The 72,089-nt window shown below is 43.5% G+C and overlaps 1 protein-coding gene across 1 annotated transcript; it reads right to left on the bottom strand.

The window, feature by feature from the left end:
* Positions 1–18,942: 18,942 nt before the first annotated feature.
* Positions 18,943–49,299, bottom strand: kitlga (kit ligand a). The gene is made up of 10 exons (XM_041836534.1): positions 49,050–49,299; positions 30,214–30,321; positions 29,700–29,756; positions 29,338–29,490; positions 28,280–28,469; positions 27,530–27,586; positions 22,754–22,854; positions 22,067–22,179; positions 21,815–21,864; positions 18,943–19,961 (listed from the first exon to the last, which is right to left on the bottom strand). The coding sequence occupies exons 1-9, from the start codon at positions 49,062–49,064 to the stop codon at positions 21,837–21,839; spliced, it is 822 nt and encodes a 273-aa protein (XP_041692468.1). The 5' UTR covers positions 49,065–49,299; the 3' UTR covers positions 18,943–19,961; positions 21,815–21,836.
* Positions 49,300–72,089: the final 22,790 nt, after the last annotated feature.

Consider the following 72,089-nt stretch of genomic DNA (forward strand, 5'->3'; position numbering starts at 1 on the left):
TCCGAAAAGTGTAATTAATAGTCAATAAATTATTAATATCAATAAAAAATAGTTTCATTAACATGCCAAAGTCTTGAAAATGGGCCCAATCTCACTGCTTTGACTTTGAGATGTGTGTGTTGTTACAGTTGTTCTTTCACTAACTCTCTTTTTTTCTTCTCTGTTTTATCCCACTATTGATTCAGTGGAACATGTGACCTGTCTTCTCTAATGAAAAATGTCTCAACCAACTGGCCAAAGGGCCTTCTTCTCCATGATACCGCACTATACAGGTTATTCCACACCCTTTGTGTGCGTGTTGTTTTAGCTGTGTGTATCTCTACAGCTTCTACCTCCAACACCATGTACATCAAATCAAATCAAATCAAATGTTATTTGTCACATACACGTGTTTAGCAGATATTATATTTAGCAGTTATAGTGGGTGTAGCGAAATGCTTGTGCTTCTAGCTCCGACAGTGTAGTAATATCTAACAAGTAATATCTAACAATTTCACAACATATACCCAATATACACAAACTAGTAAGGAATGGAATTTAAGAATATATACATATATGGACAAGCAATGACAGAGCGGCATGGACTAAGATACAGTAGAACATTATAGAATAGAATGCAGTATATATATATATGAGATGAGTAGTGCAAGATATGTAAACATTATTAAAGTGACTAGTGTTCCATTTCTTAAAGTGGCCAGTGATTTCAATCGGCAGTAGCAGCCTCTAATGTGCTAGTGAAGGCTATTTAACAGTCTGATGGCCTTGAGATAATGAAAAACAGCTTCCATCTCGGTCCCAGCTTTGATGCACTTGTACTGACATCCGCAAAATCCAGGGTGTTAAGGTAGATATAGTTGAGTCGTTTATTTTCCTGGGGGTCCATATAATAAGCTGGACTGGGGCATCAATTCACTCCCTTACATGTTATATGTGGGTTAAGGTGCATGTTTTATACTGTATGTGCCGGGGGGCTAGTGTCAACTTGCCATATCTGTGTGTTCTTAGGAATAATCCCACTATATACCAAACAAGGTTGAACTCCAGCTGACAAGTTCAAACTGGCTCACATCCAACAGTCGATCTCTGAGACATGAAAGTCTGGCAGCTCTCCAAAAACAACAGTAAGTCTGTAAACATTTTGAATTCAAATTAGCCATGAGAGTAGACATGATTTAGGGAACGACTTTACAATTTTCAGCCATTATTTGATAGTTTGAAACGAGTCCCTCAAGTGAATTATCCATCAATTCTCAGCAGTTACAATTGATGTTAAGAATTGAAAAATAAATATAAGTTATACTTCATTTGCGAGTGCTGGCTGTCTTCTTCATACAGTGCATTCGGAAAGTATTCAGACCCCTTAACTCTTTCCACATTTTGTTACGTTACAGCCTTATTCTAAAATTGATTAAATTCAAAAAATGTCTCTATCAATCTACACACAATACCCCATAATGACAAAGTGAAAGCAGGTTTTTAGAAATGTTTGCTAATGTATAAAAATAAAAAACAGAAATACCTTATTTACATAACTGTTCAGACCATTTGCTATGAGGCTCGAAATTGAGCTCAGGTGCATCCTGTTTTCATTGATCATCCTTGAGATGTTCCTACAACTTGATTGAAGTCCACTTGTGGTACATTCAATTGATTGGACATGATTTGGAAAGGCACACACCTGTCTATATAAGGTCCCACAGTCCTACCCCCCCTCCCCCACCCCCCCATAAAAAATAAATAATAAAAAGTGGTTGTCCCACTGGGTATCATAAGTTGAATGCACCAATTTGTAAGTCGCTCTGGATAAGAGCGTCTGCTAAATGATGTAAATGTAAATGTAAATGTTAACAGCGCATGTCAGAGCAAAAACCAAGCCACAAGGTCGAAGGTATTGTCCGTAGAACTCCGAGACAGGATTGTGTCGAGGCACAGATCTGAGGAAGGGTACCAAAACATTTCTGCAGCATTGAAGGTCCCCAAGAACAAGACTCCCCCACCAAGACTCTTCCTAGGGCTGGCCGCCCGGCCAAACTGAGCAATCGGGGGAGGTGACCAAGAACCCGATGGTCACTGTGACAGAGCTCCAGAGTTCCTCTGTGGAGATGGGAGAAATTTCCAGAAGGACAACCATCTCTGCAGCACTCCACCAATCAGGCCTTTATGGTTGAGTGGCCAGACGGAAGCCACTCCTCAGTAAAAGGCACATGACAGCCCGCTTGAAGTTTGCCAAAAGGCACCTAAAGGCTCTCAGACCATGAGAAACAAGATTCTCTGGTCTGATGAAACCAAGATTGAACTCTTTGGCCTGAATACCAAGCGTCACGTCTGGAGGAAACCTGGCACCATCCCTACGGTCAAGCATGGTGGTGGCAGCTTCATGCTGTGGGAATGTTTTCAGCGGCAGGAACTGGGAGACTAGTCAGGAACGAGGGAAAGATGAACGGAGCAAGTACAGAGAGAACCTTGATGAAAACCTGCTCCAGAGCGCTCAGGACCTCAGACTGGGGTGAAGGTACACCTTTCAACAGGACAACAACTCTAAGCACACAGCCAAGGCAATGGCTTTGGGACAAGTCTCTGAATGTCTTTGAGTGGCGCAGCCAGAGCCCGGACTTGAACCCGATCGAACATCTCTGGAGAGACCTGAAAATAGCTGTGCAGCAACGCTCCCCATCCAACCTGACAGATCTTGAGAGGATCTGCAAAGAAGAATGGGAGAAACTCCCAAAATACAGATGTGCCAAGCTTGTAGCATCATACCCAAGAAGACTTGAAGCTGTAATCGCTGCCAAAGGTGCTTCAACAAAGTACTGAGTAAAGGGTTTGAATACTTCTGTAAATGTGATATTTCAGTTTTTCTAAAAACCTGTTTTTGCTTTGTCATTATGGGGTAATGTGTGTAGATTGAAGAGAGGGAAAAAATGTAATCAATTTTAGAATAAGGCTGTAACGTAAGAAAATGTGGAAGAGGTCAAGCGGTCTGAATAATTTCCGGATGCACTGTAAGTTTCAAGTTTTAATGTCATGTGCTCAAGTACAGTGGAATGCCTTTCTTGCAAGCTCTAAACCCAACAATGCAGTAATCAATATCAATGTAGTAAAATAACATAAGGTACAACAAAAACACACGAGAAACAAAAAAAAGAAATAAGAAGAACACGAGAAGTGATTAAGCTATATACAGGGTCAGTCCCATTACCATATTCAATGTGCAGGGATACTGGAGTGATAGAGATAGATATGTATAAGGGTAAGGTAACTAGGCATCAGGATGTATGATAAACAGAGTAGCAGCAGTGTAAATTATGATTGTATGTGAGTGTGTGTGTAGTCAGTATAAATGTGTGTGCATGTTAAGTGTGTGTTGGAGTGTCAGTGTGTGTGATTGTGTAGAGTCCTGTGAGTGTGCATAGAGACACCTGTACCGCTTGTCGTGCGGAAGCAGAGAGAACATTCTGTTTCCATACCAAGCAGCATTGCAGCCAGTCAAGGTGCTCTCAATGGTGCAGCTGTAGAACATTTTGAGGATTTGAGGGCCCATACCAAACCTTTTCAACCTCCTGAGGGGGATAAGGCGCTGTAGCGCCTTCTTCACGACTGTGCGCGTGTCGACCATTTATAGTGATTTGGACACAGAGGAACTTGAAGCGCTCAACCCGCTCCACTGCAACCCCGTCGATGTCGATGGGTGGCGTGCCCCCCCCCCTTTCCTGTAGTTGTTGATCAGCTTGTTGGTCTTACTGAAGTTGAGGGAGAGGTTGTTAACAGATTACTCCTGTGTTTCAGCCCCTACAGCAGGGCTGCCCAACCCTCTTCCTGGAGATATACCGTCCTGTGGGTTTTCAGTCCAACCCTAATTTAACACATCTGATTCGACTTATTAGCTGCTCAACAAGACCTTATTTAGCTGAATCAGATATGCTAAATTAGGGTTGGACTGAAAACCTACAGGACAGTAGATCTCCAGGAAGAGGGTTGGGCAGCCCTGCCCCACAGACTATACACTAGAACGAGTTGAGCTCGTATTATTGTGCATTTTGTATTGATTTCTTCATCAGCAATCAGGTGCATACAGTACACTATATGTTACTCCATAAAGAGTGAACTGAACCAGCCATCCATCCCTACGTCCTCCTAACCAGCCTTAATAAAAACAGTAGAAAATAAGTGGTTCCTTCTTGCGGCGGTTTGTGCAGCTAGTGTCGGTCTGTCTGTGTGTGTGTGTTTGTTCTATCTGTGTGTGTGTGCGCGTGCGTCCATGCGCGTCCTTGCGCGTCCATGCACGTCCGTGTGCATAGATGGTGGGAACGCAGCAGCTCCGGACCTGACTGTGCAGTGGGGTATAATACTGCACAGAGCCCTATCAATCAATCAATTTTATTTTATATAGCCCTTCTTACATCAGCTAATATCTCGAAGTGCTGTACAGAAACCCAGCCTAAAACCCCAAACAGCTAGTAATGCAGGTGTAGAAGCACGGTGGCTAGGAAAAACTCCCTAGAAAGGCCAAAACCTAGGAAGAAACCTAGAGAGGAACCAGGCTATGAGGGGTGGCCAGTCCTCTTCTGGCTGTGCCGGGTGGAGATTATAACAGAACCATGCCAAGATGTTCAAAAATGTTCATAAGTGACAAGCATGGTCAAATAATAATCAGGAATAAATCTCAGTTGGCTTTTCATGCGATCTAAGAGTTGAAAACAGCAGGTTGGGACAGGTAGGGGGCAGGCAGAACAGTACAAGCGAAAAGATTGAAAACAGCAGGTCTGGGACAGGTAGGGGTTCAGAACCGCAGGCAGAACAGTTGAAACTGGAATAGCAGCAAGGCCAGGCGGACTGGGGACAGCAAGGTGTCAGCATGCCCGGTAGTCCTGACGTATGGTCCTAGGGCTCAGGTTCTCAGAGAGAAAGAGAGAACGAGAGAATTAGAGAGAGCATACTTAAATTCACACAGGACACTGGATAAGACAGGAGAAGTACTCCAGGTATAACCAACTAACCCCAGCCCCCGACACATAAACTACTGCAGCATAAATACTGGAGGCTGAGACAGGAGCGGTCCGGAGACACTGTGGCCCCATCCGAAGAAACCCCCGGACAGGGCCAAACAGGAAGGATATAACCCCACCCACTCTGTCAAAGCACAGCCCCCGCACCACCAGAGGGATATCCTCAACCACCAACTTACAATCCTGAGACAAGGCCGAGTATAGCCCACAGAGGTCTCCACCACAGCATAAACCAAGGGGGGGCGCCAACCCAGACAGGAAGATCACGTCAGTAACTCAACCCACTCAAGTGACGCACCCCTCCTAGGGACGGCATGAAAGAGCACCAGCAAGCCAGTGACTCAGCCCCTGTAACAGGGTTAGAGGCAGAGAACCCCAGTGGAGAGAGGGGAACCGGCCTGGCAGAGACAGCAAGGGCTGTTCGTTGCTCCAGAGCCTTTCCGTTCACCTTCACACTCCTGGGCCAGACTACACTCAATCATATGACCTACTGAAGAGATAAGTCTTCAGTAAAGACTTAAAGGTTGAGACCGAGTCTGCGTCTCTCACATGGGTAGGCAAACTGTTCCATAAAAATGGAGATCTATAGGAGAAAGCCCTGCCTCCCGCTGTTTGCTTAGAAATTCTAGGGACAATTAGGAGGCCTGCGTCTTGTGACCGTAGCGTACGTATTGGTATGTACGGCAGGACCAACTCGGAAAGATAGGTAGGAGCAAGCCCATGTAACGCTTTATAGGTTAACAGTAAAACCTTGAAATCAGCCCTTGCCTTAACAGGAAGCCAGTGTAGGGAAGCTAGCACTGGAGTAATATGATCAAATTTCTTGGTTCTAGTCAGGATTCTAGCAGCCGTATTTAGCACTAACTGAAGTTTATTTAGTGCTTTATCCGGGTAGCCGGAAAGTAGAGCATTGCAGTAGTCTAACCTAGAAGTAACAAATGCATGGATTAATTTTTCTGCATCATTTTTGGACAGAAAATTTCTGATTTTTGCAATGTTACGTAGATGGAAAAAAGCTGTCCTTGAAACAGTCTTGATATGTTCGTCAAAAGAGAGATCAGGGTCAAGAGTAACGCCGAGGTCCTTCACAGTTTTATTTGAGACGACTTTACAACCATCAAGATGAATTGTCAGATTTAACAGAAGATCTCTTTGTTTCTTGGGACCTAGAACAAGCATCTCTGTTTTGTCCGAGTTTAAAAGTAGAACGTTTTCAGCCATCCACTTCCTTATGTCTGAAACACAGGCTTCTAGCGAGGGCAATTTTGGGGCTTCACCATGTTTCATTGAAATGTACAGCTGTGTGTCATCCGCATAGCAGTGAAAGTTAACATTATGTTTTCGAATAACATCCCCAAGAGGTAAAATATATAGTGAAAACAATAGTGGTCCTAAAACGGAACCTTGAGGAACACCGAAATGTACAGTTGATTTGTCGGAGGACAGACCATTCACAGAGACAAACTGATATCTTTCCGACAGGTAAGATCTAAACCAGGCCAGAACTTGTCCGTGTAGACCAATTTGGGTTTCCAGTCTCTCCAAAAGAATGTGGTGATCGATAGTGTCAAAGGCAGCACTAAGGTCTAGTAGCACGAGGACAGATGCAGAGCCTCGGTCTGACGCCATTAAAAGGTCATTTACCACCTTCACAAGTGCAGTCTCAGTGCTATGATGGGGTCTAAAACCAGACTGAAGCATTTCGTATACATTGTTTGTCTTCAGAAAGGCAGTGAGTTGCTGCGCAACAGCTTTTTCTAAAATTTTTGAGAGGAATGGAAGATTCGATATAGGCCGATAGTTTTTTATATTTTCCGGGTCAAGGTTTGGCTTTTTCAAGAGAGGCTTTATCACTGCCACTTTTAGTGAGTTTGGTACACATCCGGTGGATAGAGAGCTGTTTATTATGTTCAACATAGGAGGGCCAAGCACAGGAAGCAGCTCCTTCAGCAGTTTAGTAGGAATAGGATCCAGTATGCAGCTTGAAGGTTTAGAGGCCATGATTATTTTCATCATTGTGTCAAGAGATATAGTACTAAAACACTTAAGTGTCTCTCCCGATCCCAGGCCCTCGCAGAGCTGTGCAGATCCAGGACAGCTAAGCCCTGGAGGAATACGCAGATTCAAAGAGGAGTCCGTAATTTGCTTTCTAATGGTCTAATGGGTCGAAGAGGATCCTCCAGTCATGTTTACTGAACCCAGGGGGAGTCTACTTCCTCCCAGGGTATTTATGGAGGTATGATCCCCTGTCTGGGAACTCTGCTGGGTCAACTCATATCCTGTACAGAACTGACCTGGCCCTCGCATACACCAGGGTGACTGGGCTATGGTCACATCCTATAGCAGATCCCAGACAGAAGCTAGTCTACTGTAACAGTCTACTCACATTAACTTCTCTATAGCTAGGGGACTCCTGATATCTCCAGGAGTGATAAATATAATTTTTGTCTATATCTGTTGTTGTCTAGTACTGTCTTTTTGCTAGCTAGGGCCATCTACTTTAAGTGCTGCCTGTCTTCTCAGTGGCCTACATGGTGTGTGAACTGCTGACTGTTCTTCTTGCAGATAGTTGTTGACACATCAACCAGGTTTAAGGGGCAGGGCAATTTGTGACTTGTTTTGGTAATCAGTGGCTGTATTGGAGGGGGAGTGGTTTCTCCTCTTCTAGGCAATCAGCAATTAGTACAGGGAAGTGTGCTCTTCACCTTTGCCAGGCAATTTGAAATTAGTGTTAGTACCTAAGTTTCCCCTGGTTTCTCAGCGGCAGCGGCGGTCGTGTCTGCAAAACTAAGACCGTCACCAAAACAAAGATGGTTCTGCCGAGTTGTTGGAGGAAGGAAAGAGAGGAAGGCTCCACACCACTCTCTCACTTCAGTATCTTACCTAGTTATTTTCTGATTATCTCATTTTGCTCTTTTGTAGCTTTGGCAACTATGTATGTGTTTTCTATACCTGTTCGCTCCTCTCCCAGTAGGCTTTACAGATGCTCTCCACCCCTTGGCTGCAACCGTTCTAATTTAGTGTACCCTGCACGCACAACCCATGTGGAATTCCGGGTCTCTGGCAGTGTTTGTAACTGCCGATCTGCAGTCAAGAAAGCCAAGTTCATCTCAGCCTATGCTACCCTTCAGTCCCTTGACCTTTTGGCCCTGACGGAGACATGGATCACCCCAGAGAACATTGCTACTCCAGCTGCTCTCTCTTCATCTGAGTACGTTGTCTCTCATAGTCCAAGAGCATCTGGTTGAGATTTTCTCTTTTCTCCCTCAATCACCTGTCCATCTCCTAATTTGAATTCCATGCTGTCACTGTCACTTGTCCACTCAAGCTTAACTTTGTTGTCATCTATCGCCCACCACGTGCCCTTGGAGAGTTCCGCAATGTGCTTGACACCTTGATAAGCTCATTTCCTGACGATGGCGCACCGCTCTTCGTACTTGGCGACTTCAATCTCCCATGTCTGCCTTCAATTATTTATTTTCAACTCTCTCTTCCCCTCTTGCATCTTTTGACCGCACCCTTTCCCAATCCGCTCCAACTCACAAGGCAGGCAATATGCTTCGGCTACTAATCTCACTACAACCCCCCTCCAGGTCTCTGATCACTACTTTGTTTCCTTTTCTGTCTCCCTCTTCTCCAACCCTAGCCACTCAGCCCCTACCCAGATGGTCATGCGCCGTCGCAATCTTCGCTCTCTCTCTCCCACTACTCTTTCCTTTTCTATCCTATCATCTCTCCCTTTGGCTAAATCCTTCTCCCTCCTGTCTCCTGATTCTGCCTCTTGGACCCTACTCTCCTCCCTTTCCGCATCCTATGACTCACACTGTCCCCTTTCCTCCCAGCCGGCTCGGCCCTCCCCTCCTGCTTCGTGGCTGAGTGACTCATTGCAAGCTTACAGAACAGGGCTTCCTCTGTATCCACTGCTAAATACACTTTCTATCACTCTAAATGTCAAGCTTCTGCCTCTAACCCTAGGAAACTTTTCCACCTTCTCCTCCCTCCTTAATACTCCACCCCCTCCCTTCTCCCACTCTCTAAGGACGACTTTGTCAACCACTTTTAAAAGAAGGTTGACGACATCCGCTCCTCATTCACTCAGCCTATTGAGTCCACTGTTCCCACTCACACATAACTACCATATGCCTTGACCTCTTTCTTCCCTCTCTCTCCAGATGAAATCCTGCCACTAGTGATGTCTGGCCACCTGACAACCTGCCCCCTTGACCCTATCCCCTCCTTCCTTCTCCAGACCATCTCTGGAGATCTTCTCACTTCCCTCATCCACTCATCGCTGACCACTGGCTGCGTACCCTCTCACTTCAAAATGGCCCGAATCGCTCCCCTCCTCAAGAAACCAACACTAGACTCATCTGACGTCAAAAACTACAGACCTGTATGCCTTTTTTATTTTCAAAACACTTGAGCGTGCTGTCTCTGATCAATTCTCCTGTTATGTCTCTCAGAACAATCTTCTGGACCCTAAGGCTTCAAGACTGTGTCACTCAACCGAGACTGCTCTTCTCTGTGCACGGAGGATCTCCACACTACCAAAGCTGACACTCTCTCCTCTGTTCTCACCTCAAACTCAACCTTGACAAGACGGAGTTGCTCTTCCTCCCAGGGAAGGCCTGCCCGCTCAAAGATCTCTCCATCACGGTTGACAACTCCAGTGTCGCCCTCCCAGAGTGCAAAGAACCTTGGTGTGACCCTGGACAACACACTGTCATTCTCTGCAAACATCAAAGCCGTGACTGGCTCCTGCAGGTTTATGCTTTACAACATCCATAGAGTACGACCCTTCCTCACACAGGAAGCGCCTCAGGTCCTAATCCAGGCACTTGTCATCTCCCGTCTGGACTACTGCAACTCGCTGTTGGCTGGGCTTCCCGCTTGTGCCATCAAACCCCTGTAACTTATCCAGAACGCTGCAGCCCTCCAGGTTTTCAACCTTCCCAAGTTCTCTCATGTCACACCGCTCCTCCGCACACTCCACTGGCTTCCAGTCGAAGCTCACATCCACCACAAAACATGGTGCTTGCCTACGGAGCAGCAAGAGGAAGTGCCCCTCCCAAACTTCAGGCTATGCTCAAACCCTACACCCCAACCAGAGCTCTCCATTCTGCCACCTCTGGTGAAATTAGTAACTTGTCAGCCACCTGACCCATGCCATGAACATACACTCTTAGAAAATAAGGTTATATCTAAAACCTAAAAGGGTTCTTCGACTGTCCTGATAGGAGAACCCTTTTCGGTTCCAGGTAGAACTATTTTGGGTTCCATGTATAACCCTTTCCACAGAGCATTCTACAAGGAGCCAAAAAGGGTTCTACCTGGAACCAAAACGTGTTCTACAGGGAATCAAAAAGGGTTATCTTATCCTTTTTTCTAAGAGTGTACTCTTGGATTGACCTTAGCTGAGGTCGCTAAGTCACTGCGGTTTAGGTCAATCCTTTCTTCGATAGTCATTGTCAGAAAAGGTACAGTATTTCTATTCACAGCAGCACAATCGTGTTCATACTGATATGTTAGTTGGCTCTTTATTTACTTATGATGAAAACAATGGTTTGAGATCAATGCTTTAATTTAGATGATGGCATCACCCCTCAAATGAGTAGTTGTTTACATCAAATACATTTGTAGAGGAAGTGAAGTCAGATCATTTTCTGTTTCGTTGGTGTAAGGTATACTGTATTTGTTTCCATCAACTTTTATATAATTATCAGCAAACACAACTCAGACACACTGCATATTTGGATATGTGTACTTTATTCATATCTCATCATATATGTTTGTTTACATTTATACAAAAATACAGTAGTGTTGCCCAGCTTTTGCCTGGGTCAGAATGACGTTTTCTTTTGGCACCCAGATTAACTTCCTGCCTACACGCCTGTTTATTTCCCCTATTAGAGTAGAACACAGATACAGAATTCCGCAATTCTAGAATTAGAACTATGGAAGTCTATTTCTATAGTGGGACACTAAGCTAGAGACCAAAACCACTGTTCAGGGATCAGCAAATTTCAACCAAAGTAAGCAATACAACATATATTAGGTGTCACACCCTGGTTCGGGGACTCATTATGTTGAACCAGGGTGTGTTCATTCTATGTTTTCGGTTTCTCTGGTGGGTGTTCTAGGTGGTTTATTTTCTATGTTTGCCGGTGTGACTCCCAATCAGAGGCAAACGAGTGTCAGCTGTCGGCTGTTTGTCTCTGATTGGGAGCCATATTTAATCTATCTGTTTTCCTTTCGGGTTGTGGGATTTTGTTCGTGTGTGTGCGTGTTGTACACTAGACGTCACGCTTTCGTTGTTTATTGTTTTTGTTGTTGTGAGCATTTAATTAAAATCATCATGTTCACTCCCAACGTTGCGCATTGGTCTCCTGTTCTAGACGATCGTGACAGAAAATCCCACCAAGACCAGACCAAGCAGCGTGTCCAGGAGCTGAAGGGCGATAATTGGAAACAGAGGAGCGAGAATTGGGCGAGAATGATGGAGGCCTGGTCCACGGGGAGGAGAGACCCCCAGAAAATTTTTAGGGGGGGGCTCACGACGTCGGGGCAGCAGGTGTACGGGTTGGAGGAGTGCAGGAGGTTGGCAGATAGGGCCGCCAGGTTAAGGGGGCCACTGGTCACGAAGGGGAAGGAAGGTGTAGAGGCACGGCCAAGGGTACTGGGGTGTGTTACCAGTCCGGTCCGGCCCGTTCCTGATCCCCGTGTAGGGCCAGGGGTGTGTGTCCTCAGTGCGGTCCTGTCTGTTCCTGTTCCTCGCATGGAGCCTGTGGTGCGCGTCCCCAGCCCAGCCCGGCCTGTGCCTGCTCCCCGCACCAAGGATACGGTGCGCGTCGCCAGCCCGACCCGGCCTGTTCCGCCACTCGCACCAGGGATACGGTGCGCGTCGCCAGCCCGACCCGGCCTGTTCCGGCCACTCGCACCAAGGATACGGTGCGCGTCGCCAGCCCGACCCGGCCTGTTCCGGCCACTCGCACCAGGGATACGGTGCGCGTCGCCAGCCCGACCCGGCCTGTTCCGGCCACTCGCACCAGGGATACGGTGCGCTGTCGCCAGCCCGACCCGGCCTGTTCCGGCCACTCGCACCAGGGATACGGTGCGCGTCGCCAGCCCAGTCCGGCCCATCCAAGCTTCCCCGCACCAAGTCTGTGGTGCGTCTCGTCAGCCCTGTCCGGCTCGTCCCTGCTCTCCGCACCCAAGTCAGTGGTGTGCGTCGCCAGCCCATTCCGGTCCATTCTGCTCCACGCACCAAGCCAGGGGCGCGTGTCGTCAGTCCGGCTCCGGCCAGCGGGGCTAGACAGGACCAGGAGTACTTTGGGGGGTTGGAGAGGAAGTGGGGATCAAGCCCGGAGCCGGAGCGCCGCCGAGGAAGAATGCCCACCCAGCCCTCCCCTGTTTTGCTCGTATTTAGGCGCGGTCACAGTCCGCGCCTTTAGGGGGTACTGTCACACCCTGGTTCGGGGACTCATTATGTTGAACCAGGGTGTGTTCATTCTATGTTTTCGGTTTCTCTGGTGGGTGTTCTAGGTGGTTTATTTTCTATGTTTGCCGGTGTGACTCCCAATCAGAGGCAAACGAGTGTCAGCTGTCGGCTGTTTGTCTCTGATTGGGAGCCATATTTAATCTATCTGTTTTCCTTTCGGGTTGTGGGATTTTGTTCGTGTGTGCGTGTTGTACACTAGACGTCACGCTTTCGTTGTTTATTGTTTTTGTTGTTGTGAGCATTTAATTAAAATCATCATGTTCACTCCCAACGTTGCGCATTGGTCTCCTGTTCTAGACGATCGTGACATTAGGGCCTCCTGTAGCTCAGTTGGTAGAGCATGGCGCTTGCAACGCCAGGGTTGTGGGTTCGATTCCCACGGGGGGCCAGTATGAAAAATGTATGCACTCACTAACTGTAAGTCGCTCTGGATAAGAGCATCTGCTAAATGACTAAAATGTAAATGTAATATAATAACTGATACCAGAACAGTGCTTCAGGGCTCTTGCTCTTTTCAACATGGTTGCATCCCAAATAGCACCCTATTATTCCTTATATAGTTCACTACTTTTGGCCAGAGCCCTATGGGCCCTGGTCAAAAGTAGTGAACTATATAGGGATATTGGGTGCCATTTGGGATGCTGACTTTCTCTTTAGGCTCTAAGATGGACAGGAAAATGGGGGATGCCACCACATTTCTGTTCACAGCTTAAACCATGTTTCAACTCATCACAACATTCATACAATATGTAAAACACCCGAAAAACTTCTGAAGTTGACTCTTTAGAAGCGTACATACTGTTTTTGTTGTGGCCATATAAAAAAAAAAATCATTTTTCAATGTATCGCGATGCTTATTGTATACAAAGTAGAGCTGTCAAACGATGTAATTATTGTTGTTGTTAATCGCATGATTTGGTGTGATTAATCGCAAATTCATAATGTGCTCAATTGAGCTTTAATTTAAGATTTTTTATACAAAAAGCATTACAAGAAAATTGACGTCTTGATTTTGTCAAAAATAACGGTTAGCAAAATCAAGTAAATTGATAAAGCACACTTTCTTTAACCTCAATGTCAACTTGTTTTGACATTGCATTGTTTGTTTTTAGCTGTATATATTATGTATTTTGGATGTGTTCAGTGTATTCTGAATAATTTCTGACAATGCGATTAATCCCGATTTAAAAACAAATAGTGCTTTTTTATTTATTTAATTTTTTACTCAAGTTAAGTGATTAACTCGGACAGCCCTAATACAAAGTCATTTATTTTGGGGATAAAATAATTCTTAAAGCTTTAATACAACAAAACAACACTTAATCACACCAAGCGTTTTCAGCTACTCATGCTGAAACGGACACTTTTGCTCAGAACTATATGAACACCAATGTGGTATTTTTTTTAACATACACTCCATTTTGCATGATAAATACTCTTCTAAGAGAAAAGTCCAATAGGCAAATTCCCCAAATACACATGATGAAATAAACAGGTTTTTACCAGTGGAACTGTTTCCTATACAAAGTACAACACCTAAAACATTACATGCAGACAGGATTGCAATTTGGAGTTTGAATGCATTTTTCTGTCACATGTTATTTAGTGTAGAATTGCTTCATAAGAGCTTGGTGGAGTATTAGTGTTCAAATAAAGAGGGTTATGGCTTTGACTAATGTGTGTCCTGATATTTAAAATGGCTTCCACTTAGGCTTAGGGTCCATTTGTTTAAATCAGAGTGGGAATTGTGTATTGGAATAAGGGTAACGGGTTAACATAGAGGGGCCACAAAGACAATACGAGTTCCATGTCATTTCCATTGGTGGGAAATCATTATAACCAGTTGGGCAATGATGCAACACTCTTCTCTAGGTTTTGTCTACAACACTTTTTAGCAGACTGGTCTATCCCATTGGTTCATGGACACTGAGAGACAACCAACACCTATCGATGAGATGGTCTCATGTCCTCCATGTTGTTTTTTTAGTCAGTGGTTTGCCGCCATTACTTGGTTGTCTCCTGATGAGTTTGTGAAATGTCATACACAAAATACTGTGTATAATACATTGAACCAATTGCTCTTGAATCAAACCGCATAATTATATATTTAAATGTATCACCTGTATTCATGATGGAATCAACAACATAAATCCAAACAAGGCACAAAACCAGGATTGTACAAGGTACAAGGTGTAAGAACGCCAAATGGCAAAAGTGAGGGAATGCATGTATTGGTACAAGTACGGTTAAGCTTGCATTGGTTAACTTAATACATAAGGTTAAGTTCTCCCTCTTTGCAAACGTATGTCAACAATAGCAGTCCATGCTTATTTGAGACCTTACATTCATGCCTAAGATGGCAACTGAATTGTGCAAAAATGCAGCTATTTTCCTACGTACTCTTTTAATTCATATAATAGTTAGTGATACATCTCTGAATCATCGAATGCGTCCTCTCTGGATAAACTGCTAGACACTCTCCTCACAGATCATATCACTTTTCTAAATCATGATACATTTTAGATGCTGGTCATCTCAAAACGTTGTTATATTCTGTGTTTAGTATTTAGACGTGTTTGTGAAATAAATGTCTTAGCTCACTTGCTGTATAGGCTAATGATGGCTATTTGAAACACAATTCTATCGGGTGCTCTATATTTTTCGTAGGTGTTTATTTACCACCACAAACCGCTGATGGCACTAAGATGAGCTGTAAGCATTTCACTGATTGTCTACACCTGTTGTTTACGAAGCATGTGACAAATACAATTAGATTTGAAGTGAAAAGTACAGTATATTGCTCAAGTAAAAAAAAAAAATTAAGCTCACCTTGAATTCAGAGCTTTTAGCCACCTTAACAGGTTGTTAAACTGTAATACCGTTGTTTACATGCAACATACAGAATATACCAGAGCCGAGTTATACTGTAATTGAGGATACATGTGGTTAATCTCAGTCTCCAGAATCTGATACCGTGCTGTTTTACTTGATGCTAGTCCACCTCTTTCTTGTGCATTGAGAGCATAGAAACACCTAGAGTTATCAGACCCCTTAAAATGTTATCGAAATCAATATGGATATGTAGGATCTACCCTTGCTCAACCATTGATTGCTATAGGGAGAATTATTAATGTATATAATGGTTCAAATGTAAGTTAGTCAAAGCAGCAATGTTTTTGTACATTTACACCTCCAACCAAAGCCTGTCGTACAGTGGCTTGTGAAAGTATTCACCCCCCCTTGGCATTTTTCCTATTTTGTTGCGTTACAACCTGGAATTAAAATGGATTTTTGGGGGGTTTCTATCATTTGATTTACACAACATGCCTACCACTTTGAAGATGCAAAATATTTTTTCTTGTGAAACAAACAAAAAATAAGACAAAAAAAATACAGAAAACTTGAGCGTGCATAACTATTCACCCTCCCAAAGTCAATACTTTGTAGCGTCACCTTTTGCAGCAATTACAGCTGCAAGTCTCTTGGGGTATGTCTCTATAAGCTTGGCACATCTAGCCACTGGGATTTTTGCCCATTCTTCAAGGCAAAACAGCTCCAGCTCCTTCAAGTTGGATGGGTTCCGCTGGTGTACAGCAATCTTTAAGACATACCACAGATTCTCAATTGGATTGAGGTCTGGGCTTTGACTAGGCCATTCCAAGACATTTAAATGTTTCCCCTTAAACCACTCGAGTGTTGCTTTAGCAGTATGCTCAGAGTCATTGTCCTGCTGGAAGGCGAACCTCCATCCCAGTCTCAAATCTCTGGAAGACTGAAACAGGTTTCCCTCAAGAATTTCCCTGTATTTAGCGCAATCCATCATTCCTTCAATTCTGACCATTTTCCCAGTCCCTGCCGATGAAAAACATCCCCACAGCATGATGCTGCCACCACCATGCTTCACTGTGGGGATGGTGTTCTCGGGGTGATGAAAGATGTTGGGTTTGCGCCAGACATAGCGCTATCCTTGATGGCCAAAAAGCTCAATTTTAGTCTCATCTGACCAGAGTACCTTCTTCCATATGTTTGGGAGTCTCCCACATGCCTTTTGGTGAACACCAAACGTGTTTGTTTATTTTTTTCTTTAAGCAATGGCTTTTCTTCCGTTAAGCCAAGCTCTGTGGCGTGTACAGCTTAAAGTGGTCCTATGGACAGATATTCCAATCTCTGCTGTGGAGCTTTGCAGCTCCTTCAGGGTTATCTTTGGTCTCTTTGTTGCCTCTCTGATTAATACCCTCCTTGCCTGGTCCGTGAGTTTTGGTGGGCGGCCCTCTCTTGGCAGGTTTGTTGTGGTGCCATATTCTTTCAATTTTTTAATAATGGATTTAATGGTGCTCTGTGGGATGTTCAACGTTTCAGATATTTTTTTATAACCCACCCCTGATCTGTACTTCTCCACAACTTTGTCCCTGACCTGTTTGGAGAGCTCCTTGGTCTTCATGGTGCCGCTTGCTTGGTGGTGCCCCTTGCTTAGTGGTGTTGCAGACTCTGGGGCCTTTCAGAACAGGTGTATATATAGTGATATCATGTGACAGATCATGTGACACTTAGATTGCACACAGGTGGACTTTATTTAACTAATTATGTGACTTCTGAAGGTAATTGGTTGCACCAGATCTTATTTAGGGGCTTCATAGCAAAGGGGGTGAATACATATGCACGCACCACTTTTCCGTTATTTATCTTTTAGATTTTTTTTTTACAAGTTATTTTTTTAATTTCACTTCACCAATTTGGACTATTTTGTGTATGTCCATTACATGAAATTCAAATAAAATTAATTTAAATTACAGTTTGTAATGCAACAAAAATAGGAAAAACGCCAAGGGGGATGAATAATTTTGCAAGACACTGTACAACCCATTCAGAAGCAATTAACAACACCATCATACATTCATATGTACATCCCTCTATGGCTGTCTCAAATAATATACAGTCGTGGTCAAAAGTTTTGAGAATGACACAAGTATTGGTCTTCACAAAGTTCGCTGCTTCAGTGTTTTTAGATATTTTTGTCAGATGTTACTATGGTATACTGAAGTATAATTACAAGCATTCCATAAGTGTCAAAGGCTATTATTGACAATTACATTAAGTTTATGCAAAGAGTCAATATTTGCAGTGTTGACCCTTCTTTTTCAAGACCTCTGCAATCCGCCCTGGCATGCTGTCAATTAACTTCTGGGCCACATCCTGACTGATGGCAGCCCATTCTTGCATAATCAATGCTTGGAGTTTGTCAGAATTTGTGAGTTTTTGTTTGTCCACCCGCCTCTTGAGGATCAACCACAAGTTCTCAATGGGATTAAGGTCTGGGGAGTTTCCTGGCCATGGACCCAAAATGTCAATGTTTTGTTCCCCGAGCCACTTAGTTATCATTTTTGCCTTATGGCAAGGTGCTCCATAATGCTGGAAAAGGCATTGTTCGTCACCAAACTGTTCTTGGATGGTTGGGAGAAGTTGCTCTCGGAGGATATGTTGGTACCATTCTTTATTCATGGCTGTGTTCTTATGCAAAATTGTGAGTGAGCCCACTCCCTTGGCTGAGAAGCAACCCCACACATGAATGGTTTCAGGATGCTTTACTGTTGGCATGACACAGGACTGATGGTAGCGCTCACCTTGTCTATTCCGGACAAGCTTTTTTCCGGATGCCCCAAACAATCGGAAAGGGGATTCATCAGAGAAAATGACTTTACCCCAGTCCTCAGCAGTCCAATCCATGTACCTTTTGCAGAATATCAGTCTGTCCCTGATGTTTTTCCTGGAGAGAAGTGGCTTCCTCGCTGCCCTTCTTGTCACCAGGCCATCCTCCAAAAGTCTTTGCCTCACTGTGCGTGCAGATGCACTCACACCTGCCTGCTGCCATTCCTGAGCAAGCTCTGCACTGGTGGTGCCCCGATCCCGCAGCTGAATCAACTTTAGGAGACAGTCCTGGCGCTTGTTGGACTTTCTTGGGCGCCCTGAAGCCTTCTTCACAACAATTGAACCTCTCTCCTTGAAGTTCTTGATGATCCGATAAATGGTTGATTTAGGTACAATCTTACTAGCAGCAATATCCTTGCCTGTGAAGCCCTTTTTGTACAAAGCAATGATGACGGCATGTGTTTCCTTGCAGGTAACCATGGTTAACAGAGGAAGAACAATGATTTCAAGCACCACCCTCCTTTTAAAGCTTCCAGTCTGTAATTCTAACTCAATCAGCATGACAGAGTGATCTCCAGCCTTGTCCTTGTCAACACTGTGTTAATGAGAGAATCACTGACATGATGTCAGCTGGTCCTTTTGTGGCAGGGCTGAAATGCAGTGGAAATGTTTTTTGGGGATTAAGTTAATTTTCATGGCAAAGAGGGACTTTGCAATTAATTGGAATTGATCTGATCACTTTTCATAACATTCTGGAGTATATGCAAATTGCCATCATAAAACCTGAGGCAGCAGACTTTGTGAAAATTAATATTTGTGTCATTCTCACAACTTTTGACCACGACTGTAGATAAAGCATGTGTTCATACATGCTTATGTGCTGCTTATGAGGGCTTTATGCATGGCAAAAGAAGGGGTTATAATGCACCCTTGTAGACCTTTTCCTGCTCATTTAGTATTTTTTATAGAGAAGCTGAATCATTGTCTGTTCGTTTTTTTTTCAACCGCAGCAATACGGTGCTGTCAGCATTCTGAGTAAATAAATAAATACATCATACAACCTCATCCATTCGGTACATACACGGCCAAAAACATGAAACAAAACAGATGCTTAGATCTGAGAATATTTCTAGCTAACTAATTTCAACATTTGTTCCAGGGAATGTCCAATGGAAACCCAGATGAATATGGAAGTGGAGTAGAATGCTGCTGAGAAGAAGGTGAGGAAAGTGAGGGCGACTAGAGGTAGTCATTTCTGCTTCAGTCCTCTGTGGAAAGGGTTCTACATGGAACCCAAAAGGGTTCTACATGGAACCCAAAAGGGTTCTACCTGGAACCGAAAAGGGTTCTTAAAAAAGAAAAGCACTGCCCCATTCTCAAGTAGAGCTGGTATCTACACTCCAGCCAAACCCACACAAAGTACAAATGGGAGAGTGCTTGTGAAACCAACTTTGTCCTGTAAAGTTTACTGTGTTTTCGGCAGTTTTGGGTGATATGAGTCATATTTTGACCGTTATTGGCGCCTCTAGATGTTTCCATGACAATCCGGTCTCCTTTTCAGCTTCCTTTGACAAAATTTGATAGTAGATGACGGGTTAATATTATTGTAAGAAAAACAAAGCTTTTCCCAGCTCATAGCAGGAATGATAAGATTTTCATGTGGAGTCTATGCAATGTCATTCTCTGGTTCTGGTATGTGAGGACTGGCAGTTTCTAGACAGGAAAGAAGCGAGTCTTTCACCTCAAATATCCGTAAGAAATGCAGTTTTATGTTTGCTTGCTCTTTCTCAGACGATTCCTCTGTACACCTAAGAGAGAAAGAGAAAGAAGATTAACATTTTTGTTAAGCTTTACATACAGGTAGCTAAAACAATGTATCCTAGTTCCATATTCTTCATTGTCAAGCCATACATTTTAGGAGTTGGCTAAGATGGTTCTCTGTCTCTGTCCGAGGTCACAAATTACAGTGGGGAAAAAAAGTATTTAGTCAGCCACCAATTGTGCAAGTTCTCCCACTTAAAAAGATGAGAGAGGCCTGTAATTTTCATCATAGGTACACGTCAACTATGACAGACAAAATGAGGGAAAAAAATCCAGAAAATCACATTGTAGGATTTGTAATTAATTTATTTGCAAATTATGGTGGAAAATAAGTATTTGGTCAATAACAAAAGTGTCTCAATACTTTGTTATATACCCTTTGTTGGCAATGACACAGGTCAAACATTTTTTGTAAGTCTTCACAAGGTTTTCACACACTGTTGCTGGTATTTTTAGCAGACGTGGTATTCCACACATGTCTGCTAAATGGCATATTATTATTATTATTATTATTATTATTTTGGCCCATTCCTCCATGCAGATCTCCTCTAGAGCAGTGATGTTTTGGGGCTGTCGCTGGGCAACACGGACTTTCAACTCCCTCCAAAGATTTTCTATGGGGTTGAGATCTGGAGACTGGCTAGGCCACTCCAGGACCTTGAAGTGCTTCTTACGAAGCCACTCCTTCGTTGCCCGGGCGGTGTGTTTGGGATCATTGTCATGCTGAAAGACCCAGCCACGTTTCATCTTCAATGCCCTTGCTGATGGAAGGAGGTTTTCACTCAAAATCTCACGATACATGGCCCCATTCATTCTTTCCTTTACACGGATCAGTCGTCCTGGTCCCTTTGCAGAAAAACAGCCCCAAAGCATGATGTTTCCACCCCAATGCTTCACAGTAGGTATGGTGTTCTTTGGATGCAACTCAGCATTCTTTGTCCTCGAAACACGACGAGTTGAGTTTTTACCAAAAAGTTCTATTTTGGTTTCATCTGACCATATGACATTCTCCCAATCCTCTTCTGGATCATCCAAATGCACTCTAGCAAACTTCAGACGGGCCTGGACATGTATTGGCTTAAGCAGGGGGACACGTCTGGCACTGCAGGATTTGAGTCCCTGGCGGCGTAGTGTGTTACTGATGGTAGGCTTTGTTACTTTGGTCCCAGCTCTCTGCAGGTCATTCACTAGGTCCCCCCGTGTGGTTCTGGGATTTTTGCTCACCGTTCTTGTGATCATTTTGACCCCACGGGGTGAGATCTTGCGTGGAGCCCCAGATCGAGGGAGATTATCAGTGGTCTTGTATGTCTTCCATTTCCTAATTATTGCTCCCACAGTTGATTTTTTCAAACCAAGCTGCTTACCTATTGCAGATTCAGTCTTCCCAGCCTGGTGCAGGTCTACAATTTTGTTTCTGGTGTCCTTTGACAGCTCTTTGGTCTTGGCCATAGTGGAGTTTGGAGTGTGACTGTTTGAGGTTGTGGACAGGTGTCTTTTATACTGATAACAAGTTCAAACAGGTGCCATTAATACAGGTAACAAGTGGAGGACAGAGGAGCCTCTTAAAGAAGAAGTTACAGGTCTGTGAGAGCCAGAAATCTTGCTTGTTTGTAGGTGACCAAATACTTATTTTCCACCATAATTTGCAAATAAATTCATAAAAAATCCTACAATGTGATTTTTTAGATTTTTTTTCTCAATTTGTCTGTCATAGTTGACGTGTACCTATGATGAAAATTACAGGCCTCTCTCATCTTTTTAAGTGGGAGAACTTGCACAATTGGTGGCTGACTAAATACTTTTTTCCCCCACTGTATATGAAGAATAATATAAATCTCACCAATTTCCAAGGATTCAAAGAATTACACTGTCTCAACGTTCAATCTGTTCCTGTAGTGGACAAAACAATTATAATTAAATACCTATTTAAAAATGTATACAAATTCACCTCACCTTAAAACTAGTTGATTATTTTTGCATACGCAAACCTTTGATATATTTTTGTGTCCGATATTAAGATTAGTGATTTTATAATATTAATATGCAGGAATTGATCGATTAAATTCAATGAAAGATGAGTGAATGTCTTTACTTTTCAGATGGTTCCTCTAGTGGAGGTGCCAAAGTTCCTTCTGCTCCTGTGAAAAGGCTTCCTTCCACTGAGTTCTGTCCATCTGACTGATGTTGGTTCCTCCTGGATTTCACCTGTTAGATCAGAGAGTAACACTGTTAAACACAAAGGGAACCCATGGTAACCCACAAGCACAAACAAAGTAAAATTCTCTAACAAAAATACAAAACAGCAAAGTCAAAGTGGTACTGGTAAAGAAACACCCAGACGGTCAAAGACAAAACAACCATCAAAGACAAGAAAAAATACAATGACTTACAATCAAAGAGATTAACAATGAACATAGACAGTACAATGTCCACAGACAAAACAACAATCTATAGACCGAGTTGCACCAGACTCAAACACTGGAATGACTGAGCAATCGTCAACAGTCACGTTTTAAGTTGCAGGTCCTTACACTCTTAGAAAAATGGGTTCCAAAAGGGTTATTCCGCTGTCCCCATAGAATAACCCTTTTTGGTTCCAAGTAGAACCCTTTTTGGGTTTTACATTGAACCCAAAAGGGTTCTACCTGGAACCAAAAGGGTTCTACCTGGAACCAAAAAGGGTTCTTCAAAGGATTCTCCTATGGGGACAACTGAAGAACCCTTTTAGGTTGTAGATAGAACCATTTTAGGTTGTAGATTGGGTCAATGGACAGCTCACCTTCCACACAAACAGTAACACGACGGCTGCAATAGGAATGACAAGTAGTGACAGGAGGCTTCTCTCCACTATTTCTGGCAGGAACCTCAGAGGCTCGTTCCCTGTGTGGACAGACAGGTTTCGAGTCAGAAAGAATAATACTGAAATGGAGAAAACAAAGAAATCATATGTAATCAGATAATTCAAATTGTTTGTATAACAACAATTTGTATTTGAAAGCTGGCAAATAATTGTAATATAACCTCCTCAACTTCTTACTGACTCAGTCTGGGACTTTGCCTGGAACTAAACGTTTATGTCATAGATACAGTGGGGAAAAAAAGTATTTAGTCAGCCACCAATTGTGCAAGTTCTCCCACTGAAATAGATGAGAGAGGCCTGTAATTTTCATCATAGGTACACGTCAACTATGACAGACAAATTGAGAATTTTTTCCCCAGAAAATCACATTGTAGGATTTTTTATGAATTTATTTGCAAATTATGGTGAAATATAAGTATTTGGTCACCTACAAACAAGCAAGATTTCTGGCTCTCACAGACCTGTAACTTCTTCTTTAAGAGGCTCCTCTGTCCTCCACTCGTTACCTGTATTAATGGCACCTGTTTGAACTTGTTATCAGTATAAAAGACAACTGTCCACAACCTCAAACAGTCACACTCCAAACTCCACTATGGCCAAGACCAAAGAGCTGTCAAAGGACACCAGAAACAAAATTGTAGACCTGCACCAGGCTGGGAAGACTGAATCTGCAATAGGTAAGCAGCTTGGTTTGAAGAAATCAACTGTGGGAGCAATTATTAGGAAATGGAAGACATACAAGACCACTGATAATCTACCTCGATCTGGGGCTCCACGCAAGATCTCACCCTGTGGGGTCAAAATGATCACAAGAACGGTGAGCAAAAATCCCAGAACCACACGAGGGGACCTAGTGAATGACCTGCAGAGAGCTGGGACCAAAGTAACAAAGCCTACCATCAGTAACACACTACGCCGCCAGGGACTCAAATCCTGCAGTGCCAGACGTGTCCCCCTGCTTAAGCCAGTACATGTCCAGGCCCGTCTAAAGTTTGCTAGAGTGCATTTGGATGATCCAGAAGAGGATTGGGAGAATGTCATATGGTCAGATGAAACCAAAATAGAACTTTTTGGTAAAAACTCAACTCGTCGTGTTTGGAGGACAAAGAATGCTGAGTTGCATCCAAAGAACACCATACCTACTGTGAAGCATGGGGGGTGGAAACATCATGCTTTGGGGCTGTTTTTCTGCAAAGGGACCAGGACGACTGATCCGTGTAAAGGAAAGAATGAATGGGGCCATGTATCGTGAGATTTTGAGTGAAAACCTCCTTCCATCAGCAAGGGCATTGAAGATGAAACGTGGCTGGGTCTTTCAGCATGACAATGATCCCAAACACACCGCCCGGGCAACGAAGGAGTGGCTTCGTAAGAAGCATTTCAAGGTCCTGGAGTGGCCTAGCCAGTCTCCAGATCTCAACCCCATAGAAAATCTTTGGAGGGAGTTGAAAGTCCGTGTTGCCCAGCGACAGCCCCAAAACATCACTGCTCTAGAGGAGATCTGCATGGAGGAATGGGCCAAAATACCAGCAACAGTGTGTGAAAACCTTGTGAAGACTTACAGAAAACGTTTGACCTGTGTCATTGTCAACAAAGGGTATATAACAAAGTATTGAGAAACTTTTGTTTTTGACCAAATACTTATTTTCCACCATAATTTGCAAATAAATTCATAAAAAATCCTACAATGTGATTTTCTGGATATATTTTTCTCATTTTGTCTGTCATAGTTGACGTGTACATATGATGAAAATTACAGGCCTCTCTCATCTTTTTAAGTGGGAGAACTTGCACAATTGGTAGCTGACTAAATACTTTTTTTCCCCACTGTATTTGCCTGACTGGGATGTTTTTTTCCCACATGTTAAAGGAAATAAAAAACATGATTTTCCTGTGTTATACAGTTGAAGTCGGAAGTTTACAAACAGCCATATACAATTAAACTCAGTTTTTCACAATTTCTGACATTTAGTACTAGTAAAAATTCCCTGTCTTAGGTCAGTTAGGATCACCACTTTATTTTAAGAATGTGAAATGTCAGAATAATAGTAGAGATAATTATTATTTCAGCACATTCCCAGTGGGTCAGAAGTTTACATACACTCAGTATTTGGTAGCATTGCCTTTAAATAGTTTAACTTGCGTCAAACGTTTCAGGTAGCCTTCCACAAGCTTCCCACAATAAGTTGGGTGAATTTTGGCCCATTCCTCCTGACAGAGCTGGTGCAACTGAGTCAGGTTTGTAGGCCTCCTTGCGTGCACACACTTTTTCAGTTCTGCCCACAAATGTTCTATAGGATTGAGGTCAGGGCTTTGTGATGGCCACTCCAATACCTTGACTTTGTTGTCGTTAAGCCATTTTGCCACAACTTTGGAAGTAGGCTTGGGGTCATTGTCCATTTGGAAGAGCCATTTGCGACCAAGCTTTAACTTCCTGACTGATGTCTTGAGATGTTGCTTCAATATATCCACATAATTTTCCATCCTCATTATGCCATCTATTTTGTGAAGTGCACCAGTCCCTCCTGCAGCAAAGAACCCCCACAGCATGATGCTGCCACCCCTGTGCTTCATGGTTGGGATGGTGTTCTTCGGCTTTCAAGGTACTCCCTTTTTCCTCCAAACATAACGATGGTCATTATGGCCAAACAGTTATATGTTTGTTTCATCAGACCAGAGGACATTTCTCCAGAAAGTACGATCTTTGTCCCCATGTGCAGTTGCAAACCGTAGTCTGTCTTTTTATGGCGGTTTTGGAGCAGTGGCTTCTTCCTTGCTGAGCGGCCTTTCAGATTATGTTGATATAGGACTCGTTTTACTGTGGATATTGATACTTTTGTACCTGTTTCCTCCACCGTGATGTCAAGCAAAGAGGCACTGGGTTTGAAGGTAGGCCTCCAATTGACTCCAATGATGTCAATTAGCCTATCAGAAGCTTCTAAAGACATGACATCATTTTCTGGAATTTTCCAAGCTGTTTAAAGGCACAGTCAACATAGTGTATGTAAACTTCTGACCCACTGGAATTGTGATACAGTGAATTATAAGTGAAATAATCTGTCTGTAAACAATTGTTGGAAAAATTACTTGTGTCATGCACAAAGTAGATTTCCTAACCGACTTGCCAAAACTATAGTTTGTTAACAAGAAATGTGTGGAGTGATTGAAAAACGAGTTTTAATGACTCCAACCTAAGTGTACGTAAACTTCCGACTTCAACTGTATATATATTTCCACACTATGAGGTTGGAATGAAACCGTGAAATTGTGAAAATGATGATAATGCCCTGTTAGTATAAGAGCTGCTTGAAAAGACCGCCTGAAATTTCAGCCTGTTCTGGTGGGATGGAGTTTTGGCCTGGCTGGTGACATCACCAGGGGGTAAATTTGTTACAAAATCCTTGTTTGAGAAATTGCTCTTTGCTAACAAGCTATTTTTGTTTCTTTTTGACCATTTTAATTGAAAACAATCAGAGTATGGTACTTCATTGTCATTCAGAAATGATTTGATATTGAGATAAAAACAGCTGCATTGAACCTTTATTTTGCTGTAAATTGATGTTTCACAGCAAATTAAAGGTTCAATGCAGCCGTTGTTATCTCAATATCAAAACATGTCTCCTATCCATCGCATGTCTCATAGCCATGATTGATGCATGGAAAATGATTGGATACAGTAGATCCATCACACCTCATGGCTCACGCTATGTTCGTGGTGGTCAGTGAGGGAGGAGACACATAACAGCTCTGGTAGAACAGACATGAGTCAACTTTTGCCAGTTAAAAGTAGATACAAATATAATACTTTTTTGCATTACACATTTTCTTAAATAAGTTAAAAGTGTTAATGTCATGTGCACAAGTACAGTGAAATGCCATTCTTGTAAGTTCCAAACCCAACAATGCAGTAATCAATATAACACAAAAAATAACGTACGGTAGAAATATTGTATACAAATATACAAATGAAATATTAAATATGTGCATATTTGCATATTACGCTAATCAATTTTTCGGGACACTGGATTAAGTCAGCCTAAATATGTTGGTTTCATTTAGTTAAGACACTCCAGGACTGGACTTGCTCAGAGTAGATTGTGGATAAATACTTGTTTTCATCTTTCTATCTGTAAAATACTAAAGATATTTTGGACCATTTTTCTAAAGAAAATGTTATATAGAATATAAAATGTACAACATATCAACAATTCCCAATAATATAGCTATGGATAACCACACAAAATCTGGTGAATGTAGATGCTTCTGAAGCTGAGGAAAATTGGTTGGCTTGTGGGAAGAGTCTGACTTTCCGGGATTTGGCAGTTAAAGACAAGTACACTGAATTTAGACTACCAAATGCCAAACATCTATTTAGACCCAATCACCATCTCTTCAAAGTAAGTTACTACATATAGTCCAGTTTGTTACATTCTCTATGAAAGGGGCTTTTAAATTATGTGTAATTCAATGAAATCATTGAATTACACATTCATGAAATGTTGATGACGGTAGTATGATGAACAAAAAAATATATACATTTAAGATTTTAGTTTACTTTTTGAAAATACTATTAATCAAGAAGAGTAGCCATGTAGCTAGTAGGCCTACACCAGTTTGACTGGTTGCATTACATTGCTACTCTTTGGACACTTTCAGCAACTTAATCTGTGCCACAGTTTATTTCTTTTTACTTACAGGTTTCGGAGCCTGGTGCTGTGATGTCAAATTCTGTTCCTATGGCAGGAGCGTTGACTGGATAGAGAGAGAAAGATATAGATAGTGATAGAGATAGAGATAGAGAGAGAGAGTGTTAATGCCCAATGATGAAAACAGTTCATTGTTGACGCCTATAAAGTCACATCACAGCCACCTTTTCTTTCCATCGGACAAAAGATCAGATCTGTCCGCTCCAGGAAAGAAAGGCCAAGCGCTTGGGAAGATCTGAAGATTGCTCTGTAATCAACACTTCCACAATTGGGGCTTCAGTCCTTTTCTTCCTTTCATGGGGTCCATCAGGGGACATCTTTCTTTGGTTCTGTGACTCAGCTGCAGCACTAATGTCCCAATGGACCTTCCAAACACCTTGTACATTTCATGTTTTGTCATGTGAAGTTCTTTGAACAAAAAAATAGAACGAAGATTCTGTGTAGGACACGGATAAAAAAGACATGCAACCGAAACCGACACGAGATCTGACCTATAAAAAAAAAGACTGTTCACAAGAGGAATAGTTTAATGGAGAGGTACCGGTGCCCATCCACCAAAGGAGACAGATAATAGTTTTTATGATGAGCACCACAGGATATTCCACACTAGTTAACAAGGTTGAAACTGAGCGCCGACTCCTATGGCACATCAGAATTGACCACTATCTGAATATGAGCAAATGCAGCAATGATGTTAGATAACATTTACAACTCTTTAAAAAAACACCTCAACATTTACCTGATGTGGGGTATTGTGTTGTTATTGTTGCTGCCGTTGTTGTTATTGGACAGGGAGGTGGATCGCATTCTTCTGGCAAATCTCTATTAGAACGGGCCGTTTTTAAAAAATCTTCGACAAAATGAAAATAGTGTCCTGTCTGCCATTGCTCATCTCTGTAGTGGCACTCAAAATCGTACGTGATCGCCTCCTGCGGAGACAAAAGGGGAATAATAATCTCAATGATGTGAAATTCAAAACAGAAATGATAGTGGTTTTTAGCTGTTGATAGACCATTTAATGTTAGCTTTAGCTTTTATCCCTCCATGGCTTTAGCCATGCAGCAAATAGTTCAAAGAACACAGATGGACAGATATGTTTGAGCCCAGATGTAAGACGTTATATGGAGTAACTTCAGTCTTGTCTCTTTATTCAGGACAAGGGGGACTTCATTATCCCTGTTGGATTCAGAAAAGTTAGCCAGAATAATATAAGTAATATGCTTTAAGAAGTTATTAGATCTGCATTATGAACGTACTTCTTCACTCTCATGAGACTACGAGAGACCCCAGGTCCCTTTGTGAATACCTGATCTACCTGATAGATGATCCAGTCCTCACAAGACATCATTGCAGACAACTCAGATGTGAAATGATGTGGTCACTGGTCTATTTGTGCTAAGGACTTGTGTACCCTGTTTATTAATTTATTGTATTATTCTATTTCATGTGATTGGGCCAGAAAGGATTGCATGAATGGATGTTTTATTGACCACCTCTACCCGAGGCAGCTAGGTAGTACTCCCAATCAAAGCATCTATCCAACAAGACCTTTGCCAATTCAGCCTTCAATGTTTTGAAGCAGTTGAAGCCTTTAACTGCCATGTTGCACTGTGGGTGGTATTCTTATTGCGATAATTGTAATTGGTAATTACATATTGGTATGATAAATATGTACAGTAATGCACTTCAAAGGTGCATTTTAGAATTTTTTTTTACATGTGTCCTCATTAAAAGAAACCTGTCATAAGAGCTATCACAGTTACAATATTAGTATTAGAACCAAAGGTGCAAACGTACCAAGTTCTTCATGTGATATCGTGTCTCTTTCAGCATTTCGATCAATATGCTGATATTATATTTGTTGGATGAAATGCTTCCAAACTTGTCTGCTAATCCTCGTAAACTGAGTTCCAAGTGGAAAACGTTTAGCGTTACCCAACACATTCCACCCTAAAAAAGAAAATAAATCAAGAAATCAGAATCATGTGTACTGGACAGTTGTGATACATACTGTTTTGAAATGTACCACAACAGACAAATTATAGTCCACCCTCTACCAAAGTCAGGCAACGCAGACATTCAATTATATTTTGTAAGGAATACAAACATATTAAGTTATAATAATAGTGTAATCATGAGAAGAAGAAATAACATCTTACCACTTCTTTCGGAACGTATGTCACAGGAATCTTGTAATCTTTAGGTATATTTTGTTTCTGTTCAAAAACAGACAATATCAAGAAATGTTAGCAGAAATGTTTGGGGAACATTTGAGTTTGTTACCAGAACAAATCTCAGAGATGAAGCTACTGGTTTACACTAATGGTAATGCAGGATGTCCTACTGTGTGAGACTCTCATGACAATCCCCATCAGTGGTTTTAGAAAACAATGACTGATTCTAGATGGATCAATGTATCAAAGTATACTTTCAAGTCTACAAATGTAATTGTTTACAACTGGCATTGCAACAATGTTACGCATAAGCATAATGGTTGATTTTGAGAGGATTACAATCAATTGGATTGGATCGTGCAATCCACCTATCTAAGAACTGGATAAGAATGAAACACCATACTGGTAGTAACTGGATCGAGACAGTTAAATACAGTAAGAGCATTTGACAAAGAGCTTTGATTTGAAGTTTTGGTGGCTTGAAGAAAGAAGTACTTACCAATAGTGAAATGCTTGTGATGTCATCTGTTACAGTGCTTCCAAATTCACTTGACTGGACTCCAAGTGTGATGCACAGCAATAAATGGACACAGACGCGTATCCAAATCTGAAAACCAAGAAAGAAAGACACACAACATCATGAGAAATTTCAACAGATAAATATTCCATTAGAGTAACTTTCTGTAGCCTACAATTATACATAATCCCTTAAAGTTTACCCCTTAGGCCTATCTTGGCTGATCAAAGGTAGCAACCTGACCCTTAAATACCATCCTAGGCATGAGAAGAGAAGAGCACATATCCAGACAACTTTCTTTTCACCATGCTGATGATACTGTTCCCTTAGAAGAAGTCTGACTTCAAACACTAGGGTCCGTAAAATAGACGGTGACAGACCATTAGTGCTCCAGTCCTTTCTAGACACAGCTTGGCATTATGTGGTGGTCATCAATCAACTGGGTTGCTTCTCTTTTGTTATTATCTAATTGGCCTACTTCAATCAGCTGAATTGTAGCCTTGGTATCCAGACCAGGCCTTTCATAGTCTAATGACTAATGCCTGTAGTGTTTCAGGGAGGCCTGTGTGACTAATGTCTGTCACCCCCTCCACCCCCGTCCCCATGCCAGTCTGAGCATGTTATGCAACAGACTGACCCGACCCACACTTTCCCCCAAACTTCTCCCCCTCTTTGCCCAAATTAGGAACAGGAACAGAAGTGGATTCCACACTCTAAAATTTAGCAAGGAGGTTTCTGTCAAAGATTGAAATGAAACCTGGAAGATGAAAATGCTTCCAGGGGGGGGAAAGATTAGAGATAAGATCTAACTGACTGGAATTAAAGAGCGCTGCAGAGCCATGGCAGCAACTGAGAGCTGGAGGCAATTCAGACACTCTATTAACAATGAGTGCTGCGTAAAGGAGCTCAACAACACATTGGCTGCATCCCAAATTCACCCTATTCCCTAAATAGTGCACTATACTTTTGACCAGGATGCATAGGGGTCTGGTCAAAAGTAATGCACTATAATTGACAGAGGGTGCCATTCGGGACTCAGCCATAGATAATATCCTCTGTGTCCCTGCACTGTCGTCTCTATCGTCATACAGCAGCTGGAGGAGGTGCAGAATACAAAGGACTACCAATGAGACAAGGGGGAAAAGGATGATAACCTAAATTAAAGAGTGGACGGAATCTAATTCAATTCCACATAATTTTGAGGAGGGAGATAGGGAGGGATGATAGGAGGTGATAGATAATAGGTCCATAGAAGATGGTACTGAACTTAAAATGTCACGTTTCCTCCCTTGGAGGTTATCAGAGTCGAAAATGGCCACGCAGGTAATACGGTCACGGTGTGGCTAAAAAATGGCATGATATGAACAGTAGCAAATCAGGTTGCCCCGGACTACACAGAGACAGATTAAATGTATGAAGAATGCATTACACATCTGTTTATCTGTCAAACTTTTAACTCATTTCAACTATTGATGTATGTACATAACAAATGATGTATGAGCTCAGTCAAAAAACCATTTGCGGTTTTTGTCGGATACACACAAAATGTCTGTATGGCAGGGGCTTGAGCCACGACAAGATCTCAAATTGTCCAAATTTGACATCTGAAAGTCAATTCAGTCAATTACAAAATAATACACTTTTTCAAAAAACATGAGACTGGGCTGCAATGCTTCAAATACATTAAGCTAATGATTAGCTAGACCACAATTAAGCAAAAGTTCAAACGGGTCACTTTGGTGTCCCACTTGGTCTTAAAACATGCTGTGTGAGGCAGATAAAAATGCCAGGCCCTGTCGGACCAGCCATTGTTTCATAGATCCCTGGGGACTATTCACAGGGGCACTTTTGGACAGTGGTAAACTGTCACTGGTAAACCCTTTAAACATTTGGAAACGGGTTTAATACCATTATACAGTGGCTTTGACATCTGTTTTTGCAATCTGTCTTTGGAATCTGTCTTTGGTTAAACTGAAAGAACACAATTATGTCAGGGTCTTGTAAGGAATGTTATGAGGGCTACAGATTTAGGATCTTAATTTGTTTCCGGTAACTGTTGGGTTGAAGTGGCCTTAGGCACATTGTTTGCAGGTGACCTGAGACCTAATCTGCATATTCTGGATGACATTCCTTAAACAAGATCAGTAGTTTACTGACAGTAAAGTGTCTGTCTGACTATGCATCTTGATCACATTCTGACCAGCCACAATGGGAGCAAAAACACACAGTGGTGTAAAGCACTTAAGTAAAAATACTTGAAAGTACTACTTAAGTAGTTTTTTGGTGTATCTGAACTTTACTTTACTATTTATCTTTTTGACAACTTTTACTTTTACTCCACTACATTCCTAAAGAAAATAATGTACTTTCTACTCCATAAATTTTTCCTGACACCCAAAAGTACTCGTTACATTTCGAATGCTTAGCAGGACAGGAAAATGGTCTAATTTACACACTTCTGGCGGACTCACTAAACACATGCTTCGTTTGTAAATGATGTCTGAGTGTTGGAGCGTGCCCCTGGCTATCTGTAAATTTAAAAAATCAAGAAAATGATACGGTCTGGTTTGCTTAATATAAGGAATTTGAAATGATATATACTTTTACTTTTGATACTTAAGTATATTTTAGCAATTACATTTACATTTACATTTTTAGTCATTTAGCAGACGCTCTTATCCAGAGCGACTTACAGGAGCAATTAGGGTTAAGTGCCTTGCTCAAGGGCACATCGACAGATTTTTCACCTAGTCGGCTCGGGGATTAGAAACAGCGACCTTTCGGTTACTGGCACAACGCTCTTAACCACTAAGCTACCTGCCGCCCCATTTACTTTTGATACTTAAGTATATTTAAAACCAAATACTTTTAGACTTTTACTCAAGTAGGATTTTACTGGGTGACTTTCACTTTTACTTGAGTCATTTTCTACTAAGTATGACAATTGGGTACTTTTTCCACCACTGCAAACACACACACACACACAGACTCACACACACACTCCCCCCAGGGTTGGGTCCAAATCTAAAGTTTCAAACGATGCACTTAACAACATAGACAGGTGCAGTATAATTACAGTGTAGGAGTACAACATTTTACTACATTTACCATTTGTTTAATGCGTTTGTAATGAGACCTCACATTCAACTCTGCAAACACCTCTATGACATTTATAACTCATTTGTGTGCAAGCCGCAAACAGGAGCAACGGAAAGTACTGCAATAACATGGTAAAACATACACTACCAGTCAAAAGTTTGGACACACCTACTCATTCAAGGGTTTTACTTAATTTTTAACTATTTTTTACATTGTAGAATAATAGTGAAGACATCAAAACTATGAAATAACACATTTGGAATCAGGTAGTAACCAAAAAAGTGTTATACAAATCAAAATATATTTTATATTTGAGAATCTTTAAATAGCCTCCCTTTGCCTTGATGACAGCTTTGCACACTCTTGGCATTCTCTCAGCCAGTCCCCTGGAATGCATTTCAATTAACAGGTGTGCCTTCTTAAAAGTTAATTTGTGGAATTTCTTTCCTCCTTAATGCGTTTGAGCCAATCAATTGTTTTGTGACAGAAGATAGCCCTATTTGGTAAAAGACCATGTCCATATTATGGCAAGAACAGCTAAAATAACCAAAGAGAAACGAGAGTCCATCATTACTTAAAGATATGAAGGTCAGTCAATACGGAACATTTCAAGAACTTTGAAAGTTTCTTCAAGTGCAGTCGCAAAAACCATCAAACTCTATGATGAAACGGGCTCTCATGAGGACCGCCACAGGAATGGAAGACCCAGAGTTACCTCTGCTGCAGAGGATAAGTTCATTAGAGTTACCAGCCTCAGAAATTGCAGCCCCAATAAATGCTTCACAGAGTTCAAGTCACAGACACATCACAAACATCAACTGTTCAGAGGGGACTGTGTGAATCAGGCCTTCATGGTCGAATTGCTGCAAAGAAACTACTACTAAATGACACCAATAAGAAGAAGAGACCTGCTTGGGCCAAGAAACACGAGCAATGGACATTAGACCGGTGGAAATGTGTCCTTTGGTCTGGAGTCCAAATGTGAGATTTTTGGTTCAAACCGCCGTGTCTTTGTGAGACGTGGTGTGGGTGAACGGATGATATCCGCATGTGTAGTTCCCACCGTAAAGCATGGAGGAGGAGGTGTTATGGTGTGGGGGTGCTTTGCTGGTGACACATGTCTGTGATTTATTTAGAATTCAAGGCACACTTAACCAGCATGTCTACCACAGCATTCTGCAGCGATATGCCATCCCATCTGGTTTGGGCTTAGTGGGACTATCATTTGTTTTTCAACAGGACAAAGCCCCAGCACACCTCTAGGCTGTGTAAGGGCTATTTTACCAAGAAGGAGAGTGATGGAGTGCTGCATCAGATGACCTGGCCTCCACAATCCCCCGACCTCAACCAAATTTAGATGGTTTGGGATGAGTCGGACGGTGCTCAGCATATGTGGGAACTCCTTCAAGAAGCTGGTTGAGAGAATGCCAAGAGTGTGCAAAGCTGTCATCAAGGCAAAGGGTGGCTATTTGAAGAATCTCAAATATAAAATATATTTTGATTTTTTTAACACTTTTTTGGTTACTACATGATTCCATATGTGTTGTTTCATAGTTTTGATGTCTTCTCGATTATTCTACAATGTAGAAAATAGTAAAAATAAAGAAAAACCCTTGAATGAGTAGGTGTGTCCAAACTTTTGACTGATACTGTATTTCACGTCACGTCCTACATAAAGTGGGATCCAATTATGTTAAATAATTTACTCATTTCATACTCAATTCAATTAAACTCCTTTTGAATTTCATTTTTAACATATATTCTTGTTTAGTCCCTTTTAGAACTATTCTTATTCCATCAGGTCCACATAAACACTGCCTAAATTGAATCCTGATTTGATATGATTCTTCCTATGCAATGTATCTATAAAACATTAACTTGGGACATATAAAATGTATCAAATATAAAGGAGCTAAATTCACACAAAGTGTGCATTTCACACACACACACACACACACACACACACACACACACACACACACACACACACACACACACACACACACACACACACACACACACACACCCACACCCACACCCACACCCACACCCACACCCACACCCCACACACACACACACACACACACACACACACACAGTCTTGTGCAGCTAACCTTGTGGGGACATACAATTCAGTCCCATTCAAAATCCTATTTTTCCTAACCCCTAACTCCAATCCTAACCCTAACCCGTACCCTAACCCTAACCTTAACCCTAACTCTAACCTTAACCCAAAAACCTAACCTTAACCCTAAACCTAGCTCCTAACCCTAAACCTAATTCTAACACTAATTCTAACCTTAACCCTAAACCCCCTAGAAATAGCATTTGACCTTGTGGGACCAACAAAACTTCCCCAGTTGGTCAAATATTTCTTGGTTTACTATTCTTGTGGGGACTTCTGGTCCCCACAAGTATAGTTAAACACATACACACACGCACACACCAAGCACTGCCTTGGAATTTAAGCCTGAGTCGTAAAAGTGATTTCAGCCACAAACAGGGTCAAACTGACAAAGTAATAAGCTCAGCAGGTGAGGAGACACTAACGTGCCACCATGGAAAGAAGCTGTGCTTCCTGGCTGTTTATGAGACAGAATCATGACCCCTGAAATCAAAGAAGCGGTTGGTCGGAGACCGGCTACAGATGTCTGGCCAAATGCCAGTCAAACTCAGGTCATATCTTCTTCAATAAATACATGAAAAGGGAAAACGATAAATAAATCATCATACTCCAGTTGTATCCAACATATAGGTTATTCATGTTATGATCAAATTATATCTGGTAATAATATAAAGTATTGCAGTGAGCTACCACGTAAGGCATAGATTTAGAAATGTTACAGTGCGTGCTGTATGTTGGCTGTGTTTACTGTGTCTGTTCATCAGTATGCACTCAGAGGACATTGGTTATAAAAAATATATACTTGTATATGGTACTGTATGTCCAATCTTTAACAACTTATAAATAACTTGTTATTAACAAGTATGGTTGGAAGTGGATGTTATCATGCTGTCAGACCTACTGTACAGTAGCAGACTAAAGCCAGATAAGTTCACTGAAACTGTTCCCCCTGGTGATGTCACGGCTGGGATAGTTACCAATTGCTACGGGAGTCTGGGAAATAGTAGTGTAGTTCTTTCCATTGTAAAAGAGACAAAACACAGCAGTACCAGAAGTACCTTCCTGAGCTGTTTATGTATTTGAACTCAAAACAGTAGGGTTCAATTATGAAAATAAGATAAGATACATTGGGCCCTGTGTAGCTCAGTTGGTAGAGCATGGCGCTTGCAACGCCAGGGTTGTGGGTTCGACTTCCATGGGGGGCCAGTATATATATGTATTTTTTACAATAAATACAATAACTGTAAGTCACTCTGGATAAGAGCGTCTGCTAAATGACTAAAATGTCAAATTGTGCTCTAACATCTTTTCACAGATAACGTCAAGGTTTTTGTTAATTATTCCCCACATGTTAGTCTCGGTTAACCCAAAACTAAAATCTCGCGTAATTTGCTCGTAGTCTGTCCACAAGAGATTACCCACATGTTTGAAACATCAAGCTGACCTTAAAATCCAACGATATCCCTGCATTTTTCAAACTTCTAGAACAAATAAAAGTGATTTCAAACTCTTGTAAAATGCAGCAACGGTTGGAGAGATATAGCAGGTATATTTAGGTAATTGAGGTACAGTATATCCTGCTTAGGATATTAAATCAATGAGACAGCGAGCTGTTAAATGCAAATAATTTATGCAAAATAACTGAACAATTTGTTTTTCCTGAGGACATTTGCATATTATGTATAACATGTCAAGTTTATGCCCAACGCCAGCTTGTTAACCGGACATAGCTAAGCTACAGCAAGGTTGTTTTGAGTGATTGCATTAACTAGTTTTGGTTGCAAATCTCTCAGCACTTCCGCATCTTATGACCTAGCTGGCAGCCAAGCACAATATTAAAGTAGGCCTATTTGTTGCATAAATAAATGAACAATGATTATACAGTAATTATAAATTTAGTGCCATGAAGTAACTTGGCATAGTATAGCCCCAGCTGGTTGAGCTCTGCCACTGAACCCGGTCTCAAGGTTCTGTCTCCCCCCACTTAGTATCATAAAAGCTATAATTATTTTAGGACGGAACATTGGCAAGCAGTCGCTATAGACATTGCTAAAAGTAAAAACATTTATGTAGTATTGTACATTTGGATCAGTTCACTGCCACTTTTAACAGGCCTTTCCTTTGATCAAAAGTAAAGCAAGGAAAATAGGGAAGTAATAGTAATTAGAGATTCAATTACATTTAAATTTGTATTAAATTAAAATCAAACACCCATTTTCATAAAGAACAAATAAGTGCTTCCTGGTTTCTCTCAGTAAATCATAGCACATGTTAGTGGAGAAAGAACAAAGAACTACAGCTTAACATTAAAATAGGTACACTTTTGTGGTTCTAGGGCTTAAAAGGCCTGTGTTCCCTCTTTGTTGGATGCATTACTGCTCTTGAGGTATGTTATGTTGGCCACACTGCACGCCCTGAATATGATGATTACCCATGTCCTCATCCTCTACAGCTACTTTGATCCTGACGTATCATTAACCAACCAGATCCAACAGGCCCTCTAGATAACCAGGCCTGTGCCCTCCTCTCCAGCCCTCTTCAGCACATGCAGTAATCTCATTGTACATAAACAGAGGGCCGTGCATAACATTAGTGCCACATGGCATCTTTTAGACCATCAGTTTTTCCACAGGCAAGACCCTGTTCCTAATCTCATCTAAATTATTTTGGTCTAATGACAATTCATCATCTCTGCCAGTGCACTTACTGTTTTAATAAACAAGGTTCCATTATGAAGGAATACAAAATTGACTGGATAGCAGATCAAATCTGTTTTCAAAGCCTAATTGCTGTCTTATATTAGATGGAAGAAATGGCTATTGTTCTCCAGTGGATTTAAGGTCTATGACCAAGGCTGTAGGGTCCTGGGCATTGTTTACTGGCTGGACTGGAACAACAATGACTTGATCTTTGTAGGCTTCTGGCTTCTACTGTGTCTAGTAGTAAAAAAAATAAAAATAAACCTTTTGGCCAGTTTTTCCAGGTATTTCTGAAATCATATGTAATGGAAATCTGAAACAATTCTGATCCAAGAATGGCAGTGTAAACATAATTTTGAACATTGGCATTTGTTTAAAAGAATAGTTTAATCATATCTGACGATACCCCAAAATAGAACACAGGCCTACAACTGAGAGTTGGTAAAAGTGAAAGCATCAGGAAAAGGAAAAGGAAAAACAGGAAACGCGATTGATCTATTCCCGCAGCGATTCAGAAAATGGACTGGCGCCCACTCAAAACATGTATAAATTTAATTTGCATCTACAAATGACATTCTGCCTTCCTCTGTCCAGTCAAGTGCACTTACAGAGGCCCACGTTAACGAAGTAAACACTGAAATGGATACCATGGGGATTATACTTTCTAAGATATAGAGGCTCATTCAATGTCATGTGGTCAACTGAAGAGCACATAGATTGATTGCCGGAAAAACATTGCGTTGATAACTACATTGAGTAGTAAAATAATAAAAAATAATATGCCATTTAGCAGACGCTTTTATCCAAAGCGACTTACAGTCATGTGTGCATACATAGTACATCTTGGGATCAAAAAAGTACTTATTCTACTACTACTACTACTACTACTATGGTGTTGACATGGATAGACTACTTCAAATCAGTCAATCATTGATGACCTCCAGACTCCATCGATCTGTCCTGATGAGGGTGCATGGTGATTCATGTTATCTTTACGGTTCTATATCACTTGGACAGGACAATGAAAGTTGTTAGCTATGCCCTATGGTTTGACATTAGCATGAGTGTAACACAAAACTTGAAAAGCTATTGTAAAGGTTGTTCTAATGTTTTGGAGCATATTTGAGGGCCAGGTAATACCAGAAGTTACATGAGGGAAACGAGGTCAGGCTTGGCAGATTAGCAGATTTTCTAAACTGGTAGAAACGGTATCAGCAGACATTTGTTTTACTTGGAGAAGAAGAAGAACATTCCTTAATTATTCCCATATCATCCCTTCAACACATAAAATGAAAAAATAACTGGAAGTGCACCAAACTTTAAGGAATCCCTTTTTGGGTGAACATGGAAGAGACTTGTGATATTAACAGTATGAGGCAGGGGTTTGGTCATGTACATCCACGATTGATCGAACATGCTACTGGCCAATAAAAACATTTGTTTTCCCTCTGCGTATGATGTCACGTTCACTCTAGAGATCAACCAGTTCAATTAAAAATAATATAAAGTGCAGAGGTGGTGAAAGATTGAATAACATATCAGGGTTGCAAAGTCTTGTGAAGCTTGTGAGGCAAAGGTGGGTGTCAGTGTCTCAAATGGTGTTAAAGAAACAAGTGAGTGGACTAAAAACGCTTCATTTAACATTTAACAAATATCAGTATCTCACTTGCGTTCGATGACAAACCATACACGTGTCTGTGACTAAGTGTGTGAGGGGTTAAAACAGGTCTGTTTGTGTGTGGCGGACAGGGGTAGTCATCTTGTGACGGATGTTACATTGCACTCATATCTTCTCAACAGTCTCAACGTTATAATATGATAGCACATGTTGCGAGTTGTTCAACATCATGGTAATGCCAAAAATTAGCTGTAATTTTGGACATGTGAACAGTGAAAATATGGTTTTGCACAAATCTGATCACTAAGCCAATTCAGCTGTATCTGTGTTGAACACTGCCAAGGACAGATAAGTTGGACATGGCTCTGGAGTAATCTTTTTGGGGGGGTTTCTGGCTCTCTCCCTAACAAAAAAAATAGCTTGTGATGCCCAGTCTTCTACGAAATCATAATAATGATGACTAACTATAAATATCACGAGGTTCCATTCACAAGATCAGTTGTACCCAAAACTGTGACCAAAAATGGGTATCATTGTAAGAACTTCTGCAGCACATTATGAATGGCAAAGAAATGCAGTATTTTCAGTTCATCGGAATATACTTTCCCAAGAGCCTCTATGTACTAAGAGGGTACCTCTGAGTAAGACAAATTAGTTGTGAAACTGCTTATAGCTAAAGGTAAGAAGCCTATTGCTGTGTTGCTGCCTTGTTGTCACGTTGGCCAGGTTTCACCTTTACTCTATGGCCTTGAAGTCTGTCAACTGTTTATTTGCACCATTTGTGTTCCCATCTAACTGTTTTATGCCCTTGGTGTCTTCAGTTCTGACTCACCCTCAGAAAATACAACACACGGAACACCCTCCAACATTTTCTTGAAAATCTAAATTCATGAATTAGCTGTGTCATAGACAGTGGGGGATTTATCCACCACGGCCCCAGAACAGTAAACATAAGTAACTATACATCCAACGGCTTGTTCTCTCTGCCATACATATGGATCATCACACCCTAACTTTAGATGTGCATGCTTCCATTGCAAATTTACTGTTTGGCATCAATGCATGTCTAATCTGAAAACACACTGTAAATACAATCATCTCAGTTTGGATTCAGCCCATAATGTGCATTCATGGCCACATACATGCTAAACAAGACTTTTGACATGTACATTGAAAGGCAACCAAAGATGTGGAAAGGTCCGGATACAGACAAATACGATCACCAAAGAGTGTACTGTATATTATAATGACATTATACATGCAGGAAGGAGAAATGATGTGTCTTGTTTCATAAAGCATTATCATGTTTATTCAGTTCTACAATTATTTTTGTCAGGCTATCCACATAAACATACATAACTGAACATTCAGTTTATTTTAGTGACTTGCAACACTGTGCTACTGTAGTGAAAAGGCATAACAGTAGAACATCTTAAAATCTGTAGTTTGGGGTTTTCTTTAAAGCTGCAATATGTAACTTTTTGGGCAACACAATCAAATTCACATAGAAATGTGTGTTATGGATCTGTCATTCTCATTGAAAGCAAGTCTAAGAAGCGGTAGATCTGTTCTATGTAAGCTATTTCTATGCTTCCCGTTCTTAAGTTTCATTTTTGCTTACTTTCGGTTTTGAACACCAGATGAAAAAACAATATTGTTGGTTATGGAAAATATATTTCACAGCGTTTTAGATGGTACAATGATTCTCTACAAAATGACTGATTGTTTTGTCTCATAAACTGAAATTAGGCAAACTGTTAGTGTCACGCCCTGACTCTGGGGACTCGTATATGTTGAGTCAGGGTGTGTATGTTCTATGTGGTGTAGATCTATGTTGGCCGGTGTGGTTCCCAATCAGAGGCAGCTGTAGCTCGTTGTCTCTGATTGGGGACCATACTTAGGCAGCCTATTGGCACTAGTGGGTTGTGGGATCTTGTTCCGTGTTAAGGTATGTTGTGTTGTGCTGCCTTGGACTTGTGTTTGATATTTAATAAACATGTATGCATATCACGCTGCGCCTTGGTCTGACCCGTCTGTAAGCGATTGTGACAGAAGATCCCACCAAACGAGGACCAAGCAGCGTGCCCAGGAAGAGCGAATTTCCATGTCACAGGTGGGCAAATGGTGGTCATGGGAGGAGATATTTGCGGGGAAAGGGCCATGGGCAAAGGTAGATGCCCAGGCAGGAGAGGAGCAACGGCAGCACAGAGGAAGCCGGCCGAGGAAGAAGCTCGAGAGACAGCCCCAAAAATTTTTTTTGGGGGGGCTAAAAGGGTGGTTGGCGGAGCCTAGGGTTAGAGCAGAGCCAACTCCCCGTACTCACGCGAGAAGGCGTATGACTGGGCAAGCTCCATGTTATGCGGAGCTACGTACTGTGTCGCCAGTGCGCCGGCACAGCCCTGTACGTCCTGTGCTAGCACCACGCACGTGCCGTGCGAAGATGGGCATCCAGCCAGGATGGGGTGTGCCGGCTCAACGCTCCTGGTCTCTAGTACGCCTCCTCGGTCCCGCATATCCTGCGCCGGTTCTACGTACTGTATCGCCAGTACGCGTGCACAGCCCAGTGCGTCCTGTGCCAGCGCCCCGCACGTGTAGTGCGAAAGTGGGTAGCCAGCCAGGACGGGTAGTGCCAGCTCTCCGCTCCAGACCTCCAGTCCGCCTTCGTAGTCCGGTCCGGCCCGTTCCTGCCCCTCGCACCAAGCCAGTGGTGCGTGTCGCCAGCCCGACCCGGCCCGTTCCTGCTCCCCGCATCAAGCCAGTGGTGCGCGTCGCCAGCCCGGCCCGGCCTGTTCCTGCCCCTCGCACCAAGCCAGTGGTGCGCGTCGCCAGCCCGGCCCGGCCTGTTCCTGCCCCTCGCACCAAGCCAGTGGTGCGCGTCGCCAGCCTGGCCCGGCCTGTTCCTGCCCCTCGCACCAAGCCAGTGGTGCGCGTTGCCAGCCCGGTCCGGCCTATTCCTGCCCCTCGTACCAAGGCAGTGGTGCGCGTCGCCAGCCCGGCCCGGCCTGTTCCTGCCCCTCGCACCAAGCCAGTGGTGCGCGTCGCCAGCCCGGCCCGGCCTGTTCCTGCCCCTCGCACCAAGCCAGTGGTGCGCGTCGCCAGCCCAACCCGGCCTGTTCCTGCCCCTTGCACCAAGCCAGTGGTGCGTGTGTCCAGCCCGGCCCGGCCTGTTCCTGCCCCTCGCACCAAGCCAGTGGTGCGTGGGTCCAGTCCGGCACGGCCCGTGCCTGTTCCACCGGTGCCTGGTCCGGCACCGGTCAGCTGCTCCACTCCGGAGCCAGAGCAGTCCGCTCCACCGGTGCCCAGTTCAGCTCCGGTCAGCTGCTCCACTCCGGAGCCAGAGCAATCCGCTTCACCGGGGTCCAGTCCAGCTCCGGTCAGCGGCTCCACTCCGGAGCCAGAGCAGTCCGCTCCACCGGTGCCTGATCCAGCTCCGGTCAGCTGCTCCACTCCGGAGCCAGAGTAGTCCGCTCCACCGGGGTCCAGTCCAGCTCCGGTCAGCGGCTCCACTCCGGAGCCAGAACAATCCGCTCCACCGGGGTCCAGTCCAGCTCCGGTCAGCGGCTCCACTCCGGAGCCAGAGCAGTCCGCTCCACCGGTGCCTGATCCAGCTCCGGTCAGCGGCTCCACTCCGGAGCCAGAGCAGTTCGCTCCACCGTCGTCGGGTCCAGCTCCAGTCAGCGGTTCCAGTCCAGACCCAGACGTCAGCCCCTCTCCAGGTTCGGGGTCTCCCACACCAGGGTCCAGACAGGGCTTGGTACTTCGTGGGAGGAAGGAGAGGGCAAGCAGCGCGCCGAGGTCCAGACTAGACCAGGGGCGCAACAGGGAGGCGGAGAATCGGTGGTTGTCACGCCCGGAGCCGGATCCGCCTCCGAGGCGGAATGCCCACCCGGCCCCTACCCTGTTATGTTTATGTTGTGCGGTCGGAGTCCGCACCTTTGGGGGGTACTGTCACGCCCTGACTCTGGGGACTCGTATATGTTGAGTCAGGGTGTGTATGTTCTATGTGGTGTAGATCTGTTGGCCGGTGTGGTTCCCAATCAGAGGCAGCTGTAGCTCGTTGTCGCTGATACTTAGGCAGCCTATTGGCACTAGTGGGTTGTGGGATCTTGTTCCGTGTTAAGGTGTGTTGTGTTGTGTTGTGTTGTGTTGTGTTGCCTTGGACTTCACGTTTCATTTTGTTTGTTATTTTGTCGTTGTGTTTGATATTTAATAAACATGTATGCATATCACGCTGCGCCTTGGTCTGACCCGTCGATGAACGATCGTGACAATTAGAATTTTAGCAACCAGGAAATGTCGGAGCAATTTCTGCGTATTGCATCTTTAAGTTTTGTTTTTGCATCTTTTACTTTCGGTTTTGTACACCAGCTTCAAACAGCTGAAAATACAATATTTTTGGTTATGGAAAACGTATTTCACAGTGGTTTAAATGGTAAAATTATTCTTGTTTTGTCACATAAACTGAAATTAGGCAAACTATTCGAATTTTAGCGACCAGGAAATGGCGGAGTGATTTCTGCATAGTGCATCTTTAATGCTGACAACAAAATTAAATTAAATACAGTAGGCCTACTATACATGACGAGTATACAAATGTTTAAGCACCTCTCATGCATTGAAGCTATAGTTTTGTTTGGGTATGCAAACTAAGTACCGCTCTACCAGCCTTCACTTATTTAGATAGCTTACACTCGGCAGACTCACTGACGTCTGTCCATCCACAGTAGGAGCTGAATCCTATTGGTTAAACCCTTAATTTACTGCTCTACCTAATAACCTTGTAAATACAGTATACTGTAAATATATGTCTCTGGGCACTGCCTTCTAGATTCCACTTCCAGATGAAAGCAGTTAATCTTAGCCTTTATCTACCAGTCAGTGAGTCAGGACAGATACTTTTAGCTGTTGTCACTTCATGACAGCAGATTAGAAGGTAGCTCTAACTTTAATAATAAGCACTAACAATGTGAAAAAGGTAAATGGAAGGCAATTGGAGCTAATAAGACGAGCTGCAGCCCAATATGGCTGCCGGTGTATGGGCGAATGGGCGTGTCGAAAGGAAAGTAGTGGGAATGTGGAAAGGAGTGCGCAAGTAACCCTTGCGGAAGATATCTGCAACTGCAGCAATAAACCAACTACTATATGGATAATGTGTCAGAGATAAGTGTTATGCGATCAATAAAGCTATAGATACAGGAAGCTGATAAAATCATAGATAACCATAGGGTTTCCTACTCTCATGGCACAATTCTATGCGGAATTCAGAGTCCAAAGCCGCGGAGCCGCGATAGTCCGGTGGCCCATTGTGACATAGGTACACCGCTCTGAGACCACCGTCCACGGGGAACGTGCACCCCAACCGCGCACCTCCCGAAAATTCCCAACCAACGCGGCTGCTATTCATTTGAATGTGGTGACAGTTGGAGAAATTGCTTGAGCCGCGCTAAGAATTCTAAAGGTATGAAAGCAAATGGTCCAATATTCTAGAACACTGCTGTGTGGACGCGTACCAATTTTGGACTCTGATAAGCACTTTAGCCTTTAGTCTGAGCTACTGCATTTACTGCCAACAGCCAACCAGGTTGTCTGAGTATGGACTTAGTGCTGTAAACAACACCAAAATAAGTTGACGGTGATCAGAGCGCTGCTGGTGAGAGGATGTAAAAAATTACTAAACCAAGCAAACCTACTGTAGGTAGGACCTATGTATAGCACCAAGGAGGCTAGTGGGAGGAGCTATAGGAGGACAGGCACATTGTAATGGCTGGAATAGAATAAATGGAACATGTAAGTCAAATGTGGTTTCCATATGTTTGATCTGTTCCATACCGTTCCATTAATTCCATTTCAGTCTTTACAATGAGCCTGTCCTATAGCTCCTCCCACCAGCCTCCTCTGATGTAGCACTAACATTATAGGTGATTCTTTGAGCCTATCCCCCTGGCTTTGGCAGAGCATTACAGGCTCCTACAAACGTGCGGCTTCGTCAGTCAAGCTTTTGTTTTGCCTTAACCCAAAGAAACAACAAATATTTCACTTAGTGCCGGTGCTTCACAAGTATTTCAAGCCTGGTCGAAGAGATACTTGAGCACGATAAGCTTCTCTAATACCAGTCTATATGGGTTTAAAGTATGGTCAAAAGTCATGACAATAATGCTATTAGTCTCAGCAGGGCCACAGGTTGAATTAGCATACCTGAGCTGCTTACAGGTCATCCAGTCTAACCTATTTGAAAGTAAACTGATATACCCAGCCTTTTTGTGGTCTGGGAAACCTTGACTGCTGAGGCATTGGGGACCTTTGAGGAGGTTTCATAGCACACATAAAAACAACCTAGGATGTATGTGTAGCTTATATCTGTCGAATGGAAATGGTGCTTTTTTTCTTGGGAAACGCTCAATGTTATGCACCTTACCTCACACCACATTATTTTATTGACAGCCAAACAGAATAATATGCACATTGCACACATCCTGTATCTTATTATCCTTTCATAGCTATGGTCAATGTTTCTATTGCAGCAGCTGTAGACTATTGCACAATGGGAAACACGTTTTAACAAGTGATTATTAGTTGACTTGATAAAAAACAAGGAAGAAGGAAATGAAAGAGGGGAATGGTTCCTGTTTTCTGTGCGGTACCATACATCTGCCAAAACTATGAGTGGCTCATTGGAGTCAATAACGCTTTGTTCCAAACATAACTAATTCCTCAAAATGGGGGGGAAATGTAATTATATTTGTATTTCTCAAGAACAAGGATACCAGGGAAAGGGAGAAAATATATTCTCAGGATTTATTTAACGATTTAATTTAACCAGGCAAGTTATAGAGAAACACTGGATACTGTAGGCTGTAAATCACAGGCCTACCAAAGGGTGCACATTTTCACACAAAGATAGTATGCAAAATGTATTTGTCAGTTGCTGTGCAGAAGTTTCTGTGTGCATAAGAAAGAGGTAGGCTAGTCTAGATGTGAGAAGTTCAATTATACTAACTGGATTAGGGAAATGTTGTACTGGCTCAAAGAACGATTAGACTACAGTAAAGTCCACACTGTAGGCCAGTGGCAGTCTGTGCCGTTTAAGATGAGGGAGGACAATTATTTATTTTATGAGCATGGCCTTATTTTACAGCATATTGGATGACTGTCATTCATATTAAATTCACCCAGCTCAATGTAACATCCATAGGTTTAGGCTACTACATGATACTCTAATTTTCCCTATGCCCATCATGAGGTTGCTACAACCTAGCCTATGAATGAAAGTTTACAACGTAGGTGCACAGGTTGAGAGAAATTTGAGTAATCAAGGTGACAGACATTGACATATTCAATATCGCCTTGCAGACTCTTGCCTGCATCTAGCTGATCTAGGGTGTAATCATTAGTCCAACAGTTCCAAACGAGGTATGTTTATCCTCGTTTCGTTCCGTTTGCTTCCGTTTAAGAAAAGTTGTTCAACAGAATCGGAGGAATTAATACACCCCTGATCACACACAAACACACTTTCATAGCAGCCACGTACAAACAGCATGATCGTTGTATAATTCCTTCTCGCATCTAAGCGCTCTCCTCCTCTCATCTTTTCCTTTCGCTTGTGGACTTCAGTGCACAACACATCAGCTGTCTGTTACCAGGCGGAAAAAAACTTTCGAAGCAAAACCTTCATATCATAACCGTTAACCGCTACACACAACCTACATCGTTGTCACCATATTAACGTCATAGTCAACATAGCTACTAGAACTAACACGTTAGTAAACCCACTACAATCATGCAGTACAGTATGTTTACAGTTAGCAGCAAGCAGTTTAGCAGTTACACCGGTGGGCCCTGGTGGCAATACATTTATAAAACCAAAAGCTTACCTTGACATGGAAGAATTCCAGTGTTGGATAGCCATAGCCAACTAGCTAACCATAGCATTCCTCTCTGTTTGAGCAAGGTATTTGAGTAGGCTAAACTAGCTAGCTGCATTCACTAGCTAAGTAAGTGAAAGTGAACTTGAAGAAAAAAAATACAATGAAATATAGCTAGCGCTCTCTCTCTCTTGGTTCTTAATTTTTGAATAAATTAATTTGTACAAAACTGTTCAACTATTGTCTTTAGTATAGTTTTATCTAAAAAGGATAACTTTTTTAATGTTTCACTATTTAAAAAAATAATAATAATAATCACTGAGGAGGATGATCCTCCCCTTCCTCCTCTGAGGAGCATCCACTGCTGTAGGCTATGGTTAAAGTGGGAAACCTGATTTCAGTTATGCTTATTTCCAAAGTCTGAATAAAAGGAAAAATAGGATAGGATTGGATTGGATATGATAAGATAGGATCAACTTTAATGTCCCCAAGGGGAAAGTGTCTTAGACACACAGTACTGCTGTATACAAAATAGACACGTCCATTGCACACTCAGTATAATACATGAATTGCACATTACACATGTCATACTAAGGCCTAGCCTACATACACAAATAAACGAACTGAATATGCTATTCAAAACGATATGTACTACTGAAGCAAATACACGTAAGATTTAAAGATTTTCCCCATCATTTGCTGCCAAAACCTATTTCCCTTTCATTTTTCAGTATCCAATGTTTATACCAATAGGCATACACATCAAAATACATGTACTGACATCAACCTATGTTTATCACTGTTTATGATTTAAGAAACAACCATGTCAAAGCACTTTTCATGACGAAAAGAAAACGATTACCCGCTAAAATATTTTACGTTATTGGACACAATTGGGACGCACTGTCATTAAAGTCAACATGGGCTATGTGCAGGCAAATACAACTGCCACAAAATGTCCATCGTGTCTTAATAATTGTGATATAGTATTTCAGAAAATATAGGATGACACCCACACACAATTCCCGTTGGTTGGCATATTCTGTTTGGCCGTATTGGAAAAATGGTGAGGAAGGTGCGTAACTTGACAAGCGTTTCCAAAGAAGCTGGTAGTAAAGGATAGGGCTTCGGCATCATGTCAGTTATATTGAATGTAATGTAGCCTACGGTCAGGCATTAATCAAGGTGTTTGGCATTAAAAGAGGGGGACTATAAGCAGTGAATGACTTTCCTCATGTAGAAATAGGCAAATTCACACCATTTGTTTTCTTCTCACTTGCCACTGGAATACGCGCACCTCGCCAGACGTAAAAGGACAAACAGCCTAAGCGTTTATCCAATAAAGACATGCAAATAAAAGACAGCCTATAACAAGAAAGTGAGTAAGAAAATATGCAATTCCGATGATAACTTACTTTTGGCTTCTTCATATGGAATGAGAGGAGTAAATCCAATGTAAGCGAAACCCTATTTTATCTTACTTCTGCGGGGAGGAAAGGGGTTTTCATCATCCCGTGTGCACATATCCAATGCCCTAGTCAGTAGCCTAGTATCCAAGCAGGGAAAGAAAAATCTTAAACCTTATAAAACTGCTGCAATAAACTCTGTTGATGAAAGGTATGGTATCCAAATATACACATCATAGGGAGCGCATTAACGGGTACTGCGAGATAATAGTGAGTTGGTGGATTTGTTTTACAGGGCAACCCCTTTTTATGGTTTCTTCAAGTACCGCCCACAATAACCGTTCCCGTCAGTCTGCTGAGCTCCAACGTCCATCATACAGTCCCCCTCGCCAGCTGCGATGGAAATATTGTGGTAAACTCCGCTTTACGTTGTGAACGGAACCAATATTACTATATGTAACCTATAAATCCAGATAGGCCGACAGTAACCTTATTATGATAACTTCCATTTGTCCGGAAATACCTGTCCACGCCTCATGTTACACTGCCCCATTGGCACATAGCTATGTCATTTTTCTTTGGAACTTGGCAGATCGATATTCGAGATGCTTGCACATAAGGGGTTTGACTTTGAACGTCAGGCATGGAAGCAGATCGATTTATTGTAGAGGAGTTAAAGTGGTAAAGTCAAACAGTCCAAATGTATAATCAAAGTCCATAGGAAATGCAGTGGTTCAACAAGTCATGGTCATATAGCCTATGTATAGGTGAGAAGGGAGTTCTGACACATCACAATTTATAGATATTACAATTTTTCTCATATTACCTACCTTGACAAAGTAATCATATAGCTCACATGAGCCTAATTTTAAAAATCTTATGGCTCACATGAGCCTCGTTTGAAAAATCATTCAGTTTAGAAAATGTTCATTTGAAAAACAATACACTTTTCTTATAAAACTTTAGTAGGTTATATGTGGACCCTAGCACACTAAATTTATTAGCACTATAAGAATCATAGAATCATACTTTTTTTATTGCAACAATATCCTTTCGAAAGCTTTGTCAATATTGTAGTGACCTTACTACACCGTGTGACCTCGTTAACAGGTTCAGATCTCTTGGAGCAATGGCTAAGGTGTTGGACTGGTAGTCACAGCAACCTAGGTCTTAGTCCTTGTCGGGCTATACCACCCAAATTTGCTGCACTGGTGTCAGAAGTGGGATGCTGGGCCTACCGTGTGGCGCAGGGGTCTAAGGCACTGCATCGCAGTGCTTGAGGCGTCACTACAGGTTCGATCCCAGGCTGTGTCACAACCGGCTGTGACCGGGAGTCCCATAGGGCGGCACACAATTGGCCCAGTGTCGTCCGGGTTAGGGGAGGGTTTGGCCGGGGGGGCTTTACTTGGCTCATCGCGCACTAGCGGCTCCTTGTGGCGGGCTGGGCGCCTACAGGCTGACTTTGTTCATCAGTTGAACGTGTTTCCTCTGACACATTGGTGTGGCTGGCTTCCGGGTTAAGTGGACGGGTGTTAAGGAGTGTGGTTTGGTGGGTCATGTTTCTGAAGACGCATGACTCGACCTTCGCCTCTCCCGAGCCCGTTGGGGGAGTTGAGCGATGAGACAAGATTTTAATTGGATCACAATTGGATATCACGAAATTGGGTAGAATTTCTTTTTTAAAGAAGTGGGAGTTTATAGAGGTGCCAAAGAACTGCAGAATGTAAGGTAATTGCATGGAGCAGTATTTGATAATCCTGAATTAGAATTAAGAATCAAAGGGGTGTCAAGTTTGTTTTTGCCTTAGCACTACACACCTGATTCATATCATCAAGTTTAATGATGAGTTAAAGCAGTAATCCTTAGTTGAAACAACATCAAAACGGCACCCCACCTCTGTTTTGGTGCTGGCGGAGACATGGATAACCCCAGAGAACACTGATACTCCAGCTGCTCTCTCTTCATCTGACTATGTGTTCTCTCATAGTCCGAGAGCATCTGGTCGTTGCGTTGGTGGAACAGGGCTACTCATTTCTCCAGAAATTGAGATTTTCTCTTTTCTCACCTGTCCATCTCCTCATTTGAATTCCATGCTGTCACTGTCACTTGTCCACTCAAGCTTAACATTGTTGTCATCCACCTCTTTCTTTCCACTCCTTTCCTCTTTTGACCTCACCCCAGTTCTCTCCTACTCACAAGGCAGGCAATACGCTTGACCTCCTCTTCACTAGAGGCTGTTCGCCTACTAATCTCACTACAACCCCCCTCCAGGTCTCTGATCACTACTTTGTTTCCTTTTCTGTCTCCCGCTCCTCCAACCCTAGCCACTCAGCCCTACCCAGATGGTCATGTGCCGTTGCAATCTTCACTCTCTCTCTCCCACTACTCTCTCCTATCATCTCTCCCTTCTGCAAAATGGAGGAAAACTAAACCTCCGGAGGACCTATCATTCTTTCGCTCCCTCCTCTCTACCTTCTCTGCCTTTGTACGCGCTGCTAAAGCCACTTTCTATGACTTTACATTTCAAGCTTCTGCCTCTAACCCATCTGCCCCTCCCTCTTTAATGTTGTTATCATCCCTGGGTCCAGAATGTCCCTCCTGGGCACCCAGGACCGGGGACGAGCAGAGAAGGGTGTTGTGGGCGTACTCCGCCCATGCCAGTTGCTGACTCAACGTAGCTGGGTTGCTGGAGGTGTAGCACCTCAGCACCCCCTCCAAATCCTAGTTGACGCGCTCCGTCTGCCAGTTCGACTGGGGATGGAAGCTGGAAGACAAGCTGACGGAGGCGCCGAGGCAAGTGGCGAATGCCTTCCAGAACCTGGAGGTGAACTGAGGGCCCGATCCGACACCACATCTTGGGGAAGGCCATGGACCCGGAAAACGTGCTGCACCACCAACTTAGCCGTCTCCCAGGCCGACGGGAGTTTGGGAAGGGGAATGAAGTGGGCAGCCTTCGAGAACCAGTCCACAACGACCAGGATGACTGTGTATCCATCAGAGGGGGGTAGGGCGGAAATGAAATCCAGCGAGATGTGGGACCAGGGGCGCTTGGGGATAGGCAGGGGTCGGAGCAGCCCTGCCGTGGGCTGACGTGAGCTCTTTGTGCACGCGCACACCGGGCAAGCAGCCACGAAGGCGCGCATATCCCCCTCAGCAGATGGCCACCAGAACCTCCTACGCAGGAACTCCAATGTCCTGGCGCCCCCGGATGGCCGGTGAGGTCGGACGCGTGCACCCACTGAAGCAGTCGCGAGCGCACAGCCTTGGGTACGTACATCCTCCCCGATGGAACTCCACCCGGGTCGGGCTCCCGCCGTAGCGCTGCTCTGACCAGCCTATCGATTCCCCACGAAACTGGGTTAGCAATCAGGGCATTGGGGACAATGGGGTCGTCCCTCTCCACCATGTCCACAATGTCGAACTGCCGGGAGAGCGCGTCAGGCTTGGTGTTCTTCGACTCCGGACGGTATGAGATTGTGAACCTGGTGAAGAACAACTCCCACCTGTCCTGGCGCGAGTTGAGCCTCTTGGCCCCCTGAACGTAGGCTAAGTTCTTATGGTCAGTCCATACGACGAATGGATGGGCGGCCCCCTCTAGCCAATGCCTCCACTCCCCCAGGGCGAGTTTGACCGATAGCAGCTCACGGTTCCCCACGTCGTAATTCTGCTCCGCCGGGGACAGTCGACGGGAGAAAAACGCGCAGGGGTGAGTCTTACCGTCCGCGAGGAACCGCTGTGACAGGATATGGTCTCTCCTATCATTGCTATGTGGATTAAACTCAACTACTTTTCTCCTCTTCTGACACCCAGGTGGCGACACGCATCTCTGCGTGCCTGGCAGATATCTCAGCTTGGATGTTGGCCACCACTACAAGCTCAACCTCGACAAGACGGAGCTGCTCTTCCTACCGGGGAAGGCCTGCCCGCTCCAAGACCTCTCCATCACGATTGACAACTCCATGGTGTTCCCCTCCCAGAGTGCAAAGAACCTTGGCGTGACCCTGGACAACACCCTGTCGTTCTCTGCAAACATCAAAGCAATGACTTGCCCCTGCAGGTTCATGCTCTACAACATCCATAGAGTACGACCCTACATCACACAGCAAATGGCACAGCTCCTAATCCAGGCACTTGTCCTCTCCCGTCTGAACTACTGCAACTCGCTGTTTGTACCATCAAACCCCTGCTGTCCGCCTGGTGTTCAACCTTCCCAAGTTCTCCCATGTCACCCCGCTCCTCTGTACACTCCACTGGCTTCCAGTCGAAGCTCACATCCACTACAAGACCATGGTATTTGCCTACGGAGCAGCAAGAGGAACTGCCCATCCCTACCTTCAGGCTATGCTCAAACTCTACAACCAAACCCAAGTACTCCGTTCTGCCACCTCTGGTCTCTTGGCCTTCCCACCGCTACGGGAGGGCAGCTCCTGCTCAGCCCAGTCAAAGGTCTTCTCTGTCCTGGCACCCCAATAGTGGAAATAGCTTCCCCCTGAAGCTAGGACAGCAGATTCCCTGCCCATGTTCCGAAAACATCTGAAACCCTACCTCTTGAAAGAGTATGTTAAATAATCCCACAGTCTGTAGAGCACCAAAGATGAACTATCCAGATAAACTCACACTTGACTTTCCCCCCACTACTGGCACTGACTTTGCTGTACTTACTATGACTTAGGTATGTGACTGTCCCACCTAGCTATCTTAAAACATAACTGTAAGTCGCTCTGGATAAATGACTAAAATGTAAATGTTTTGGTAAAACGCTGTGAGATGGGCCTGGAGAAATGTAACTACTCTCAAATGTAGAGACAGCTATGGATGCAAGGACTGACCATCCAATATATAACAATTATAATTTTAAGCATGTTTTGAGGCTCTAAAGTGTTTGTTTACATTTACAATATTTACAAACACTGGAGTAAAACAAGCTCATATTTTGGGTTTTGATGGGGTTCGAAAGTTGAACTGAGCTCATGAGACAAGTTATATTCTTTAAGAATCAATGAGTATATATCAAGTAAAACAATGATTGTAGCAACTGCAGATTGCCTCTTTTCTAATGAAATCCACCCCATCAAGTGGAGGAGATTGAGTGTTGCAGACTGTATGATTCAGTTATATAGGAGACACAGAACATAAATGGATACATCTGAGGGCTGTATTGACTCTCTTCCTCATAGAGGGACAGTTCTGGAAAACATGTTGCAGGTTCTGGAAAACATTATGGTGCAGGTTCTGGAAAACATTATGGTGCAGGTTCTGGAAAACATTATGGTGCAGGTTCTGGAAAACATTATGTTGCAGTCTTGCACCTGAGGCACTAAGGCATTAGCCTTGGCATTAGCTCTGGGAACTACCGCAAGTCTTCAGGTCTCATGCGCTGTTACTCATCACACAAGTGTGATTCACCAAACCACCCATTTGACATTATCGTTGGTAGATTGTCATTCACCATGATGGCAAAGTAGTGAGCCTCGGGTACTGAGGGACATGTAACTTTATATATTGCATTGATTGATGGAGAGCATTAAAAATACATTTACTACAACATTTATCATCAAATAAAGTATAATTGTTGTTGTCTGCTTAATGTCACACAATGTTTTTATCTTTGGATTTACAATAATTAATATATTGTTTATAGTGAAGAGAGTGTCACTGGCTTACTAGTCACGCCTCAACTTCTGATGCTTATGGCAAAAGTAATCAAGTCACACTACTATAGTAAGATGCCTTTGCCAACTTATCATTAAAACCCCAGGTTAAGACATGCATGGTATGCATGTGTCATGCTTGTTGGCCTTGCGCATTGCACAATGTGTTACCGCACAGCATATTGATTTTAATCTATCAGTAAAAGCTGATGCCAAGGGTTTGACATTGCACTGGTGTGGTGACAGTGTTGACATTGGTGTGTAGCCTATGTTTGCAAGGAGCTCTAAGAAACCTGATTGCATAGAGAACAACTGTTGCTTAACATGAAGTGAAAGTAGGCTACAAAGCCTAATATAAACCACATTGGTTTTAGCGCAAGCCTTTTCCGTCTGCAGTTTTTAAATGAAAACTGTCTGCAATGCATGAATCCCTTTCCTTGGCATTGTAATAGACAGAAACACATACTTGGTCTACCCGTCATCAGGGTTGGAGCTTGTTTTGATTGATACAATAATAATGGTTGGGAAATCACTGAAGCATAATAGTTTCATGGAGGTTTGAAACACATCAAAGACATTAGACAGGATTTCTCACGCTCAAGGCCAACGGGGGAAATTAAACAATTTGACACTGTGTATTAACATGGAAACAATAGTAGTACTTTGCTAACATTCAGTAATACAGTACATTGGCTACTGTCTCTGCCTGGCCGGCCCTCCTCTCTCCACTGGGATTCTCTGCCTCTGACCCTATTACGGGGGCTGAATCACTGGCTTACTAGTGCTCTTCCATGGCATCCCTAGGAGGGGTGCGTCACTTGAGTGGGTTGAGTCACTGACGTGATCTTCCTGCCCAGTTTTGCGCCCCCTCAGGCTTGTGCGGTGGAGGAGATCTTCGTTTATACTCAGCCTTGTCTCAGGGTAGTAAGTTGGTGGTCTGTTGATATCCCTCTAGTGGTGTGGGGGCTGTGGTTTGGCAAAGTGGGTGGGGGTATATCCTGCCTGGTTGGGCCTGTCCGGGGGTATCACCCCCCCCCTCCATCTCAACCTCCAGTATTTATGCTGCAATAGTCTATGTGCCGGGGGGCTAGGGTCAGTCTGTTATATCTGGTGTAAATTGTCCTGTGTGAATTTAAGTATGCTCCCTCTAATTCTCTCTCTCTCTCCCCCCGGAGGACCTGAGCCCTAGGACCATGCATCAGGACTACCTGGCCTGATCACTCCACCTGGTCGTGCTGCTACTCCAGTTTCAACTGTTCTGCCTGCGGCTATGGAACCCTGACCTGTAAACTGGACGTGCTTCTTTGTCCCAGACCTGCTGTTTCTCTCTCTACCGCACCTGCTGTCTCAACCTCTGAATGCTTGGCTATGAAAAGCCAACTGACATTTACTCCTGAGGTACTGACCTGTTGCACCCTCTACAACCACTGTGATTATTATTTGACCCTGCTGGTCATCTATGAACATTTGAACATCTTGAAGAACAATCTGGCCTTAATGGCCATGTACTCTTATAATCTCCACCCGGCACAGCCAGAAGAGGACTGGCCACCCCTCAGAGCCTGGTTCCTCTCTAGGTTTCTTCCTACTGTAGGTTTCTTCCTTTCTAGTTTTTCCTAGCCACCATGCTTCTACATCAGCATTGCTTGCTGATTGGGGTTTTAGGCTGGATTTCTGTATAGCACTTTGTGACCTCTGCTGATGTAAAAAGGGCTTTATAAATACATTTGATTGATTGATTGATAAATTGTTTACAGATGACATAACATGCCTACCAATTTCTTTCCATATTAGTTATAATGCATTATGTATAGCTCAAGGCATTATAAATGTGCTTATAATGTATTATGATGAGGGTATTGATACTTAGTAGGGCATTAGAAAAAGGGCACATGCTTATGACGTCTTATGCATTATAACAACATAATTATGCATTATACCTGATTAAACAAAATCAAACCATGCCAACCCAGTGTGAATGCACCCATAGTCAGTCTTGTGAACTCTCTCACAATCACAAACAGTCAAAACAAGACAAACATAGTTATAAAACTCTGCACGGGCAGACTTAAGACAACCGACTCTTATAAGAGGATAACCTGTAGCAGTCTGGTCTGTTTTTTAGGGGGTGGCTAAGACAATTTACGTTGGCTTTAGTAGCCCCAGCTGTACTGGGCCTATAATCCCCATTACATAACATTATATAACCAAAGGTGTTACCACAGGACAATTCTTCGAAACTGCTTAGATTCTAACCCACCTTAGTTGGTGCCAACAGGAAGCAATCTCGTCTGGTTGCAGGCAGCTTAACAGAGGAGACCCAGGGGATCAGACATATAGGAATATAGGAACTAAACTCACTGCCTTGATTTGGGTCGATTTTAATATAACAATAGCATTAGGCAGCGTCAGCCTTACCATTTCCAGTAAGCATTAGCCTAGCTAGCAAACCGACCGCAGCCGATAATTGGCACAACGGATTTGCTCATAAGTGGGTTAATCAAAGCCCCGGACTGAAATGGAAACCTGACTGGCTGTCTCTCTGAGGCTCAGTTCAATGAACTTTGGCCAGCTGGGTGGTGGATTTACACCAATTATTAGTAACAATTGTTCCAGATCAACGTGAAAAGAGGTGAATAAGTAGAGTGAGAGTGATTGGAGCCGTTTGTTGTCAAAATCTAAAATGGGAATAGGACACGCAGCTTAGCAGTTCTGTGTACTTAAAATACACAAGAATGAAGCTATATACAGGGAGTACCAGTACCAGATCAATGTGCAGAGGTACGAGGTATTTGAGGTAGATACTGTATGTACATAAAGGCAGGGTAAAGTGACTAGGCATCAGGATATATAATATTAAGAGTAAGAATAAAGAACAGAGTAGCAGCAGCATATGATGACTGTGAAAGTGTGTGTATGTGTGTGTGCGTGTATGTTATGTCGGTATGCGTGTGGGTGGTATGTGTCAGTGTGCATATGTAGTGTATGTGAATGTATGTGGGTTTTGTGTGAAATTGTCAGTGAAGTGTGTGTGACTGAGTGTGTGTGTGTATATAGTGTGTATACATAGTATTGTGAGTGTGCATAGAGTCAGTGCAAGATAGGGTCAATACAGATAGTCCTGGTAACCATTTAATGAACGGACAGATAGAAATTTACTGGGGGAGGCGTGGTCCAAAATAGGAGAGGGTTGCCAAACTTAATTTATTGCTCTGGAGAGGGTTGTGTGAGTTTTTATTGGGCACAGGGGAGGGTAGTGTGGTTTTTATTGGGTACAGGGGAGGGTTGTGTGAGTTTTTATTGGGCACAGGGGAGGGTTGTGTGGGTTTTATTGGGCACAGGGGAGGGTAGTGTGGTTTTTATTGGGCACAGGGGAGGGTTGTGTGGGTTTTTATTGGGTACAGGGGAGGGTTGTGTGGGTTTTTATTGGGTACAGGGGAGGGTTGTGTTGTTTTTATTGGGTACAGGGGAGGGTTGTGTGGTTTTTATTGGTCACAGTTTAGGGTAGTGTGTTTTTTATTGGGTACAGGGGAGGGTTGTGTGGTTTTTATTGGGCACAGGGGAGGCTTGTGTGGGTTTTTATTGGGCACAGTTTAGGGTAGTGTGGGTTTTTAATGGGCACAGGGGAGGGTTGTGTGGGTTTTTATTGGGCACAGGGGAGGCTTGTGTGTTTTTTATTGGGTACAGGGGATGCTTGTGTGGGTTTTTATTGGGCACAGGGGAGGCTTGTGTGTTTTTTATTGGGTACAGGGGATGCTTGTGTGGGTTTTTATTGGGCACAGGGGAGGGTTGTGTGGTTTTTATTGGGCACAGGGGAGGGTAGTGTGTTTTTTATTGGGTACAGGGGATGCTTGTGTGGGTTTTTATTGGGCACAGGGGAGGCTTGTGTGTTTTTTATTGGGTACAGGGGATGCTTGTGTGGGTTTTTATTGGGCACAGGGGAGGGTTGTGTGGTTTTTATTGGGCACAGGGGAGGGTAGTGTGTTTTTTATTGGTACAAATGATAATATAATTAATAAAGGCTCAGATACTGTGAAAGTTTATTGACCCTGGAAGCTGCGACAGCCCGGAGTAAATAAGTACTGCAAACTCCTTTGATAAATTCTGCAAACAGCTTGCTCACGTTTCAAAATACGGCTTAGTAGTACAAATCTATATCAGAGAGAAATATAACAATAAAGTTAGATTACAGAAATAAACATAACAACTGATACCACTGCATAGAGATGTGCACATTTGGCTATGCTAAAGGGAACTTGTATAACCAGACTTCATGCCCTCCCTGTTAATGTTGATGGCAGCGGGCCGACTGCTTAACCGCTTACCAATAATCTGATTTCTCCACAGGGGAGAAGTAACAGGTTAAATTAGGGCAACTGTTTTGATCATAAAATGTCAAATACATTCTTCTATGTTACATAATAACTGTGGAGTGCTGGAGGGATCTTGGTATGGAATCCAGATAGGGATGGTACATGGCATGCTACACCATGTCTCTCAAACAAAGAAAGTCTAAATACCGGTATGAAAAGTGATGGGAAAGACACACAAGGGAAAGCCTAGAGTTATAACTGGCAGCCTTGTCAAGTGACTCCACAGTAGGATTGCCTATATGTGCTAGAGCTACACCAGCTCTCTCAAACAGTGGTGGAAAAAGTACTCAATTGACACACTTGAGTAAAAGTAAAGATACCTTAATAGAATATGACTCAAGTAAAAGTAAAAGTCACCCAGTAAAATACTACTTGAGTAAAAGTCTAAAAGTATCTGGTTTTAAATGTACTTAAGTACAGTGCACAATTGTCATGCTTAAGTAAAAGTAAATGCTATACCTCAAATTCCAGAATGCGCAATTTCCTTGTTTCCTCAGACATAATTTACAAACACAGTTTTTGTGTTTAGTGACTCCGCCAGACATCGCGTTATATTGATAGGTGCGGGAATTGGACCATAATTCTATCCTGTAAAGAGTACCTTTCGGTGTCAGGGAAAATGTATGCAGTAAAAAGTAAATATTTTCTTTAGGAATGTAGTGGAGTAAATATAAATAGTAAAGTAAAATTTAATAATTTAATATGCCATTTAGTAAAGATACAAAAACTATTTAAGTAGTACTTTAAAGTGCTTTTACTTAAGTACTTTACACCACTGCTCTCAAAGGAAATTCATATGAAAAGAAGACAGAAAAACATACAGTACAAGTGAAAGCTCAGAGGGAGAGGGGTTGTCAAGAGACTACACACACACAGTAGGGTTGCCTAGGCCCTATATGTATACATTGAAGTGGTTCTTTAGAGAGTATTTACATTGAAGGTCCCGACCTTTCTCTTAAATAGCACCTGGATTAATCTAAGCAACCTAAGACCAAACCCAGCACACAGAAAGCCCACAGTGTAGCTGGCATGATAAAAAGTATGAGTGATGATAGGCACCTGGATGCTAAGAGTAAACACTGAACACTCCTCAAAGACACATGACAGAGAGTTTTTGTGTTGCCCATCCCAGGAGGCTGGGTTAGGGTTAACATTATGGTCTGTTTGCCAACAAAAGCTTGAAGCACATGTCATCCCAATGACAGTGAGGAGGAACTCTTCCTTTGACACTTGTTTCAGAGGGTATTTCTCACACATACTGTGCTTCATATGCATACGTCACATGTTTCTACTGAGTCATTTACTTTATGTTCATATTCTTATCTTGTATTATTTCTTATTGTTGTTGCATTGTTGAGAAGGAACCTGCAAGTAAGCATTTCGTTGGACAATGTATACAATGCGTATCCTGTACATACGACTAATAAAACTTGAAACTTGCATTGGTATGCCAGGGATCATGAATGTATGGACTATGTAGAGATGATATTCAACCCAGTTAGGTGATCAAAACGTGAGTGAGTGAATGAATGCACAGCCGGGTTCTGGGGTGGAATTCCCATGAAATGTAGAGGGGAGTGTTTCATACACCTGTGACATTGTCATCTTAAGTGATCTGCTACAGATAATGACTAAAGGATCTGGGTTCAAAACACGGTTGAGATAACAGATCATATATTTTAAAATAAGAGCAAAGATGTTTTGAATGTTCTACTTTTGACTGTTGATCCCCTTTAATAAGGGAAAGTTAGCAGACAGTTCAATGGAGGAACTATTGATTATTACATCTGAAGGCCCGACATCAGGTTTCATATTATTTATATATAATAATAATACGTAACTTGCCTCATGGCAGGTAAAACACTCCTCTCTGACATTCATGGATGTAAGCGATGGTACAGGGGAGAGCTTGTTAAAGTCCATAAACTAAATGTGACCCACCCACTTAACCCGTGGTACATTATCATGACCCACCCTGAGAGCTCGGCTCTATCAAAGTGACAAAGTACCTACCTAAGGTGGCCACCAAGTTACTTGTCGGGTCACCTGACAGGTCAGGTGGTCACCAGCTGACCATATTAAGATGGCCGACACACACACACACACACACACCACTTGACTAGGTACTTGGAGAGTAAAGTAGGGGAAGAGTTGGCGGCGAATAGTGTGGACGAAATTGAGGAAATTGAGAAAAAGTTGGTGAAGCAACAGCTGTGCTCGAATGCGAACAATATGGGTGCTACTTCAAGAACACAAACTCTCGCATCTTTCACAGCAAAGAGCGAGGGAGTTCGGGGGATGACTGGAGGAGCAATGGCGGAAGCGGAAGTATTCTGTGATGGTGAGAATGAGTGGACGATGGTGAAGAAGAGTGGAGTGAAAAGTTGGAAATGAACAGCAATTTATGCTTGGTGTAAGGATCTGTTTTTATTTTCTTAGTTCGCCTTGTGTTCTTGAACGTAGCCCTGTTTCTTTGTGTTCTTGAACGTAGCCCTGTTTCTTTGTGTTCTTGAACGTAGCCCTGTCTTTCATTTTTGTTCATTGATTTCACCTGTGTTAGTTACTCACCTGGTCTCATCAGCTCCTTATTTAGTTCAGTTCTTTCTGTTTGTGCCTTCTGAGGTATTGTTCGTTTTGACTCTACTAAGCCTTTTCCTAGCTCGTTTGTGAGAACCAGTTATAGACTTCAGTCCTAGTTTTTGTTTCACCTGCCTGTTTGCCTACCTGTGTATGACCATTGCCTGTGACCACGATTCCTGCCTTCTGCGAAAGTGTAATAAACACCTGCCGCACTCTGCGCGTGAATCTACACCTTTTTCTCCCTGAGTATTCATTACAGAATACCTCACCAAAAACGGAATGGATTCAGCGGAGCTACAGTGGCGCCTAACCCGGTAAGAGGAGCGTATGGAGGTAATCGGCCATCTTCTCCGCCAGCCTATCCCTACTCCTCCGATGCCAGGTATCGTAACCCATAGCCGTTCTTCATTCATATCCATGCCTGGAAAATATGACGTTTCACCTGGGAAATGTCAGAGATTTCTGATGCAATGCAGCAAATACATTGAGCACAACCCCAGTAACTTTGCCACCGACAAGAGCAGGGTGGATTTTGTTGTGCCTCTACTCACAGGCAAAGCCCTGGATTGGGCCACCGCCATATGGACTGCCAACAGCACAGAACTCGGATCCGAGACCCATTTCCACACCCTCTTCAAAGAGGTATTCGATTACTCTCCTTCTGGTCGTCCTATAGGGAAACTCCTCATAGACCTTCAACAAGGACGCAATTCAGCTGCCGAGTATGCCCTCGAGTTCCGCACCATGGCTGCAGGGAGTGGAGGGAGTGAGGCTGCTTTACTTACCGTCTACCGAAGAGGGCTCAACAGGGAACTTCAGGCAAAGCTGGCCTGTAGAGGTGACCTTCAGGATTTAAATCAATACATTCGTCTGTCCATCGACCACCTCATCGCTGACCGCCAAAAAACTCTGCCACCCAGGAACCCGAAACCTTCTCTTTCCATGATTCCGTCATCCCGTCCAAGTCTTCCAGAGCCCATACAGTTGGGTCATGCTCCTCTCCCATGTATCGAACGTCAAAGGCGGATCCAAGAAGGGCTCTGCCTATACTGTGGTGGGAAAGATCATCTACTCAGCCATTGCCCTGTTCGCCCCCCACGGAGAGAGAAGGGTCCCGCCGCTGCCATGCAGGTAGGCGGGTCCGTATTACTAAATATCTCCCAGAAGCAATTCTACATTCCAGTATTGATAACCGTGAAGGGGGTTACGAAGTACATAGAGGGCTTGATAGATTCGGGAGCAGCAGGTAGTTTTATCGATCACCAGCTAGTGCAAGGGCTTGACATTGATCTTACACCTGTCACCCCTCCCTTAAGGATTAACACCCTGGACAGGCAGCCATTGGGCACGGGCTTCATTACGCACCTGACACAGAGCGTTATCCTCCAGATTGGAGTCTTCCACACCGAAACCATTCAACTCATGGAACTCTCATCCACCAAACAGCCACTCATCCTCGGACACCCCTGGCTTTGTCGTCATGACCCTGCCATCTCGTGGCGACAAAGTGAACTACTGTCCTGGTCTTCTACCTACTTCACCAGTTGTCTCAGCCTACCCTGCAGAGCCATTACCATTGAGGACTCTGCCTCTGCAGTGCCACCCACCATACCATCTGAATACGCCCAGTGCAGCAATGTCTTCAGCTAAATCAAGGCCTCCACTCTGCCACCACATCGCCCAGGGGTCTGTGCTATTGACTTACTCCCTGGAGTGTCCCCACCGAAGGGCCGTGTTTACCCCCTATCTATACCGGAAAATGAGGCAATGGAGAACTACATTGATGAAGCACTGGAAAACGGTTTCATTCGTCCTTCATCTTCCCCGGCTGCGTCCAGCTTCTTCTTCGTTGGAAAAAAGGACGGTGGTCTTCATCCATGTATTGATTACCGTTCCCTGAATGACGTTATGGTCAAGAACCGTTTCCCTCTTCCTCTGATCCCAGCGACCCTTGAACAAGTGGGCCACGCCAACACCTATACAAAACTCGACCTGCGGAGTGCTTATAACCTTGTTCGTATACGTGAAGGCGATGAATGGAAGACGGCCTTTATCACAGCGCGAGGGCACTACAAACTATTGATGACATCCTGATTTACTCCCACTCCCTGAAGGAACACATACAGCATGTACAAAGGGTTCTTCAACGGCTCCTTGACCATAACCTTTATGTGAAGACTGAAAAGAGCACCTTCCATGTAACCTCAGTAAACTTCCTCAGTTTCGTACTGACACCTGGAGGGGTCAGCATGGATGAGAACAAAGTCCCCGCCGTCAGTAACTGGCCCAAACCCACCACCGTTAAGTAACTCCAACGTTTCATTGGGTTCTCCAACTTCTATCGCCGGTTCATTCAGAACTTCAGTTCTACTGCCTCTCCCCTCACTGCCCTTACCAGCCAAAAGACCCAGACCCTTCAATGGACTGATACCGCACTGACTGCTTTCAACACCTTGAAACGCCTCTTCACCTCAGCTCCTGTCCTTCGCCAACCTGATCCGACTCTTCCTTTCACCCTGGAGGTGGATGCCTCCGAAGTAGGAGTAGGAGCCATAGTCTCTCAGCGGGTGGGAACACCTCCAAAATCACATCCTTGTGCCTTCTTCTACAGGAAATTATCCCCCGCTGAGAGGAATTACGATGTGGGGAACAGAGAACTCCTCGCGATCAAGCTGGCCCTCGAGGAGTGGCGCCACTGGTTGGAGGGCGCACAACATCCCTTACTCGTCCTAACAGATCATCGTAATCTGAAATATATCAGAGGGGCCAAGAGGTTAAACTCCAGACAAGTCCACTGGGCTCTGTTCTTCACATGCTTCTATTTTCATGTTACTTACATCCCTGGAAAGAGAACTGTAAAAGCTGATGCTCTCTCCCGCCAGTTTCACCTTCCGACCAGTAACTCAGATCCTACACCCATTCTTCCTTCCTCTTGCATTATGGGACCGGTACAGTGGGAGGTTCACTCTGCCATATAAGAAGCCCTAACCTCAGACCCGGCTCCTCCTGAGACACCAGCTGGGAAGAGTTACGTACCAGCAGCTGTTAGACCCCAACTGATGCAATGGTGTCCCACGTCCTTGGGGTTAAGACATCCGGGCATTACACGAACCACCTAACTTCTAGCCCGTAAGTTCTGATGGTCCTCACTGGCATCCAACGTCAGGGATGACGTACTCTCCTATCCAGTCTGCGCCCAAATCAAAAGCCCTCGTCATCTCCCTTCCGGTAAGCTTCAAACTTTGCCAATCCCTCACAGACCCTGGTCCCACATAGCTGTTGACTTCATCACAGACCTTCCTGAATCCTCTGGTAACACCACCATTCTTGTCATAGTAGACCGTTTTTCAAAAATGTGTCGTCTGGTTCCTCTTCCTCATTTACCTAACGCCATGGAATTGGCTGAGTGTATGTTCCAACAGGTGTTCCATCTGTATGGGATTCTGGAGGACATCGTCTCTGTCCGCGGGCCCCAGTTTGTCTCCCGGGTGTGGCGAGTCTTCTGCAACTGACTGTGGTATGAGCGACCACTAATTTATTCCACTAGAAAAAGCCAGAGAAAGTTGATTAATCAACATAAAACAAACAAGGTCGGATCAATCAAGAATTACAACAAGGACAATTTCACCTGTATAAATGAAGTTGACTGGTCACCCATACTGCAGTGTAATGATATTGAGAAAGCGTGGGAACTTTTTAAAGGGATGTTTTTAAATGTTGTTGACTTTGTTGCACCCATAAAGCAGAGGTCTGAACAATGGATGAATAATGTAATTGTTGATGCTATCAACAAGAGAAATAAAGCTTTTTAGAATTTAGGACAGATCAGTCTGATTTTATTATTTTCAAGAAATTGAGAAATTAGGTGAGCAAAGTTATTAATGAGGCAAAGAGGTCATACATCCATGACAAAATTGAAGAACACAGGAACAATCCAAATACACTATGGCACTCTCTGAAACAGCTGGGCTACAGCAAAAGGCTCAAAACCAAAGCAAGTAATGTCAGTCTGAGTAGAAATGGGGAGATTTTATCTGACAGGACCAAGGTGGCAGACAGCTTAATTATTTATTTATGTTTTATATCTGCGGCTGTATGGTGAAAGTCATTTGCAGAACTATTACTCACAGCAGGGGGTGCTAGAGGACTCATTTTGTTTTGCTAAGTTTTTATGATGCAAAGTAACTAAGCGGTTAGCTGAACTGAAATATTCTAAAGCAACTGGTATGGACAATATGCCTGCCAGATGTAGCTCAGTTGGTAGAGCATGGCGTTTGCAATGCCAGGGTTGTGGGTTCGATTCCCACGGGGGGCCAGTATGAAAAAAATTAAAAATAAAATAATTTATGCACTCACTAACTGTAAGTCGCTCTGGATAAGAGCGTCTGCTAAATGACGTAAATGTAAAAATGTGAAAGACGCTGCTGAACATATTTCACCCTGCATCACCCATATCATAGCTCTCTCAATAGAACAACTGAGGGTTCCAAATGACCTGAAACTTGCTATCCCACTACACAAGAAAGGTAGTAAGGTAAAGGCTTTGAGTAGACCACCAGATACTACTCTACAAGCTAAGGGCCTTAGGTTTTAGCTGCATAGCAGTAGAGTGGTTCAAGTCATATCTGTCAGGAAGGTATCAGAGGGTGGATGTCAATGGCACCTTATCAGATGCAAGATTGATCAGCTGTGGAGTGCCACAAGGAAGTGTTTTAGGGCCACTACTCTTCCTGTTTATATATCAATGATATGAAATCAGCTTTTCCCTTTCAACTGTTTTTATATGCAGACGATTCAGTTATTTTGGTCTCTCACAAAGACAATAGTATAGTTGAGAGCCAGCTTAGTGCAGAACTGATGAGTATCACTATCTGGCTGTCAGACAACAAGTTGTCTCTTCATTTGGGGCGAAAACAGAGTACATTTTATTTGGCTATAAGATTAGGTTAGGCAGATCACCAGGCTTTAGAATCACAGTTGGTGACAGCGGACACAGCCAAGAACTGTATTAAATACTTAGGCTGTGAACTAGACAGGTTCCTGACAGGGGAGAACATGGGGTAGAAAGTAATTGCCAAAGTCAACCAGAAAGTTACATTTCTGGTCAGAAAAGCCACATTTCCAGATTAAATAACCTTGAAAACACTTGCAGCAGTGTATGTGCAGCCTCACTTTGACTATGCATGCATTACTTGGTACAGTAGCTCCCCTAAGTTCATCAAGAACAAGATACTGACAGCTCAGAATAAAATGTCAAGGGTAATTCTGAATCTTAGCCCTCTGGCTCTTGTTGGCCCTTCTCAACTCCGTGAACTCCATTGGCTATCAGTTTATTAAAGGGTCATTCAGCTGAAGTTGGGATTGGCCCATAAAATCGTGTATGGTACAGTCCCCCAGTACCAAAATATCCATCTTACTGCTGTTAGGGACAACAACAGGAATAAATAAGTAAATAAATTATCAGTAAACCTTAGACAAACTTGCTTGGACTGGATAGCATTATATTGATGACGGTACCTATTACAGTGCCTTGCAAAAGTATTCATCCCCGTTGGCGTTTTTCCTATTTTGTTGCATTACAACCTGTAATTTAAATGTATTTTAATTTGGATTTCATGTAATGGACATACACAAAATAGTCCAAATTGGTGAAGTGAAATGAAAAAAAGAACTTGTTTCAAAGAATTCAAAAAAATAAATAACGGAAAAGTGGTGCGTGCATATGTATTCACCTGCTATGAAGCCCCTAAATTACATCTGGTGCAACCAATTACCTTCAGAAGTCACATAATTAGTTAAATAAAGTCCACCTGTGTGCAATCTAAGTGTCACATGATCTCAGTATATATACACCTGTTCTGAAAGGCCCCAGAGTCTGCAACACCACTAAGCAAGGGGCACCATCAAGTAAGCGGCACCATGAAGACCAAGGAGCTCTCCAAACAGGTCAGGGACAAAGTTGTGGAGAAGTACAGATCAGGGTTGGGTTATAATAAAATATCCAAAACTTTGAACATCCCACGGAGCACCATTAAATCCATTATTTAAAAATGGAAAGAATATGGCACCACAACAAACCTGCCAAGAGAGGGCTGCCCACCAAAACTCACGGACCAGGCAAGGAGGGCATCAGAGAGGCAACAAAGAGACCAAAGATAACCCTGAAGGAGCTGCAAAGCTCCACAGCGGAGATTGGAGTATCTGTCCTTAGGACCACTTTAAGCCATACACTCCACAGAGCTGGACTTTACGGAAGAGTGGCCAGAAAAAAGCCATTGCTTAAAGAAAAAAAATAAGCAAACACGTTTGTTGTTCGCACAAAAGGCATGTGGGAGACTCCCCAAACATATGGAAGAAGGTACTCTGGTCAGATGAGACTAAAATTGAGCTTTTTGGCCATCAAAGAAAACGCTATGTCTGGCGCAAACCTAAAACCTCTCATCACCCTGAGAACACAATCCCCACAGTGAAGCATGGTGGTGGCAGCATCATGCTGTGGGGATGCTTTTCATTGGCAGGGACTGGGAACCTGGTCAGAATTGAAGGAATGATGGATGGCGCTAATAACAGGGAAATTCTTGAGAGAAACCTCTCTTCCAGAGACTTGAGACTGGGACGGAGGTTCACCTTCCAGTAGGACAATGAACCTAAGAATACTGCTAAAGCAACACTCGAGTGGTTTAAGGGGAAACATTTAACATTTACATTACATTACATTTACGTCATTTAGCAGACGCTCTTATCCAGAGCGACTTGCAAATAGGTGCATTCACCTTATAGCCAGTGGGATAACCACTTTACAATATATATATATTTTTTAATGTTCTTTTTGGGGGGTTGGAGTCAAGGGGGTAGAAGGATTACTTTATCCTATCCCAGGTATTCCTTAAAGAGGTGGGGTTTCAAATGTCTCCGGAAGGTGGTGAGTGACTCCGCTGTCCTGGCGTCGTTAGGGGAGCTTGTTCCACCATTGGGGTGCCAGAGCAGCGAACAGTTTTGACTGGGCTAAGCGGGAACTATGCTTCCGCAGAGGTAGGGAGCCAGCAGGCCAGAGGTGGATGAACGCAGTGCCCTCGTTTGGGTGTAGGGACTGATCAGAGCCTGAAGGTACGGAGGTGCCGTTCCCCTCACAGCTCCATAGGCAAGCACCATGGTCTTGTAACAGATGCGAGCTTCAACTGGAAGCCAGTGGAGTGTGCGGAGGAGCGGGGTGACGTGAGAGAACTTGGGAAGGTTGAACACCAGACGGGCTGCGGCATTCTGGGTTGTAGGGGTTTAATGGGACAGGCAGGGAGCCCAGCCAACAGCGAGTTGCAGTAATCCAGATGGGAGATGACAAGTGCCTGGATTAGGACCTGTGCCGCTTCCTGTGTAAGGCAGGGTCGTACTTTCTGAATGTTGTAGAGCATGAACCTACAGGATCGGGTCACTGCCTTGATGTTAGCGGAGAACGACAGGGTGTTGTCCAGGGTCACGCCAAGGCTTTTCGCACTCTGGGAGGAGGACACAACGGAGTTGTCTACCGTGATGGCGAGATCATGGAATGGGCAGTCCTTCCCCGGGAGGAAGAGCAGCTCCGTCTTGCCGAGGTTCAGCTTGAGGTGGTGATCCGTCATCCATACTGATATGTCTGCCAGACATGCAGAGATGCGATTCGCCACCTGGTTATCAGAAGGGGGAAAGGAGAAGATTAGTTGTGTGTCGTCAGCGTAGCAATGATAGGAGAGGCCATGTGAGGATATGACAGAGCCAAGTGACTTGGTGTATAGCGAGAATAGGAGAGGGCCTAGAACTGAGCCCTGGGGGACACCAGTGGTGAGAGCACGTGGTGCGGAGACAGCTTCTCGCCACGCCACTTGGTAGGAGCGACCGGTCAGGTAGGACGCAATCCAAGAGTGAGCCGCGCCGGAGATGCCCAGCTCGGAGAGGGTGGAGAGGAGGATCCGATGGTTCACAGTATCAAAGGCAGCAGACAGGTCTAGAAGGACAAGAGCAGAGGAGAGAGAGTTAGCTTTAGCAGTGTGGAGAGCCTCCGTGACACAGAGAAGAGCAGTCTCAGTTGAATGACCAGTCTTGAAACCTGACTGGTTTGGATCAAGAAGGTCATTCTGAGAGAGATAGCAAGAGAGTTGGCTAAAGACGGCACGCTCAATAGTTTTGGAGAGAAAAGAAAGAAGGGATACTGGTCTGTAGTTGTTGACATCAGAGGGGTCGAGTGTTGGTTTTTTGAGAAGGGGTGCAACTCTCGCTCTCTTGAAGACGGAAGGGACATAGCCAGCGGTCAAGGATGAGTTGATCAGCGAGGTGAGGTAAGGGAGAAGGTCACCGGAGATGGTCTGGAGAAGAGAGGAGGGGATAGGGTCAAGCGGGCAGGTTGTTGGGCGGCCTGCCGTCACAAGTCGCAAGATTTTATCTGGAGAGAGAGGGGAGAAAGAAGTCAAAGCATAGGGTAGGGCAGTATGAGCAGGACCAGCAGTGTCATTTGACTTAACAAACGAGGATCGGATGTCGTCAACCTTCTTTTCAAAATGGTTGACGAAGTCATCCACAGAGAGGGAGGGGGGGATTCAGCAGGGAGGAGAATGTGGCAAAGAGCTTCCTAGGGTTAGAGGCGGATGCTTGGAATTTAGAGTGGTAGAAAGTGGCCTTAGCAGCAGAAACAGATGAAGAAAATGTAGAGAGTAGGGAGTGAAAAGATGCCAGGTCCGCAGGGAGTCTAGTTTTCTTACATTTCCGCTCAGCTGCCCGGAGCTCTGTTCTGTGAGCTCGCAATAAGTCATCAAGCCACGGAGCTGGAGGGGAGGACCGAGCCGGCCGGGAGGATAGGGGACATAGAGAGTCAAAGGATGCAGAAAGGGAGGAGAGGAGGGTTGAGGAGGCAGAACCAGGAGATTGGAGGGAGAAGGATTGAGCAGAGGGAAGAGATGATAGGATGGAAGAGGAGAGAGTAGCGGGAGAGAGAGAGCGAAGGTTGCGACGGCGCATTACCATCTGTGTAGGGGCAGAGTGAGTAGTGTTGGAGGAGAGAGAGAGAGAATAGGATACAAAGTAGTGGTCGGAGACTTGGAGGGGAGTTGCAGTGAGATTAGTAGAAGAACAGCATCTAGTAAAGATGAGGTCAAGCGTATTGCCTGCCTTGTGAGTAGTGGGGGATGGTGAGAGGGTGAGGTCAAAAGAGGAGAGGAGTGGAAAGAAGGAGGCAGAGAGAAATGAGTCAAATGTAGACATAGGGAGGTTGAAATCCCCCAGAACTGTGAGGGGTGAGCCATCCTCAGGAAATGAACTTATCAAGGCGTCAAGCTCATTGATGAACTCTCCAAGGGAACCTGGAGGGCGATAGATGACAAGGATATTAAGCTTAAATGGGCTAGTGACTGTGACAGCATGGAATTCAAATGAGGAGATAGACAGATGGGTCAGGGGAAAAATTGAGAATGTCCACTTGGGAGAGATGAGGATTACTGTGCCACCACCCCGCTGACCAGATGCTCTCGGGGTATGCGAGAACACATGGTCAGACGAGGAGAGAGCAGCAGGAGTAGCAGTGTTTTCAGTGGTAATCCATGTTTCCTTCAGCGCCAAGAAGTTGAGGGACTGGAGGGTAGCATAGGCTGAGATGAACGTTGCCTTGTTGGCAGCAGAGCGGCAGTTCTTTAAGAGTCTCGGAATGGCCTAGTCAAAGCCCAGGTGATAATGAACTAGAATGTATTGGCCTGAACATTACACTGTCTCCCCAAATGTCTTTTACCCTCATTGGAATGTATAGGCCACCTTCCACCAAAAGTGTGTTTTTTGATCAGTTTAATAACATGCTTAGGGAATGTGATTTTGGGAAAGAGGTCATCTTAATGGGAGATTTTAACATTAATTATGAAGACAAGTGTTGTAGGAAAACCCTCAAACGGATCACTAATACCTTTGACCTTACACAGCTAGTTAAAGGGCCAACCAGGGTGACTTGTTGCTCTAAAACACAGATTGATTTGGTGTTCAGTAATAAACCAGAGAGAGTGACTAAATCATTCAATATGGTTACTGGGCTATCTGATCATAATCTGACACTTATAGCCAGAAAGCTGTCTAAGAGCAGGTTTAACCTCTCTACTGTTAGAAAGCCGGATCAACTAAGAATACCTAAGAGTGAATTAAGCTATTTTGAAAATGCAATTAAGGGAATTAACTGGAATGATCTCTTGTCCTATGCAGACGTGGAAGCTGATAGTCAAGTTTTTCTATCCACAATCCAGACTACATTAAATGGTTTCCTAAAGAAAATCAAATCCAAACCTGGCCAAAAGAACACTCTTCCTTGGCTAAATGGAGAAATCTGGAAATTGATGAAAGAACGAGATTATTATCTAAAAAATAGCCCTAAGATCCAAATTAGAGCATGACAGACGTAGGTTTACCATGTTGAGAAATAAGGTGATGAAAGAAATCAGACA

Source organism: Coregonus clupeaformis, chromosome 19 (genome assembly GCF_020615455.1).
Source record: "Coregonus clupeaformis isolate EN_2021a chromosome 19, ASM2061545v1, whole genome shotgun sequence".
Lineage (NCBI taxonomy): Eukaryota > Metazoa > Chordata > Actinopteri > Salmoniformes > Salmonidae > Coregonus > Coregonus clupeaformis.

Bases quoted from the DNA above. Each gene is read 5' to 3' on its own strand.
- kitlga (XM_041836534.1), bottom strand. The intron at 29,757-30,213 runs GTAAGTACTTCT...GTTTTTGAACAG, and splicing joins TCACAAGCATTTCACTATTG to AAACAAAATATACCTAAAGA. The intron at 28,470-29,337 runs GTACGTTTGCAC...TTGTCTCCGCAG, and splicing joins GATATCACATGAAGAACTTG to GAGGCGATCACGTACGATTT.